Below are 72,089 nucleotides of genomic sequence, written 5' to 3'. Positions count from 1 at the left end.
GGGAAAGAGAGAGGGGGGTGAGAAAAAGAGGGAGGGTGAGGGAAAGGGTGAGGGAAAGAGAGAGAGAAAGAGAGAGGAAGGGAAAGAGAGAGAAAGAGAGAGGAAGGGAAAGAGAAAGAGAAAGGGAGGGAAAGAGAGAGAGAAAGAGGGGGAAGAGAAAGAGAGGGAGAGAAAGAGAGGGTGAAAGAGAAAAAGAAGGAGAGGGTGGGAGGGAAAGTGAGAGACAAAGAGGGAGGGAAAGAGGGAGAGAAAGAAGGGGAAGAGAAAGAGGGAGAGGAAAAGAGAGAGAGAGAAAGAGGGTGAAAGAGAAAAAGAAGGAGAGGGCAGGAGGGAAAGAGAGAGAGAAAGAGAGAGGAAGGGAAAGAGAGAGAGAGGGTGAAAGAGAGAAAGAAGGAGGGGGGAAGAGAAAGAGGGAGAGGGAGGGAAAGTGAAAGGGAGGGAAAGAGAGAAATGATATTACAAAAGTTTTTATTTTTTATTGTTGCTAAACGTAATATTTCAAAAGCAGGAAAAAAAATGAAGGGGCATCAAATGCCTTTCTCATGTTTTTCTTAGAACAATTAGCTGAACTCTGCCTTGTTTATCATTGTTTTAAGCATTAAAACCTCATTATTCAGGTTAAATTGCCGCGTTGGCACTTTGTGATATATAAGTGGGTTTTGGGTTCCAGTTTGGGCCCTCAGTCTCTAAAAGGTTCACCATCACTGTTCTAGTGCAGTGATGGCTAACCTTTTTTGGCTCTGGTCTTCCGTTTCAGGGCAGGAAAGTTAATTTTGTTCTATTTTTGTGTAGAGTAAAGCCAGAGGGACATTCTGGTAGGAACAGACTTGACCTCTCATAACGAATTCTGATCCCAATCCAGTGGTGGGATTCCATAATTCTCTGCCTTAATAACCAACTGGATAGGCGTGGCTTGGTGGTCATGTGACCGTATGGGCGTGGCCAATTCAACATCACTCAGGTCGATGGGGGCTTCGCTTTAGCTGTTACAATGTCATAAGGGTTAACCGGAGAGGCAGTTTCTGTAAGTAGGGCAATAAAGATTAGGCTAGAAACAACACCAGAATGTTTCCTTCCTGCCTTCCTTACAGGATTAGCCCTGTAAAGTGGGAAAAAACAAAAGGAGATTTCTTCCAACAACCGGTTCTCCGAACTGCTTAGAAAGTTAACAACCAGGTCTCTCGAATAGGTGGTGAACCGGCTGAATCCTGCCGGAACCCACCCCTGGCTTAGTCATGCCGGCCACATGACCACAGAGACGTCTTCGGACAGTGCTGGCTCTTTGGCTTTGAAACGGAGATGAGCACCGCCCTCTAGAGTTGGGAACGACTAGCGCATATGTGCGAGAGGAACCTTTACCTTAAAAACCTAGCTATGTTCCTGAGCTTGAGACTCTGAATGTGGCAAGAGACCCATTTTTCGCTATGTTCCTAACAGATCAAGTTATCTTGCTTTTGTGTATCATGAATTGGATGTTTTTAATAGTTTTTTAAAACTTGTTTTACTGTATTTATTGTTTTACAATGTGTTTTTTTCTAAATCATGATCTATTTTATAAACTGTAAGCTGCCCAGAATCCTTGACTGAGATGGGCAACCATAGAAATTAAACAAATAAACAAACAAACAAACAAACACCACCAGCCCACCTTACTGTAAATTGTCTTTATCTGGGAGTGCAGTACAATTTCCCCCCTTATAGTCTGATACGAATGAGAGGCAGTCTTGAGATATGTCAACTTTGTCGAGGTCCATTTCCTTGGAGAGAAGTCAGGCCCCCACAGGATCTGGGCGCAGGGGAAACAGGAAAGACAGTGATTGAAATGAGGACAAGAAATTTCATCCAGGCCTTATTTTTCACAGACTCAAGGATGGGTGGAGGGCGGTTGAATTCAGCAAAGGAAAAGGGCCATAGGGAAGAGCTTTATTGATATGCTTAAATACACCGATATGGCCACAAATCTCACAAATGCCTGTCTCAATTCTTAACTGGGCATTTGGAGTTCCATTGGATGCAGCTAAGATGGCTCGCAGGAATTTTGTTTGTATGGTTTCTAACAAGTCTCTCTTTGCAAGGATTCCTGTTTGTGCCCCGTAAAGAATTTGTGCCAATGTTTTGGCCTCAAAAAGTTTTAAGGCAGCAGGTACTAACTGACCTCCACCTGTATAAAAGAAATGTTTGATTGCATTTGAGGACCTAATGGCTACTTGCAATGTGTGATCCAGGTGTGCCTTCCATGTCCCTAGCAAGTGGAAAACCACACCAAGGTATCTAAATGTTTTAACCTGTTCCAAACTATATCCTTCTAATTTCCATGAGTATTGGCTTGGTCTTTTAGCAAAAACTAAAATTTTTGATTTATCGAAGTTAAGGACCAGCTTGTTTTGCCTGCAATAGCCAAGTGTTGCCCTAATTGCTGTCTTCAGTCCTATGGGGGTTTGTGAAATGATAGCGGCGTCATCAGCATATAAGAGAATTGGCACTTTGCGTTGTGCTAGGTTAGGAGGATGGGAATCAGGGTTCTGTAAAAGATCAATCAGGGGATTAATATAGAAGTTGAAGAGGGAGGGGGACAGGATGCAACCCTGCCGTACCCCTTTTTGTACCCTTACTGAGCCGGTTAAACTCCCTTGGGGGTTACACCTCACTTTTAGCTCACCATTGGCTATAGAAGTATAGTACCATCTTGTACCAATTATCTGGACATACCTCTAACAATCTTGGACCATTATGTTATTATCCACTTTTAATGTCAATACTTTTTAATTATATTTTAATGTTAGTATTTTTTTTTAATATAGTGTAAAAACTAATGTGTATTGCTGGTCTTTGACCGTAATAAAGATTTTACTTACTTACTTACTTACTCACAAATGCAATTCTGGGCAGCTAAGAAAAGTTAAAGCAGTAAGGTAACCCAAAAGAGGGAAATGTCACATGATTTTCTGACTCTAAACAAAGTTTGTAGGACTTGTTTGGAAGTTAAGTATCTTGTTTTTAATTGTCCCGCGAATTCAATGGAGTTTTCTTTAACTGGTCTAAGAATTCCTTCCTTCCTTCCTCCTTCCCTTCCCTTCCTCCCCCCCCCCCTCTCTCTTTTGCTATATCTCTCCATGAAATGTCTGTTTATTTCCTGCTTTCATTTATTTGGTTTCCCTTCTCTACGAATACTATTGGAGTCACAAGGTCTAGTGAGATATGACTTATCTTCTTGCAAACCACTCCTGATTGCAATTCCAACTTCCTGCTAGAACCAATTACAAGCTACAAAGGTTGCTCAGCCCCATAACTGTCTCTATAGTTACTGCTAACTTCAAGGAAGTAAGATCTCTCGAATTCTCTTCTAAGCAGAAGGTAAGCGGCATGCATTAAATCCCATGTCGATCTTTTTAAAGATTATTTTTCTGTCAATGTTTAAAAGAATTTGAGAGTTGACTAGAGCGATCCATGGAAGGAAATCTACGGACTGTAACAAAGCTTACTTTATAAAAATTGTAAAATTAAAGACAAGCCTGTGATATGTAGCAAATAGACAAAATGTGCCATATACAATATTTAAAAGGCGTGGGCCTACCAAGAGAAAGTGGGCTTCTCAAATATTTCTCTATAAGTTTTAAAAAGTTAGCTAGATGGGAAAATGTTTTACGTACTGTAACCGCTTAGCTGCAAAACAAGGAAGTAATATACCAAACTTAGGAAGAACAGGGCTGAATGTCAAACAATGTCTGAGTAAAGTCACCCCTGGAGAATTCTGGGAGTTGAAGCCCACAAGTCATAAAGTTGCCAAGTTTGAAGACCTCTGAGCTAAAGCATCAGGCTAAAAAACCCAGAAGACCATGAGTTCTAATCTTGCCTTGCACCCTTGGGCCAGATACTTTCTCTCAGCCCTGGGAAGGAGGCAATGGCAAACTCCTTCTGAAAAATCTGGCTTAAAAAATTGCAGGGGCTCATTCAGGCAATCTCCTAAAATCGGACACGATTGTGTGGGGGAAAGTAGCTATGTGGGTTAGGGGAATTTGTGCAAACCACGTCTATTAATTGGAACAAGTGCACTGTGCAAAACTGGAAAATGGATTGTCTCTCTCTGACTGAATGAATAGCAATAGCAATAGCAGTTAGACTTATATACCGCTTCATAGTGCTTTCAGCCCTCTCTAAGTGGTTTACAGAGTCAGCATATTGCTCCCAACAATCCGGGTCCTCATTTTACCCACCTCGGAAGGATGGAAGGCTGAGTCAACCTTGAGCCGGATGAGATTTGAACAGCCGAACTGCAGAACTGCAGTCAGCTGAAGTAGCCTGCAGGGCTGCACTCTAACCACTGCGCCACCTGAATGAAGCATAGGATTGTCAGAAGACACCTTCGTTGCCCTGGGTTCTGGGTTCCTGAATGCTATTTTTTTCCCCTCAAACTAGCCAGATGATCAATGGAGATCAAAGTATGTTTATTCGATCAAAAGTTGTAGCTTGGGATAGGTGGGATTGTATAGGTGTTTTTGCTTCAAGATGTAGCCAGTCATTTATCAATGGAACGGGACAGAACAAAATGTGTTAGCTTACAACAACAGTCCCAGTTCTATCACCATGAACGTTTCCCTCCTGTGTAACCTTCCTTCTTTCCATATTTGATTAAACCCTGTTTCCTTATCTTAAAAAGTGAAAGCAGATGTCCCTTTATTTAAACACATGTGTCTTAATCTAGAGCTTATTAGCACTAAGCACTTAAGACTTATATACTGCTTCATAGCCGAGGTGGCGCAGTGGTTAGGGTGCAGTACTGCAGGCCACTTCAGCTGATTGTTATCTGCAGTTCAGCGGTTCTAATCTTACCGGCTCAAGGTTGACTCAGCCTTCCATCCTTCCGAGGTGGGTGGAATGAGGACCCAGACTGTGGGGGGCGATATGCTGACTCTGTAAACCGCTTAGAGAGGGGCTGAAAGCCCTATGAAGCGGTATATAAGTCTAACTGCTATTCCTATTGCTATAGTGCTTTTACAGCCTTCTCTAAGCGGTTTACAGAGTCAGGCTATTGCCAGCAAAAAATCTGGGTCCTCAATTTACCCACCTCGGAAGGATGGAAGGCTGAGTCAACCTTGAGCCTGGTGAGATTCAAACTGCTCAATTGCTGACAGCCAGCAGAAGTAACATATAGTACTGTGCTCTAATCATTGTGCCACCTCGGCTCTTTTATGGGTGTTTCATGGGTGTTTTATCTTTCTTACACATGTGTTTTCTATACGTATGTCTTCTTTTACATGGGCATGCTATATGATCTTTCCAATGGAGAAGTCAGCTATTACACTTCTCTGCACTCTAGAAAGAGTGCAGAGAAGAGTAAGAAAGAGGATTAGGGGATGGGAGGCTAAAACATATGAAGAACGGTTGCAGGAACTGGGTATATCTAGTTTAATGAAAAGAAGGACCAGGGAGACATAATAGCAGTGTTCTGATATCTCAGGGGCTGCCACAAAGAAGAGGGAGTTAAACTATTCTCCAAGGCACCTGAGGGTAGGACAAGAAGCAATGGGTGGAAACTAATCAAGGAGAGAAGCAACTTAAAACTAAGGAGAAATTTCCTGACAGTTAGAACAATTAATCAGTGGAACAGCTTCCCTCTAGAAGTTTTGAATGCCCCATCACTGGAAGTCTTTAAGAAGTTGTTGGATAACCATCTGTCTGAAGCGGTATAGGGTTTCCTGCCTAGGCAGGGGGTTGGACTAGAAGACCTCCAAGGTCCCTTCCAGCTTTGTTATTCTATTCTACATGGTGAAAATGCTGCCTGTACTTGGAGATTTCCTTTACCTTAACTAATGCGATTAGTGGACAATTAACTCCAAGGATTTCCATTTTAATTTTCTTCAAAGATTTGTGAGCCAATATTGTTGAAGTACAGATACCGGTAGTTCAAAGTACATTTGTTTAGTGAGCATTCAGGGTTACAAGGGCGCTGAAAAAAAGTGACATGATTGTTTTTCACAGTTATGACCTTTGCAGCTTCCCCTGATTGTGTGATTAAAAACTCAGATGCTTGGCAATTGATTCATATTTATGACCGTTGCCCTGTCCCAAGGTCAAGTGATCCCCTTTTGCGACCTTCTGATGAGTGAAGTCAATGGGGAAGCCAGGTTCACTTAATGACCATGTTTTTAATATAAATACTGCAGTGATTCAGGAATTAAGGATCAGGCAGAAGCCAGAGAACTGCTCAAGGAGATCATATAGTAACATCAGTCACTCAAGTCTTCCTAACATCTGCTCTCTTCTAAAACCTTCTCCATAATATCACTCTTCTTCCTCTTATATCTTCAACGGCACCTGCTCAGCTGACCTTCTCCGATTATATATACAACCGTTCATTGAATGATCATTTAAAGTAACAACGGCCAGGGGGAAAAGTGACTTATGACCATTTTTCACACTTATGACCATTGCCTCGCGTGATCAAAATCCAGGTGCTTGGCAACTGACTCACATTTATGACGGTGGCAGTGTCCCGGGGTCATGTGACGAGCCTTCTGTCAATGGGGAAGCCAGATTCATTTAACAACCGGGTTATGAATGGAAGAACTGCAGTGATTCCCTTACCAAATGTGGAAGGAAAAGTCGTAAAACGGGGCAAAACTCACTTAGCAAATTTCTCACTTAGGAACATAAATCTTGGGCTCAATTGTGGCCATAAGACAAGGACGACCTGTACTTACTCTTATTTCTTTTAGTTGGCTTTCTGTTCTTTTGTTAAGACAATTTAGTTTTCCTATACTTTCACATAACACAACCGGAACTTCTTGAAAGCATTCATTTCTGCTCTTGGCTGTTTCTAATTTTCTTTTTCCATCTTTAACTCCCCCTCCCCCCCAACCATTTTTGGCTGGACATTCCAAATCCTTCTTTCCATTTCAACTTCTGCAACCTCTGCATCTTCATTAACCATTTGCTAGAAAAGACCACGTTGGACCTATCTGGAGGAGTTCTGGTCCTTCTGCGGATTTATAATATTTCTTTCCTGATAAAAAAAAGATCCACATGATTATCTTATGGTAGTCATGACAAGATTCTCCTTCTTCTCCATCACTACTTTCTATTCTGCACTTTCCTTTTCTGATCAAAGTCTCAATCTAGCGTTATCCTCAATTTACGTGTTCTGACCGAGGCTTCCCAAGAGCACGAAGCAAACTCCTGGTCCCGACAAAAAACCCTTTTATTAATTTCCTCTGAATTCTGCTCATTCACATCCAGCAAAGTCTTTCAAGGGAGGATTTACAGTCATAGACCTTATCTGGCTTGGAGAGCTGCCAGGCCAATATCTGCAAAACTTGGCAAGGAGTCTCAGAGAGTCACAAACAAATTAAGCAAACTAATTGTCTCCTGCAAACTCCACTCCCCTTTTGCTCCTCTTTTATTTCCTGTGGGAGGGACCATTCATCGTCCACCTGTGGCCTTACTCGCAAGTCGACCCCCGTTCTTTAGCTGTTCCCTTCCTCTGGCAACTCTGCCCATGAGCACACGGGGAACAGGCTCCAATTGTTCTTCTGCCTCAGTGATGTCTGACTCTGAAGGCAGCTGATAACTGGCCCCCTCTCTGCCTCTGACACAGAGCCCTCATCAGATCCCTCCCCAGACTCCAGGACTGGCCCATGTTCTTCCCCAACCTCCTCACTGTCCGAATCTGCTGCTACCTCCATTGGCAGGCCACAACATTATGGCCACAATTGGGACCGGGATTTCCATTGCTGAGTAAGACAATTGTTAAGTGAAGTTTATGACCATTTTTCTTTGCCTTGGATGTTGAGTGATCACTGCACTTGTTAAGTGTATCACATGGCTATTAATTGAATCCGGGTTTCCCCATTGACTTTGCTTGTCAGAAGCCAGCTGGGGAAGGGACATACTGTGATCACAAGACCCCAAGATGATGCAACTGTCAAAAATGCATGATACAGTTGTCAGGTGACCAAATTTTGATCCTGTGACCATGGGGATTCCATAAAACTTGTGAGGACTGGTCATAAGTCACTTCCTTCTGTGCTGCTGCAATTTTGAACAGTCTCTAAACAAATCATTGTAAATTGAAGTCAATCTGTACAGGGTGGATTTCAGCTTTTCTAGGCTAACATTCTATATCGAAGAGCCGAGGTGGCACAGTGGTTAAATGCAGCACTGCAGGCTACTTCAGCTGACTGCAGTTCTGCAGTTCGGCTGTTCAAATCTCACCGGCTCAGGGTTGACTCAGCCTTCCATCCTTCCGAGGTGGGTAAAATGAGGACCCGGATTGTTGTTGGGGGCAATATGCTGACTCTGTAAACTGCTTAGAGAGGGCTGAAAGCCCTATGAAGCGGTATATAAGTCTAACTGCTATTGCTATATGGTCTAATATTTTCAGGTGACCAACATAGGAAACCAGAAATCAAACATCTGGATTTCCACTCAGGATATAAATCTTTTTATCCTGCGGTACAGGGAGTCCTCCACTTACGACCGCAATTGAGCAACAGAATTTCTGTTGCTAAGTGAAATGTTTGTCAAGGGAGCTTGGGCTCAATCGTAGGACTTTTCTTGCCACCGTTGTTAAGTGAATCGCTGCAGTTGGTAAATTAATAACATGGTTGTTAAGCGAATCACGCTTTCCCATTGATTTTGCTTGTCAGAAAGTGGCAAAAGGGGGGGGTGTCACAGGGACTCAGCAACCGTCACAAATGCGGGTCAGTTGCCAAGCGTCCAAATTTTGGATCATGCGACCATGGGGATGCTGTGATGGTCGTAAGCATGAAAAACTGTCATAAGTTCCTTTCCAAGAAGTTGTTGTAACTTTGAATGGTCATGAAATGAACCGTTATAAGTCGACTGCCTATATAACGCTTTTCATCCTTCCTTGTCATAGGAAAAAAAATAAGAAAAACCTATTGTTTTTCATCAAAAAAAAATTGAAGATCCATATTAAAGCAGCCCTTTTATGAGGAAAAAAAAGATTCATCCTTTCACAAAGTTCTGAGTTTCCAAAGATGTCTTCATCAGGGAAGATAATAAAAATATCCCCAGGATGACTGGATGGGAGAACAAGGAACTGAGTTGGGGCTGGGGAATTCTAAAAGCTGAAGTCCATCCATTTTCAATTTACCAAAGTTGAGAAACATTGTTCTATGTGCTAGAATAATTTGCAACCATTAGGTCTTAAAGGTAAAGGTTCCCCTCGCACATATGTGCTAGTCGTTCCCGACTCTAGGGGGCGGTGCTCATCTCTGTTTCAAAGCCAAAGAGCCAGCGCCATCCGAAGATGTCTCCATGGTCATGTGGCCGGCATGACTAAATGCCAAAGGCGCACAGAATGCTATTATCTTCCCACCAAAGGTGGCCCCTATTTTTCTACTTGCATTTTTACCTGCTTTTGAACTGCTAGGTTGGCAGAAGCTGGGACAAGTAACCGGAGCTCACTCCGTTATGCGGCGCTAGGGATTCGAACCGCCAAACTGTTGACCTTTCTGATCGACAAGCTCAGCGTTTTAGCCACTGAGCCACTGCATCCATTAATAAGAACTATTAGGTCTTACTAGTACAGAAGTCATGGAAGATTTCATCCATCTTTCTCAAAAATATGACTCGTGGGAATATTCGTTGCAAGGGATGGACCAACAGATTCCCTGTCAAAAAACATTTTCCCCAGCTTTCCTGTCCAAACCATAAAGCCAGCTTAAAGTGGACTCACCTCACTTTTTAAAATTAGGTTCTAAATAGGATTAGTGCTGAGCAGAAAAATTCTGCAACATGTCTACCCGGTCTAAAATCTGTTTGATTTTGAATTGTTTCATCGAAGAGAGTTTTGGAGAAATGTTCAGAAATGAGTGCCATATTTTTGGCAACTGGGCGTTCATAGGTTTGGACAAGGGATATATAAATAATTTTTGTTTCACTGTCCGGACATCTCTGGCATTTCAAGCAACCTCTTTGACGCCCAATATTATTCCTGAAAAAGTTTAGGAGTAGAGTTTAGAAGACTTACAGAGTTCTTTTCTCCCCAGAAAGATTACTACAACTTTTTTTAAAGGAAGACCCATTCTTGATAAACTGGAAGTATTCAATTAAATTAGATAATCACCTGATTTCTCTTCCTGCCACCACCCAGAAGCTATTTTTGCAAGATGGAAAAACTGTCGCTTTTATGGCCGTCCATTTATTTTATACCTCTCACTTGCAAGTTATAAAAGAAATGAACTTTTAGCAAAGATAAGAGGGCAGAGCACTGGGAGTACAATAACTTATGGTTTATTTCCAGCAATAAAGTAATTACTCTATTGTGAATTAGGGGAGGGAAGGGACTTCCTTCATTAAGGTTGCTAAGTTTTCAGCATTTTGAATACTTTCAAGGTTATGATTTTCCCAGGTGAAAGAGACATATCTGCTTTGGAAGTGTGTATGGAGTATGTACTGATTTGCTGACTGTGTTTTTAGTTTTATTAGACTAAAAACACAGATCACAATTATAATTTACTTGACTAAGACACCAATAGCAATAGCAATAGCAGTTAGACTTATATACCGCTTCATAGGGCTTTCAGCCCTCTCTAAGCGGTTTACAGAGTCAGCATATCGCCCCCACAGTCTGGGTCCTCATTTCACCCACCTCGGAAGGATGGAAGGCTGAGTCAACCTTGAGCCGGTGAGATTTGAACCGCTGAACTGCAGATAACAGTCAGCTGAAGTGGCCTGCAGTACTGCACCCTAACCACTGTGCTACCTCGGCTCAGAACAGTGGTGGGATTCAAATAATTTAACAACCGGTTCTCTGCCCTAATAACCAGCTGGGTATGCGGGGCTCAGTGGTCATGTGACTGGGTGGGCGTGGCCAACTCAACCTCACTCAGGTCGGTGGGCGCTTCGCCTTAGCTGTTACAATGTCATAAGGGTTAACCGGAGAGGCAGTTTCTGCAAGCAGGGCAATAAAGATTAGGCTAGAAACAACACCAGAATGTTTCCTTCCTGCCTTCCTTACAGGATTAGCCCTGGAAAGTGGGGGGAAAACAAAAGATTTCTTCCAACAACCAGTTCTCCGAACTGCTTAGAAAGTTAACAACTGGCAGTGGTGGGATTCAAATAATTGAACAACTGGTTCTCTGCCCTAATGATTTCTTCCAACGATCAGTTCACCAAACTGCTCAGAAAGTTAACAACCGGTTCTCCTGAAGTGGTGCAAACTGGCTGAATCCCACCACTGCATCAGAAGGATGGAGAAACAGCAGAGAAGTGGCAAAATATACAGCTAGTCCTTGATTTACAAACACAATTGGGACTAGGATTTCCATTGCTAATCAAGGCGGCTGTTAAGTACCCAATTTTACGACCATTTTTTGCCAAGTTTATTAAGTGAATCAATGCAGTTGTTAAGTAAATCGTGCAGTCGTTAAGCAAATCTGTCTTCTCCTGTCAGACACCAGCTGGGAAGGTAGCAAATGATGGTCACGTAATTCTGCGACACAATTGGTCTTACATACATGCCAAGCACCCAACTTTTGAACGGCTTTCTGCAGGGTTGTTACAATGGTCATAAGCGCGAGGAGCAGGCATATCACTTTTCCCACTGCCAGTATAATTTTGAACAGTCACTAAACAAATAGCTGTAAGTTGAGGACTATCTGTATGTGTCTAATCTGCAGAGGTTTCAGGGGATTCAAAAAAGTCAAGATGGGGGCAATAATCTTCATAGGATTTAGTGGTCCAGGACAAATTCTCATCTCATCTATTTCTCTCATTTGTCAAGTTGGTGGGAGGGGGACTCGTACTCAACTGCAGTGTGAGGAAATGTCAAGAGGTCAATGTGTGGCCCTCTAGAGAAATTTGGCCTGTCCAGTTTCAGAGTAAGGATGCCGTGAGAAAGATTGAAGTGACGCTTGCTGCGTGTCAGGCTTGTCTCAACTTGGTTCTTAGGAAAGAAAGACCCTCGACTCCATGGATGAAGTGAGAGGTTCAGTGTTACTAAGTTCACATGATTACAGCAGAAGCAAAGCTGGATCTGAATATCCCCTTGCAAAGCCTCATCCCTGGCCCCTTCCTCCTGACCAGTCCACTAGTGCCCAATCATATTCATTTTAGATGTTTTGGCAATGGCTTTGAGCTTTTGGGAAACAGCCTCTTTGATGTAGTTTCACATTCTGCTCTCCTGGTCTGTCCCTGATTGACCAGTTTGACACCTCTGGGTCCTGTCCACAGGTGGGTTGCTGCCGGCATTACTGCCAGTTTGGTGTGCATACAATTTTGCATGTGCATGCTCGTGCGCACCCCAGATGTGCGCTCCGCATGCATGTGCAGTTGTCCATAAATAGATCTGGGCATGCGCAGAACATTAAAATATAAAAAAAACATGCTGTGCCAACAGGGGAACCGGTTTGGAGGCGTGGCAGGCCTGGGTCGCAGCTTGTTCCGGTGACCCAGGCTGGCAAACCACTACCGGTTTGGCCGAACCAGTCCGAACCGGTAGGAACCCACTTCTGTTCCTGCCACTCTGTTATTCCTTTCCTTCCTCCCGTTGCCAATTCCCCCTTCCCCTTTCTCCTCTGCATTTTATGGCAGAATACCAGGGAAGCAAGATATGCCGAAGACTGTAGGCCTGACCCTGGGTGTTGGCTAAGGAAAAGAAACCACTTCTTAGCAATGGGATTTAATTGTTTGCTGAGAGATAGTAGGCAATGTTTTAATTATTTGGCAGCTCCGTTTGTTAACCACCTTTAGTAAACTGGGTGTCTTACAATTGGAAAGGACTGGAAAACAAATGAACTAAAAATAAAACAGAGTGAAACTTGGAACAGTAAATAGAGTTATAGAGTAAAGGAACAAAGCTATAACAAGGGCAGGCACTACATAAACCATTCAGAAATCTTTTTTGGCAAGTTCATGCAGAATTCAAGAAATCTGGCCAGAGGGGAAACCAGGTCTTCAAGGCCCTGAAGAAGGTCAGCAAGCTCAGGACATCTGAAACTTGCAAAAAATAATGTCCCATGGGAGGCTTTAGAGCAGTGTTTCTCAACCTTGGGGACTTTAAGTCTTGTGGACTTCAACTCCCAGCTGTGCTGGCTGGGGGATTCTGGGAGTTGAAGCCCACAGGACTTAAAGTCACCAAGGTTGAGAAACACTGCTTTAGAGACAGAGAAAAGACATTTCCTGGGTTCCACGGGAATGTTCATAGAAGGAACCTGAGCCTGCTCACCTGTCCAGATCTCATGGGACAAATTGAGACAATTGGAGACAGGTAGTCCCACAGAAAACTCTGTCTTGGACCATGAAGAGCTGTTGTTAGTTGCGAAGTTGTGTCTGACCCATTGCGACCCCATGGACAATGTTCTTCTAGGCCTTCCTGTCCTCTACCATCCTCCAGAGTCCATTTAAGCTCACATCTACTGCTTTGGTGACTCCATCCATCCGAGCATATCTATTCATTTCTCATGACACATCCTTTAACAAACCATGGTGGCTCAGTGGCTAAGACGCTGAGCTTGTCAATCAGAAAGCTCGGCAGTTCGGCAGTTCGAATCCCCAGCGCCGCGTAACGGAGTGAGCTCCCGTTACTTGTTCCACCTTCTGCCATCCTAACAATTCGAAAGCACGTGAAAAATGCAAGTAGAAAAATAGCAACCGCCTTTAGTGGGAAGGTAACAGTGTTCCATGCGCCTTGGGCCGAGGTGGCGCAGTGGTTAGAGTGTAGTACTGCAGGCCACTTCAGCTGACTGTTATCTGCAGTTCGGCGGTTCAAATCTCACCGGCTCAAGGTTGACTCAGCCTTCCATCCTTCCGAGGTGGGTGAAATGAGGACCCAGACTGTGGGGGCAATATGCTGACTCTGTAAACCGCTTAGAGAGGGCTGAAAGCCCTATGAAGCGGTATATAAGTCTAACTGCTATTGCTATTGCTATTAGTCATGCCAGCCATATGACCACAGAGAACATCATCAGCGCTGGCTCTCCAGCTTTGAAACGGAGATGAGCACTGTCCCCTAGAGTCGGGAACGACTAGCACTTATGTGCGAGGGGAACCTTTACTTTTACTTTAACAAACCTTAGTTTATCCCTTGTTTGCATTTATTTCAATTTTTCTGGCAGTGGCTTCATTACAAAGCCACTAACTTTTCCACACTGGCTGAGCTTCCTGCTGTTGACGTGATCCTGGGCCATTTACAAAATGATAAAAAGATAAGATAAGGCCTTTGAAATAAAAAAAAGATTACATAGAGACTGAAAACCATGAGGATGGCTGACACCGTAGTCTTCTCTCTATCACATGGGCCACTCCCAACATAAAACAGCCTCATCAACCTCATGCCCACAAGGAATGCCATGCTGGAGATATTCTTGAGATATAGCTGGGTTTCTTGACCTTTAAGCTCCCAGAATCCTTTGGTCAGCATGCCGCCTAGATAACTCTGAGAGGTGATGTCCACTCAGATCAAAGTTGAGAAACACAGGGATAGATTAATATAATCCTAATATGGTTTAAACCCAACACATTCCTCAAACAGGTATAGCCAACACTTCTAGTAACAAACCGTCTTTAAAGGTAAAGGTAAATGTTCCCCTTGCACATATGTGCTAGTCATTCCTGACTCTAGAGGGCGTTGCTCATCTCAGTTTCAAAACCGAAGAGCCAACACTGTCCGAAGACATCTCCATCGTCATGTGGCCAGCATGACTCAATGCCGAAGGCGCACAAAACGCTGTTACCTTCCCACCAAAGATGGTCCCTACTTTTCTACTTGCATTTTTACATGCTTTCGAACTGCTAGGTTGGCAGCAGCTGGGACAAGTAACGGGAACTCGCTCCGTTATACGGCGTTAGGGATTCAAACCGTCGAACTGCCGACCATTCTGATTGACAAGCTCAGTATCTTAGCTGCTGAGCCACCGCATCCCTTAAACAGTCTTTAGATCTTCTCAAAAGGATCTATATGGATATGGAGTGGATTCCTTGAATTGAGCTAGCTCAAGAGTCTCTAACTCTTGGCCACTTTAAGACTTGTGGGCTTCAACTCTCAGAATTCCTTAACCTGGCTGAGGAATTCTGGGAGTTGAAGTCCACAAGTCTTAAAGTTGCCAAGAGCTAGAGACCCCTGAGCTAGCTAGCACATTAGGGTATTGGTTAGAATTATTTATTTAACTTTAAAATGTCATTTGTTTTCTCTTCTTCTGAATTAGGAGACCTCAAGATGAATCCTCACGTGGTTATGAGCCAGCCACAGATGGTAGTAACTCAACATCAAAGCCCCGAATGGCAAACCGGCTTATTCGATTGTTTCAATGACTGTGGAGTGTGTGAGTAACTATGTATACATATCTCAGGGTGGAGATAGTTGTAGACTTGTTGGAATGCTTGAGTAAATCTTGGACCAAATACGTCCTCAAACATGACATTTTCCTTGTCATTGTGATCATGTTTACTAAAGGTAGGGCTATTGTACAAGGTCAGTGTGTTATCTGGAAATAAACACCATTTAAAAAATATCATTAGATGAATCGCTACCATGCTACAATAGGCAACTTCTGTTTTAACCATATTTGTTCCTACAGCAGGAATGTTTTACTACCGTTCCCATGGGCATGGCAGGGGAAGGATACTGCAAAATCTCCATTCCCTCCCCACTCCAGGGGAATAGAATAGAATTACAGAGTTGGAAGGGACCTTGGAGGTCTTCTAGTCCAACCCCCTGCTTAGGCAGCAAACCCTACACCACTTCAGACAAATGGCTATCCAACATCTTCTTAAAAACTTCCCAGTCTTGGAGCATTCACAACTTCTGGAGGCAAGTTGTTCCACTGATCAATTGTTCTAACTGTCAGGAAATTTCTCCTCAGTTCTAAGTTGCTTCTCTCTTTGATTAGTTACCACTAGTGGTGGGATTCAAATATTTTAATAACCGGTTCTCTGCCCTAATGACCAGCTGAGTAGGCGGGGCTCAGTGGTCATGTGACTGTGTGGGTATGGCCAATTCAACGTCACTCAGGTCGATGGGCGCTTCACGTTAGCTGTTACAATGTAATAAGGGTTAAACAGAGAGGCAGTTTCTGTAAGCAGGGCAATAAAGATTAGGCTAGAAACAACACCAGAATGTTCCCTTCCTGCCTTCCTTACAGGATTAGCCCTGTAAAGTGGAAAAACACAAAAGGAGATTTCTTCCAACAACCGGTTCTCCGAACTGCTTAGAAAGTTACCAACCGGTTCTCCCGAATGGGTGCAAACTGGCTGAATCCCACCACTGGTTTCCACCCATTGCTTCTTGTTCTGCCCTCAGGTGCTTTGGAGAATAGTTTGACTCCCTCTTCTTTGTGGCAATCCCTGAGATACTGGAAGACTGCTATCATGTCTCCTTTTGCAGAATCCTTGCAGAAGGATACTCCAAAATCCCCACCCACCCACCCACTCCTGGGGGAAAGGTTACTGCAAAATCCTCATTCCCTCCCGACCCCACTAACCTATTTTCCAGCTCTATTCTCCTGTTCAGGGCCACAAAAGAAGATTGGCTGGGAGGCAGCGGGCGGTTTGCCGGTTCTCCGAACTACTCAAAATGTCCACTATCAGTTCTCCAGAACCTGTCAGAATTGGCTGAATACTACCTCTGTCCTACAGGCATGCTTTCAGTTAGATAAAATGGCCCTTGTATCAGGTTTGCAAATGATAACAACTTACAGCGCCAGGCACCACAGATAGAAGTGTGAACAGAGGCTCCTTCCAGGAAAAAAAAAATACTCTTCAAATTTTATTTATTACATGAATGTGTTTCTCAATAGATTTCCGTTAGTGTGAAGATGAGTTCCCCTTTTAAGCAATTTTGGAATAACAAGGGGAAATCCATCTCATTCACCAATTTAATGTTGATTTGGCCCTTGTGGACAAAGGATAAATAAATAAAACAGTAGATGTGAAGTATGCATGGCCTTTTGCTTCCACTTAGCAGTGGTGGCTGCTGGCTGGAGAATTCTGGGAGTTGAAGTCCACAAGTCTTAAAGTTGCCAAGTTTGGGAACCACTGACTTATGGTTTTTTTTAATGTTGTGCCTCTAAGAAAACTACAGGAATTTTATAGCAATGATGAGAACTAAAAACTGAAGGCAAGGAAAGATAGACCCATTTACAACTGCCTTATGCAACTTTTCTCAACCTAGTACCCTCTAGAGCCACGATGGCAAACCTATGGCACGCATGCCACGGGTGGCATGGGGGCCATTTCTGAGGTGTCAGCTCCAGCACATATGAACATGCTGGCCAGCTGATTTTCGGCCATTTTTTGCCCTCCAGAGGCTTCAGGAAAACCTCCTGAAGCCTCCGGAGGGAGAAAAATGGCCCAATGGGCAACCTGGAAGTCCATTCCTGAACTTCCGGTTTGTGTGTTGGGCTTAGAAAGCCTCTGGAGCCTGGTGAGGGCAAAGAAACAGACCTATCGGGCCAGTGGTGGGATTCAAGTAATTTAACAACGGTTCTCTGCCCTAATGACCATCTGGGTAGGTGGGGCTTGGTGGTCATGTGACTAGATGGGCATGGCCAACTCAAGGTCACTCAGGTCAATGGCCGCTTCGCCTTAGCGGTTACAATGTAATAAGGGTTAACCGGAGAGGCAGTTTCTGTAAGCAGGTCAATAAAGATTAGGCTAGAAACTACACCAGAATGTTTCCTTCCTGCCTTCCTTACAGGATTAGCCCTGTAAAGTGGAAAAAACAAAAGGAGATTTCTTCCAACAATCGGTTCTCTGAACTACTTAGAAAGTTACCAACTGGTTCTCCTGAATAGGTGCGAACTGGCTGAATCCAACCACTGTATCGGGCCCACCGGAAGTCAGAAAACAGGCCATTTCTGGCCCCTGGAGGTGTGGGGGAGGTCATTTTTGCCCTCCCCAGGCTCCAAAAAGGCCGTGCGCACGTGCGTGGGGTAGCAGGGGGTGGCACGCATGCATGCTCAGGAGGCACAGCATGGGAGGCATTAAATTATGGGGGCAGGCAACCAGCGCGCACAATAGCGTGAGCATGTGTGTTTTCGACATCACTGTTCTAGAGCAAGGGCATCAAACTCAAGGCCTGGGGGCTGGATCTGGTCCGCGGGGCCACCCTGGAATCAGCGAAGATTTAACCTGCAGGAGACTGTCACAGCCGAAAACGGAGCTCGGGAGCCCGTTTTCTCTGGCAGAGCACTCGGGCCACCACAGGCACCCCCAACACGAATGATGTCAAGCTGGCCACACCCAGTTCCGGCATCGCCCACACCGGTACCCTGAGGTCAAACACAACCCTGATGTGGCCCTCAATGAAATCAGGCTTGAAACTCCTGCTCTAGAGCAGAGGTGGAGAACGGTGGCCCTTTTATGACTTGTGGACTTCAATTCCCAGAGGTCCTGAGTCAGCAATGTTGAAGTCCGCAAGTCATAAAAGGGCCATATTCCCCACGTCTGCTCTAGAGCCATGTTTCTCAATCTTGTTATCAAACTTGATAACATTAAGAGGTGTGGACTACAATTCTCAGAATTCTCTAGGCACCATATGTGGATCTTAGCAGAAATTTTGAGTAGTTTGGAGAACCGGCAAATACCACCTCTGGCTGGCTTCAGAATGTGGTGGGAATGGAGATTTTGCAATATCCTTTACCCTGCCACACCCACCAAGCCACGCTCACGGAACTGGTAGTTTTAAATTTTAAATTTCATCACTGATCTAATCCCTTCTTATTTATAAGATACTAGATATAGCCATCTGCTCACTCTCAGTGACTCTGGGTGGTGGTAAAAACCCAGTAGGAAAACAATAAAAATAAATCCCCCATCCCCATGGTGATAACAAGGAATGAAACAAGCCACTTGATGGGCTCCATCCCACTCCATCCCCAGGCTCATTGGCAAAACCAGATCTTCATGGTGAAAGAGTTTTAAAGTGAGTGCCAGTCTAATCTCTGCAGGGATGGTGTTCCATAGGGAGGGAGCCACCACGGAGAAGGCCCTTTTTATGGGTCCCACTAGATGTAACTTCTTAGAAGAGAGGACCTACAACATTCCCTACCTCCCCATTCTAGTGGGTCCGGTGGATGCAACTAGATGGTCCTTCAGATAACCTCATCCTGAGTAGAGTAGAGCAGAGCAGAGCAGAGCAGAGCAGAGCAGAGCAGAGCAGAGCAGAGCAGAGCAGAGCAGAGCAGAACAGATGGAATGGGATATGAATGGAATAGGATATGAATGGAATGGAATAGAGCAGATGGAATGGGATATGAATGGAATATAATATGAATAGAATGGGATGGGATGGAATAGAATAGATGGAATGGAATATGAATGGAATGGAATGGAATGGAATGGAATAGAATAGAATAGAATAGAATAGAATAGAATAGAATAAGAATTCTTTATTGGCCAAGCGCGATTGGACACACAAGGAATTTGTCTTCGGTGCATAAGCTCTCAGTGTACATAAAAAATACATTCACCAAGAATCATAAGATTCAACACTTAGTGATAGTCATAGGATAATAAATAAGCAATCAAAATCATACTGGGGAACTAAACAAAGCAATTTTAATTGTAAAGATACAATCAACAAGGTTATAATCCTAAATGGGAGGAGATTGGTAATAGGAAGGATGAGAAGAAGAATAGCAATGCAATCTTAGTGAATAGTTTGACAGTGTTGTGGGAATTCGTTGTTTAGCAGAGTAACGGCATGCGGGGGGGAAACTGTCCTTGTGTCTAGTTGTTCTGGTGTTCAATGCTCTACAGCGTAGTTTTGAGGGTAGAAGTTGAAACAATTTATGTCCAAGATGTGAGGTGTCTGTAGACGTTGGCAACTTGTTTCATAAAGAGCATGTGGTACTCTATGGGAGGGAAATCTCTCTATGGGCTGACCTTACTATATATCAACTCTAAACTTTAGCCAGATGGTATTTCCAAAGGTTTCTCCTCCTTTTTCCTAGGTGTCTGTGGATTGTTTTGTCCACTCTGTTTGGGATGCCAAATTGCCGCAGATATGGATGAATGCTGTCTCTGTGGCCCAAGCATGGCCCTTAGATCTGTCTATCGGACAAAATACGGCATTCCGGTGAGTAGAGGATCTCTAAAGTACTTCCTTCCTGTTTTCATTTGGATCTTGCAAATCTCTGCTTTAACCTGGTTGGCTATGGGGATTGTCAATCATCCAGGTCACGGTTGTCCCAAAGGTGCTTTCCCAAGAGATAATTGGATTTTCTTGTTTTTTTTTCTTTGAAAACATTCCGTTTCTCATCCAAAAAGGCTCAAGCTCAATCCCTCCAAGACGGAGTGGCTGTGGTTTCCGTCATCCCGATTTGTGCATCTTGTTCCATTTTTGATGATAGGGGGAGAAATTTTAGCCCTCTCACAGAGGGCCCGCAATCTGGGCGTCCTCCTGGATACGCGGCTTAGTTTAGAAGAACGCCTGACAGCCATGACCAGGGGAGCCTTTTACCAGGTTCGCCTGATACGTCAGTTGCGCCCCTTCCTGGATCGGGATGCTCTGTGCACAGTCACTCATGCCCTCGTCCTTTCTCGCCTGGACTACTGTAACACTCTCTACATGGGGCTGCCCTTGAAGAGCACCCGGAGGCTTCAACTGGTCCAGAATGTGGCTGCGCGGGTTATCATGGGGGCACCTAGGTGCTCCCATGTTACACCCCTTTTAGGCGGCCTGCACTGGTTGCCGGTTGTCTTCCGGGTGCGATTCAAGGTACTAATTATAGCAATAGCAGTAGACTTATATACTGCTTCATAGGGCTTTCAGCCCTCTCTAAGCGGTTTACAGAGAGTCAGCATATTGCCCCCAACAATCCGGGTCCTCATTTTACCCACCTCGGAAGGATGGAAGGCTGAGTCAACCCTGACCCTAATTATGATCTTTAAAGCGCTCCATGACTTAGGCCCAGGGTACCTGCGAGACCACCTACTGCCACCGGTAGCCTCCCACTGCCCAGTGCGATCCCACAGAGTTGGCCTTCTCAGGGTGCCATTGGCCTGGCGACCCCCAGGGGGAGAGCCTTCTCTGTGGGAGCGCCTTCCCTCTGGAATCCCCGACCTCCGGTCCTTCCGACGCGCCCTAAAAAGTTGGCTTTTCCAGCAAGCCAGCCTGGCCTGAACAAAAAATAAATAAATTATTGAGCATTGTTAATTTTAATTCAATTTTTTTTAAAAAAAATGTTATTGTCAATTCTAATTGGGTTTGTTGGGATATTCTATTTAATTTTTTTTTAACTTTTGTATTATGTGTTTCTTTTAATGTTGTACGCCGCCCTGAGTCAGGGGTGGGTTGCTAATCCCGTTCCAACCGGTTCGGTTGGAACGGGGCCGGCGGCGTCCTCGTGCACGCGTGCAGTTCACGCATGCGTCTTAGCGCCTGCGCGATGCTCCAGTTGCTCGCGGAGACTCGCGCAGGCGCTGTATGTGCCATCTAGCTGCTCGCGGAGAATCGCGCAGGCGCTGTATGTGCCATGCGCCTGCGTGGAAGCGCAGAAGCCTTCAAAGACCGGTAAGGAGCGTGGGCGGGCGGGTGGGCCCTTCACCGTTCCCGGAAGTTACTTACTTCCGGGTTCGCTGACCAACCGGTTCGCGGGGACCACCGCGAACCGGTTGAAACCCACCCCTGCCCTGAGTCCTTGGGAGAAGGGTGGCATATAAATCTAATAAACCAAACCAAACCAACCAAAAAGCTTCTTCAGTTTTGAAGAACTGAAGCTTGTTGGATGAGAAGCGAAACCTTTTAAAAGATTTTTTTTAAAGGAAAAAAATATTTAAAAAATAAATGAATAAAAACCCAAGAAAGTCTAAGTTTCCTTTTGAAAAAGCATCTTTGAGATGTTAACCTGATTCTTGAATTAACCCTTTTCTGAATTTGTACAATGTGTTAAATGCATTGTACAAATTCTTCAGCAATGGGTTCTCTGCCCGGTTGCTGGGTGGGCGTGGCCATGGTGGGCGTGGCCGAGTAAGCCTCCTGCACCACAGCAGCGCTTTCCTTGAGCCTCCGGGAGGGTGAAAACGGCTTCCCCTGGGCTCCGGAGGCCCATTTCTGGTCTTCTGGAATTTCCAGAGGCCCATTTTTTGTCCTCCCCGAGCCTCCGCATGGGCCTTGTACTTACCTGGCATCCAAAACGGGCCGTGTGGAGACTCCTGGGAGGGAAAGTGGGCAGGGCCAGCCAGGGGTTCGATTTGCGGGTTTCGCGAACTCCAGAGATCCTTGGCTAGAGGATCGCCTGAACCCGTGCGAACCCTAAGCAGCCCACTCCATTTTAAATGGCAAAGAAAGCAGAGTGTGGATTTTCACAACACTTTGTGGAGAGAAGCCAAACAGCAAAGAAATGCAGGATATATGATTCTGACCATTTCAGTTTTTCGTTGTTGAGATTCTATTCAATTTGAATTTTGTAAGTTTTTTTTTTCCCTGACTCAGATCTGATTGGCTGGATTTGAATTTTTTAACCAAAGGTTGTTGTTGTTTTTTTTACCAAAATGACATGTTAATATTTCATTGATATTTCTATAAACTTACACCAACCCAGTTTGTGTACAGAATTTTCCTAACGGAATGTTTTATATTCGACATTCCTCTAAGTTTACCTCTTTTTTCATCGGTGAACTATATTGCTAAATTAGGGGAAAGGGTGAATTTCATAATAGTAACCTTGGATCTGTGTGTAGCAGTGGTGGGATTCAATTTTTTTTAATACCGGCTCTGTGGGTGTGGCTTGGTGGGCATGGCTTGGTGGGCATGGCAAGGGAAGGATACTGCAAGATCCCTATTCCCTCCCCACTCCAGGGGAAGGATACTGTAAAATCTTCATTCCCTAGTCCTCAGCTAGGACTTGGGAGGCAGACAATAGAAGGGGGCATGGCCAGTCAGAGGTGGTATTTACTGGTTCTCCGAACTACTCAAAATTTCCGCTACCGGTTCTCCAGAACTGGTCAGAACCTGCTGAATACCACCTCTGTTGTGTGTAGGTGCGAAAGTTCAGAAATCAGCCACTTGGCATACACATACTGAACAAAAACCGAAAGATGAAATATCTCTAAAAGATTAAATATCTCTAAATATAATCAAAGTTGCTTTTTTTGGGACTATGTATATTAATTAATTAATTAATTAATTAAGTAGTGCATGTAGCTCCCAAAAGCCAATTAATTAATTAATTAATTTTGGGACTTGAATTTCACAATTTATTGATTTATTGATTTATTGATTTATTGATTTATTGATTTATTGATTTATTGATTTATTGATTTATTGATTTATTGATTTATTGGTTTATCGGTTTATCGGTTTATCGGTTTATCGGTTTATCGGTTTATCGGTTTATCGGTTTATCGGTTTATTGGTTTATTGGTTTATTAATTTATTAATAAACTGGAGGACTCTTTCCAGAATTGTGAAATTCAAGAATTCTCAGCAGTGACTATCTTGGCTGGGGACTTCTGAAATTTCAAATCCATACATCTAAATGACGAGCAGTTGGAGAAGGGTGTTCTACATTCTGAAATGTTCATGCATGCCATGTCTGACATATGAACAGCCCTTGAGCATTTCATTGGTTTATCATGTGACTGTCTCATCTACTTGAAAGAATCATTCTGCTCTTAACCCATCTTTCTGCTTAAACAGGGATCCCTCGTGTCTGACTTTTGTGCAACAACATTTTGCACTCTCTGTAGTCTTTGCCAACTCAAGAGAGACATCAACCAACGAAAAGACAGGGGAATCTTCTAAGAAGGTTGGTTTTAAATCTCTGGGCATAACATGCTAAACCTCAGGCGTGCAATCAGAAAAACTAGGGAAGAATTGCAATAGGATAGAAAAGTGCAACAGGTGCTCTAATGGAATCACAAATTCATAGGATTAGTTAGGTATGCTCATATTTGGACAATATTTTCAACGAAACAGAGTAAAAAAGGTTTTAAAAGTAGTAAAATCCCCCTCTGCACCCCCCACCCCCCAACTAAAAGAATTAGAAATGTTTTTGACATCCTCTGAATTTTCTCTTTTCTGTTTCAGGTTTGGCTGTATTCAGCAGTGCGTGTCCTACCATCTCAAATCAATTTTATGCTTCCCAGATTATCTTTCGTAATCAAACCAAATTGTTCCTTGAAATGATTCCCAGTAAATTCGTTCTGTGCAAGATAATACACCAGATACAAAATAATACAGCATTTTGAAATGTGTGTAGTTTTCTTATTGGAAACTAGCCGACGTTGCGCAGGGATTTATTTATAGGGGGGAAATGTCCAGACCAAATGTAATTTCTAATATTGGATTTTCCCCCTTATCAAAGGGAGCACCTTTGTGGAGTACTGTGAAGCCGTTACCATGGCAACTCCACTGCACTGCCCAGTAGAAGCCATTTAAGGCACAACAGGCTGTATCTTAACAGAACACACTCCCAGAAGGGTTTTAGGGGTGTCTTACTCCCCACAATATTTTTCTCCAGACGGTAAGTCATCTGTGTATCAAGTTTGGTTGAAATTGCTCAAGGGGTTCCAGAGTTATGCTGGAATACACAAACACACACACACACACACACACACACACACGTTTAATAGGTGCGTCTCAGTGGTGGGTTTCAAAAAATTTTCGAACCTACTCTATGGGTGTGGCCTCCTTTGTGGGAGTGGCTTGCCGGCCATGTGACCGGGTGGGAGTGGCTTGCTGGCCATGTGACTGAGAGGGGGACCTTGAAAAGACTGCAGATGAAACCAGTTTTTTTCCCTAACCCTAAGAACAGGAAAGACAAAGCCACTGGAATAAAAACCATCAAGGCATTGTGGGAAAGGACAGTGCCAGGAAGCTCACAGAACCAGCAACCACCTCACAATTACCTAAACAATGAACCAGGTATCACACAGAAACAGACAAAATCTGGCAAAGCTGCCTTGCACCAACTTGGCCTGCCCCAGTGGTGGGTTTCAAAAAATTTTGGAACCTCTTCTGTAGGTGTGGCCTGCTTTCCGGGTCCACTGGTGGAACCTCTTCTAACCGGTTCGGTAGATTTGACGAACCGGTTCTACCGAATAGGTGCGAACTGGTAGGAACCCACCTCTGGTGTGTCTTATACTCTGAAAAATACCGTAATACATACAAAGGCCAAGATCCTTAGATGTATTTAGGTGGGGGATGTCTTGTACAAATAGGCAGGGGTGGGATCCTACCGGTTTAACAATCAGTTCGCTCGAACCGATAGAATCCCACCCCTGACGAAAGTCATGGGTTCCTAAATACCTGCAGTGAACCTATTAGTTTAATCATCTTGTCTGCTTTGTTGTGCAAAGCATAGAACATAGAATAATAGTTTTGGAAGGGAGCTTGCATGTCTTCTAATCCAACCCCTTGCTCGAGCAGGAGACCCAATACCATTTCAGACAAATGGTGGTCCTGTCTCTTTTTGAAAGCCTCCAGTGAAGGCGCAGCCACAATGTCTGAAGGCAACTTCTGTTGCATGGGTTGATGGCTCTCACCGTTAGGAAATTTCTCCTGAGTTGTAGGTTTATTTATTTATTTTATTATTTATTAATTAGACTTATATACCGCTTCATAGGGCTTTCAGCCCTCTCTAAGCGGTTTACAGATTTTTAGCAAATTGCGTCAGCAAATTGCCCCCACAGCCTGGGTCCTCATTTCACCCACCTCGGAAGGATGGAAGGCTGAGTCAACCTTGAGCCGGTGAGATTTGAACCGCTGAACTGCAGATAACAGTCAGCTGAAGTGGCCTGCAGTACTGCACTCTAACCACTGCGCCACCTCGGCTCTTATAAAGGTTGCTTCTCTTCTTGATTAGTTTCCACCTATTGCTTCTTGTCTTGCCTTTTCATGAATTAAACAGAGAATCTAATTTCCATACGTGTAAAAAAAAAAAAGACCAAAAGTTTCACCTCTACGTGTATATCAATAATCTGCCTGGAAGAAAGAGGAAGCAATGTAGCTTCTCTTTTTCTCCTGATGATCTTATTGCTGATAACGGTTCCTACTCAACGGTCCTACTCAGTTCCAATTTAGCAATAGGAAAGCACTAATAGTCTTCTTTGGGGTCAGGAAATGGGTTAAGTGGATCCTCTTATGCAGTGGTTCCCAACCTTCCCAACGCCGCGACCCTTTAATACAGTTCCTCATGTTGTGGTGACCCCCAACCATAAAATTGGTGTCTCGGTTCCTAAGACCATTGAAAATATGTGTTTTCCGATAGTCTTAGGGCGACCCCTGTGAAAGGGTCGTTCGACCCCCAAAGGGGGTCCCGACCCACAGGTTGAGAACCACTGCTCTTATGTATTAACCTTCTAGAGAGGATGGGTTTGAAAGATTGGAGGTGAAGCCTTTGAGATGAAGTTATGATTCAACCAACTGGGGAGAAAAATAGGTGTATATGGAAGATCCCAGAACAAGGGCATTGAATTACTCTGGATTTCAGAAGAGAAACCACTGCGCAATAAATCTATTTGTTGGAATTGAGAGAGATAAATATCTCAAGAATTGTTGGGGCTTACTTAAAATGTAATATAACCATTGCTGGAATAGACACCACAGCTAGAAAGGTTCCCCCAACTAAAGGAGGATGCCGTCATAGCTAGCAATAATGAATATATTAATAACAGATGCTTCCAAAACTGAAAACACTGGTCCAAAGGAACAAAATGGATTACAAAAAAGAACACAAATCTCAGAATGAGGACAAATGGAAAGCAAACAATTCATGAGCTCCTGCGAATTCTTATAATAAAAATCTGAAACTTTTATCTTCTATCCATCTATCTATCTATCTATCTATCTATCTATCTATCTATCTATCTATCTATCATCTATCTCTGTCTGTCGATCTATCTCTATCTATCTCTGTCTGTCTGTCTTTCTGTTTATCTATCTCTGTCTGTCTGTCTTTCTGTTTATATCTCTATCTATCTATCTATCTATCTATCTATCTATCTATCTATTTATCTATCTATCTATAGGGTTTGTATGCCGCCCACTCTCGAGAGACTCAGGGCGGCTTACAGATAAAAAGGAAGGGGGAACATACAAAAAATAAAAAAAAACATTAAAATTCCACAACATTCATAACTTAGGATGGGGCTGGATAAATCAACAGCCTCAGGCCTGCCGGAACAGCCAGGTCTTGGTCGCTTTGTGGAAGGCCGGAAGGGTAGTAAGGGTCTGGATCTCCACGGGGAGATCGTTCCATAGGGCCGGAGCAGCTACAGAGAAGGCCCTCCCCCGGGGAGTCGCCAGCAGACATTGACCAGCAGATGGAATCCGGAGGAGGCCTAGTCTGTGCGATCTTATAGGTCTCTGGGAGGTAAATGGCAGGAGGCGGTCTCTCAGATAACCAGGTCCTAAACCATGTAGGGCTTTAAAAGTAACGACTAGCACCTTGAAGCGTGTCCGGAGACCAATGGGAAGCCAGTGCAGCTCGCGGAGGATAGGTGTAACGTGGGTGTACCTAGGTACGCCCACTATCGCTTGCGCGGCTGCATTCTGGACTAACTGAAGTCTTCGAACACTCTTCAGGGGCAGCCCCATGTAGAGCGTGTTACAGTAATCCAGTCTTGAGGTGACGAGGGCGTGAGTGACCATCCGAAGGCCCTCCAGTCCAGATAGGGTCGCAATTGGTGTACCAGGCACCATTACACATACATACATACATACATACATACATACATACATACATACACACACACACACACACACACACACACACATATATATATCTGCAATATACTATCTGTCCCTGTCATGCAGCCAGCATAGAGTTTGTATTGTGGTTTGTCAGCTGCCAACCCCTTCGGCAGCCGAATCGGAGGAGGAGCAGGAGGAGGAGGAGCAGGAGGAGGAGGAGCAGGAGGAGGAGGAGGAGGGGTGGGAGTCAGGACCAGCATCAAGACAATCTGAGAGCTCCGAGGAGGAAGAGGGAATGAAACTGTCGGAGATAGAGGCAGAGGCAGAGCCTGGGCCATCCGTCAGCCCTCAGATGGAGAGTCAACAGCCCCCAGGTCTGGAGGTGGGAGATAAGGAAGAGGAGGAACAGCTGGGTTCAGTGCCTGACGCGTGGATGTGCAGAAGGCAGAGGAGAGGAGAGCAATGGAAATCCATGGGCCGGTCCTTGGGACAGAAGAGGCACTGCTGCTAGCAAAACCCCACTCTAGCTTTGGGGATAAAAGGCAGGGGGCGGAGATGAATAGGTGTGGCAGACAACTATTCATCTCTCTGCCGGTCCGCACCGACAGCCTGCGCTTCCGAACTCTGATTGAAAATTATCAGAATTCTTCTTGGAATTGGAGCGTGTGTGTATGTGTGTGTCTCTGCTGCTGGAAGAAAGTGAGTGCACCTTCAGGACTTGCAAGTGTGAGAAGAGAGAACGCGAGTCCTGGTGTGTTGGGCCAGTTCAGGAGGAAAGGGAGTGAGTGTCACTTTGCACAGGACTTAGAGGCTTCGGAGCCTGCTTTGAGAGAGAGCAGCTGCTGGCGTTCCTAATAAAGAGAACATTTCATTAACCACAAAGGGATTGTCATGTTTGGGACAATCATGTTTGCCCCGTCAAAACAGTTTGTGTATTTTTATTGCCGTTGTTCTTTAAAATGTATTGAGCTCCATCTGGTGGACAAACTCGATTTTTTCATTGTTTGGAAAGTTGGCTTTGGTGGTGTTAGAACACCCATTCTTCCCATCATTCTGGAAAGAAGCTTCATCCTGAGAAACCAGACTCCATTTTGTAGCATTCTGAGGTAATAGAAACATCTAAAAAAGTCCAGCTTAGTCCATGACCCACATTCTTCTGAGGACAAAATCTATATCCCATACATGGTATCCAGAGGTGGTATTCAGCAGGTTCTGACCAGTTCTGGAGAACGGGTAGCGGAAATTTTGAGTAGTTTGGACAACCGGTAAATACCATTTCTGACAGGCCCCGCCCCCATCTATTCTCTGCCTCCTGAGTCCCAGCTGATCGGGAGGAAATGGGGATTTTACAGTATCCTTCCCCTGCCACACCCGCTAAGCCATGCCCACCAAGCCACATCCACCAAGCCATACCCACAGAACAGTGGTGGGATTCAAATAATTTAACAACAGGTTCTCTGCCCTAATGATCAGCTGGGTAGGCGTGGCTCAGTGGTCATGTGACTGGGTGGGCGTGGCCAACTCAACATCACTCACATCGATGGGCGCTTCGCCTTAGCTGTTACAATGTAATAAGGGTTAACCGGAGAGGCAGTTTCTGTAAGCAGGGCAATAAAGATTAGGCTAGAAACAACACCAGAATGTTTCCTTCCTGCCTTCCTTACAGGATTAGCCCTGTAAAGTGGGAAAAAACAAAATGAGATTTCTTCCAACAACCAGTTCTTTGAACTGCTTAGAAAGTTAACAACCGGTTCTCCCAAATAGGTGCGAAGCGGCTGAATCCCACCACTGCCACAGAACCAGTAATAAGAAAATTTGAATCCCACCACTGATGGCATCGCTGTTTCACCTCATCCTGTTCTTTAATAAAGTATCAAGATCTACGCTTATAGTCTGGCTTACTGACGTATACAAAGATTTAGCTGCATATCGAGCTATACACAGGGTTCCAAATAGCATCCAAAATTAAATCAGAGTCCAAGGCAAAGTATTGCTCAAAGTTCCAATTTATTAAGAGAACCATGTTGGCACATCTGGGAAAAGCCGGGGCTGAAAGCTTCCCAGTTTTCCCCACCTAGTTGAAAGTTCAAGGTCTTGCCCCCACACCCACAAGTCCATCCCATGGTCCAATCTCCCACTGCCATGCTGGCAGTTCCACCCATCCAGTTCCGGTCAGGTACAGAGGTGCAGAAACAAAGGATGACCTTGGCTTTCTACAAGGAATGTTGTTATGGCTACATAGCATCTAACTCCGTACAATCCCCCCTCCCATTTTCCCACAATAGAAAATGCATAGTAGAATAACAGAAAGTGTAGCAGGCCAAAGACCCAAAAGAAAAGATGACTGCAGGCCTGGCAGTGTAGTCCCAGTGGCTGGGAAATGGTCAAGAGAAAGCCAGTTTTAAAATGGGATTTAGAAAATCCAAGAAACTGCAGGAAAGAACAGCTTCAGGACAATTACTCCAGAAGAAGAACCCTTTAGTTTATGAAGAAAAGAATTTCCAGCTCCCTAATGTTTTTCACCTTTTTTTCAGGATGCTGTCAGATGTAGCATTTTAAGATTTTTCAAAAGGTTTTCAATAAAGCTTAAAAGACTCCAAAGCAAAGTTAGCAGGGTTGGAGTCAGGGTATCAAAAAAAATGTATTCTGGAAAGAAATCTCCCAGCACTTAGCAAGTTAGTCGAGCCAACTGGTGATAGCAAACTATTTAGGGTGGTTCAAACTAAAAAGGATATGGTGATCCGAGTAAATAAACAAGGGGGAAATTATGTCATTGGGCACCAAGAAAAGAAAAGAAAGGAAAGAAAAAAGAAAAAAGAAAAGTTTTGAAGGAAAAACAAAAAAAAAACCCAGTTGCCTTTTGAAAAAGCACCTTTAAGACAACCATGACCTGGATGACTGAGAATCACCACAGATGAAATGAAAAGAAAAAAGGAGAGGACAGGAGAGAGGAGAGGAGAGGAGAAACAAAGGCACTTGCTAGTGTGTAAACAAGAAAAGCATCTTGCAAATATCAATCCAATTATCGAATGACCTTGAGAAACAGGAGGAAGACTAGGCAAAAGTCAGATAAGAGGCAGCTGAGCCCACAGACAAAATGGGGCATGGCAAACATCTTAGAAGGGACTCTCCCTTCTTTAGTTGTTTTTTTTTCTTGGACTTGGGGAAAAGATGTACTTGCAGACTGGGAAGATGCTATAAATAATGTAACTTTACAATAAAGAGAGAATTGGTACTCCTCCGTTTGATTCTTGTCTGGACTACCCCGTAAAGCTGTGCTGGAAGAAATGTCCTTCTGGGTTCAGTTCCAAGTGGGGAAAAAGACACTGGAAATACGGAAGCTGCTTGGAAAGATGGTTTAATGATGAACAGGATCACATGGCTTGAGCTCCTGAACAGAAAAAAAGGGGGGGGAGAACCTGAGAGTCCCTGGGTTTTTATGTCCTCTCTGGGACCCACCTTCCGTTCCTGTGCAAGAAATGCATTCTGATTGGTTGTCACACTCCCAGCGGGTGGGGGTGGGAGTCTTAGCTAACTTTGCAGGTTGTCCTAAGACCCAAGCTTGACCCAAGCCTTGCTGACTGATGGAATTTTCCCAGGTGCCTTGTGGTGAGTTTCTGTTTGCTAGAGGAAGGGGGTAGATCTTTGTTATGTAGAACAAATTGGCTCAGGCCTTAATGACCCATTGAGAAAGGTGAGGGGTGGGAGCTAAATTTCTGCCTTTTAGAGGAAATATTCTGCCCTTTAATATTTCCTTAAAATTTTCATTTTCTAGGATGGTGGCAGTGGTGGGATTCAAATAATTTACCAACCAGTTCTCTGCCCTAATAACCATCTGGGTAGGCGGGGCTCGGTGGTCATGTGATCATGTGGGCGTGGCCAAGTCAATGTCACTCAGGTTGGTGGGCACTTTGCCTTAGTTGTTACAATGGTAATAAGGGTGAGGCAGTTCCTGTAAGCAGGGCAATAAAGATTAGGCTAGAAACAACACCAGAATGTTTCCTGCCTGCCTGCCTTCCTTACAGGATGAGCCCTGTAAAGTGGGAAAAAAACAAAAGATTTCTTCCCAAAATCGGTTCTCTGAACTGCTTAGAAAGTTACCAACCGGTTCTCCCGAATAGGTGCGAACTGGCTGAATCCCACCACTGGATGGTGGGTGGGTTTTAACTTCCTACAGCTGACACAGATGCTCTATTAAGGACCCATATTGGCTGCATGTGGAAAACAATGCTATCTTGCTTCGTGCTCTGAATATTAAATTAGGCCGTTCACCAGCTTTAGAAAATCTGGAAAGATTTCAATACTTCCTCCCAAAGTGCAGGGCAGGAAAGAAATAATCTGTGATTCCACCTCCCTAAGATTTGGCATTGGAATAATAAACCTTTTGTAGGCCAGAAAGTACAGACACTTGGTGGGAAGAAGCCAATTTCCACACACGATCAAAGAAAGACAAAACTTTTAAAATATATTTTTGTACAGAAGCAGAAGAGGAGGCCTCTGGGTTTCATATCTGCTGGAAATCAGTCTATTTGTATACAATTTACCGCAGGAGACAAAAATAAGAGAATTGCTGATTGATTACAAAGTTACAACATCCATTCTCAGAAAGCTATCCCATAATATCTTACTCCTATTTCCTTATCATATACGGTAAATTGACTATCTCTTAGTGGTGGGTTTTTTTACTATGCTCATAATAAACTTTGCTCACATCCTTCTCCGTCCGCCTCTAATCACTGCTTAAGATAAATATCACATCTTCTTCCTTAATTCCAGTAATGGAACTGCAATTGTGGCCAGCCTATAAAGTGTTTGTGGCCATCCACTCTGGTTCTTGCTGACCAAAAATGCTACTTCTTGGAAGCAAATGCATGGCTAATCTAGTCGAAGTTAGCAATAGCAATAGCAATAGCAGTTAGACTTATATACCGCTTCATAGGGCTTTCAGCCCTCTCTAAGCGGTTTACAGAGTCAGCATATTGCCCCCAACAACAATCCGGGTCCTCATTTTACCCACCTCGGAAGGATGGAAGGCTGAGTCAACCCTGAGCCGATTATTAATACAAATTAGGCAAATTTCCACTTGTCCTACATTATATATTCACGTTTAAGAGCTGTCTTCGAGATCCAGTTTTGTCTAGTGGTTAAGGCACCCAGCGAAAAACCAGGAGACCTGGAGTTCTAATCCTACTTTAGGCATGAAAGCTGGCTGGGTGACTGGGCCAATCCGGTATGGGACAACTTGGTGCGGCCAACTCACTCTGGCCAACTTACTGTGGCCAACTTTCCATGGCCAACTCACTACAGTCAACTCACCGCAGGACAATGTTCCATGACTAATGGAACCCCAGGATAATATGCTGCAGGACAATTCAACAATTCAATTTGAGTATTTAAAAATACTTTAGCAATAGCAATAGCAATAGCAGTTAGACTTATATACCGCTTCATAGGGCTTTCAGCCCTCTCTAAGCGGTTTACAGAGTCAGCATATCGCCCCCACAGTCTGGGTCCTCATTTCACCCACCTCGGAAGGATGGAAGGCTGAGTCAACCTTGAGCCGGTGAGATTAGAACCGCTGAACTGCAGATAACAGTCAGCTGAAGTGGCCTGCAGTACTGCACCCTAACCACTGTGCCAGCTCGGCTCCTGTTTTAAAATATAAAATATTTTTAAAAATATTTTAATGTTTGTCCTTCACATTTTGTTTTATCTGTCCTTTGGCATCCTTCCTTAATGATTCTGTTCCACCGTTTCTTCGATATTAGTGTAACTCTTGTTCTGCAATGAGTTGGCCTCAGGGAGTTGGCCTTGGCAAGTTGTTCTAAGTCCTAGACCCAGCCAATGACCAGGAGACAATGAATTCTAGTTCCACCTTAGACATGAAATCCAGCTGGGTGGCTTTTGGCCAGGCATTCTCTCCCATCGCATAATCTCAAACTCAGGTGACAAGCGGGTCAGTCAATTAATGTCACAATCAATAGATCAACACTTAGGTTGATCTGACAAAAAAAAACCTAATGAAAGAAATGTCCTTCTGGGTTCGGCTCCAAGTGGGGAAAAAGACACTGGAGACATGGAGGCTGCTTGGAAAGATGGTTTATTGGTGGATAGGACCACATGGCTTGAGCCCTGAACAGAAAAGGTGATCACATGCTTCAATGTTGGTGGAGAAGAAGAGAAGGGCTGAGGGAGGGGCTTGCTAGGCTTTTTATAACCTGTTCAATCCCACCTCTCTGTTTCCTGTTCCTGTGTAAGAAATGTATTCTGATTGGTTGTTAGACTCCCATAGGGCCATGCAGGGGCTACTCTCTGGGCTGTGTTTTGAATCCAGGTTTGGTTGAGTTCTCAGATGTCATGTGGTCAGTTGAGTAAAGGGCCAATATTATCATGCTTTAATCCCATCCCCCTGGAGCTGAAGTGGAGAAGCCTTTATTATGTAAAGTGGACTAGCTTGGCATTTCTTAATGGCCCATTGACAAAGTGGGGATGGGCAGGAAGCTACAGGCAGCTATTCTGTCTTTTAAAACATGTTTCTTTCTTTTCACATCCAGAGAAATATTCTGCCTTTTCAATATTTCCTAGGATATTTCATTTTTCTGGGAGATGGCTGGGTGATAACTTCCTACAACCCAAAACATCTAACTCTGTGCTTGTGGGAAAATGCTAGGAAGAATTTTTTTTTGTAAAGATCTATCTTACATGAGCAGAAATCCACTTCAGTATTTGTGAACTCCAGGTACTTTTCTTTAACATAAACATCTAATTACTTTGCTGGGAAACAGCATAGGTTTCCAGTTGCTATGCTGAAATAACTGTAATTATCATTTGATTTGACAAAGGACACACCACAGCTGCTTCTTTGTGCTTGATTAAGTGGCAACTGTCTCACCGAATGCACCTCTCCATAATATTACAAGCTAATAGGATCTAAATAGGAAGCCTTGAAAATTTGGGAGCTCCCCGGAAAACAAACAGGAGGGTAAACTGATCATTAATTTTCACTTTTCCAAATCAGAAGATGGTGACAGGAAAAGGTTCCTAGCAGAAGACGACTCCTAATTCCTCAAAAACATCATCACAGGTCAGAAACAGAATTAATTTATTTGACTTTTTTCCCCAATTTATTTGCCAAAGATGGACTGATGCAAAATGCAGAAAGTGTTGAGAATTAAGAGGACAAAACACAAGTTGAACAATCTGGCACATCGTAATGGCCCACCTTAAAATGATAAGGGCGGTTTCATGAAGTAATTCAATATTTTATTTTTAATGCGTACAAATCATTTTGGAATGAAGGATCTTAACATGACTTGCTTTAAAACCCCATTAGCTCTGGATCACATCTGTGTTTGGGCTATTGTTTTCAGTAAGTCTTGAAAATAGATCTTCATAGCAGGGAAGTTTATTAACACTTTAGAATTTGTAGCAGTCTGCTGTAGAAATCAATATATAGCAGTTGTTTTTCTAACTCAGATTGAGTGAATACCAATTCTCCAAATTTAGTCTTACTTTACTATATTTTATCATTGCTCCCTCTGATTATCACTGAGTAGCACTTATTTCTAAAAAGTCTTAGATTTGGGGAAATTACAAAGGCAGCATTTTAATGTCTACATTAATACTACATTCAGTTTTGGTCGCCACGATGTAGAAAAGATGTGGAGACTCTAGAAAGAGTTCAGAAAAGAGCAACAAAGATGATTAGAAGACTGGAGGCTAAAACATATCAAGAATGGTTGCAGGAACTGGTTATGTCTAGTTTAATGAAAAGAAGGACTAGGGGAGACATGATAGCAGAGTTCCAATTATCTCAGAGGCTGCCACAAAGAAGAGGGAGTCAAACTATTCTCCAAGGCACCTGAGGGTAGAACAAAAAGCAATGGGTGGAAACTAATCAAGGAGACTTAGAACTGAGGATAAATTTCCTGACAGTGAGAACAATTAATCAGTGTAACAGAAGTTGTGGATACTCCAACACTGGAAATTTTTAAAAACATATCGTTTGAAGTGGTGTAGGGTTTCCTGCCTACGCAGGGGGTTGGACTAGAAGACCTCCAAGGTCCCTTCCAACTCTGTTAAGCTATTGTATTGTATTGTATTGTATTGTATTCTATTCTATTCTATTCTAATGGGCAAGATAACCTTTTAAAGAGGATTCATTTGAATCTCTCTCTCCTCTCTCCCTCTCTCTCTCCCTCCCTCCCTCTCTCTCCTTCTCTCTCCCTCCCGCCCTCTCTCTCCCCAATCCAATGTACAGGGTGGTGGTTGTGGGGGAAATAGGAGAAGGAATGTGTGTTGGACACAGAGGTGGGTTCCTACCGGTTCGGACTGGTTCGGCCAAGTAGGTAGTAACTCGGCTGGCCATGCCTCCAAACTGGTACTATCGGCGGCGCAGTAGGTGGCCGCCATCTTGTTTTTTGCTTCTGCGCATGTGCAGAACCGATTTTTTTACTACTGTGTATGCGAAGCGCATCCCTGAATGAACCCGCAGTAACAGAAGCCGGAACCAACCACTAGTTGAACATATTTGCTGCCTTGAATTATTTGTAAAAATAATAACAAAGGCAGGATGCAAATAAAATAAAACGGGCAGAGGTGTTGGAAGGGACAGAAATAGTGAGGGATCTACTATTTGACTCCTAGAATATGAAACAGAAAAAAGGCAGAAAAATCAGAATTGTTTCTAAAGACGGGACAAGGAAGAATCGATTTAAAGATAATTTTCTAAGCGTTCCCAATCATCACATCTTATGATTTCATCTAAATCAAGTTTGATTTGATCTTCTTTTGTTTTTTATCCCTTAAGTTTGTTTGTTTTTTTCACTTGACTGAAACAAAAATTACTTCCTTGTCTGAAAAAAATATCTAGCCAATTTTTAGTAGGGCAATCGTCCCGTCAATTTTAAAAACCCAAAAGCAGGAGTCAGCCAATGGGCAGAGTTTATTACAGCTCGGAAAAGAGAAGCCAAAAGAGGAAGAAGAGGAGAAAAAAAAAGTCTTGAAATCTTGTTTTGTGTGATAAAGCAAAGAAACATTGGAGTAGGATTCATATCCTAATAGGAGAGAATTCTTAAAGTGAAGATAGAAAAAAAAACAGAGACTTTTCTTTGGAGTTTAATGGAAAAAGACTTGGGAGAAAAAAAATGTGGAACTCTGATGTTATTATATGTTGACGGCTGCAAGATTATTTTATGCACTAAATGAAAGATCAGTTCAAGCCCCACCACGGAGGAAATGGCTGCAAAAACTGATGGAGCTAGCTGAGATGGTGAAATGGACTGTTTTGATCGAAGAAAAAGATACAAATATTGTTCTTTCTACTTGGAAACCGATCTTGGACTTTGTGCTTGAGGTGGAAAACAATGAAACTTTGATGTGGGGTTTTACCGATCAGATGGATTTGTTGTTATGGAAAAGGCTAGTTTATACTATTTTGTAACAGTAAAAACTTGAGGTTAAATGTTAATGCCTTATTCTACTGCACCAAAGGGAGTTGTAAATCAATGCATTGTTTTCTTTCCCTCACTTGCTTTCCCCCACTATTTCCCTTTTCCCTTCCCGAATTCCCCTACTATTTACTTTTGTAATTTCCTTTGCATGCTATATTATAAAATAATAAAAACTGTATAATAACCACGCTTGAAATCTTTCTGCCTTTGCTTTTGTATCTATTCTAAACTAATAAAGTTTTCCAAGTTTTTAATCTCCCTGGATCAAATTTGCTTACTGAAAGACCCTCTTGTGACGTTTGCATTATATTACAGAATGTGAATCCACCTTTTTTTTAAAAAAAAATTTGGGGGAGCAGATTCAAAAGTAACACAAATATAAAAGCATTTTTACAGAGGAAGCTAAGGAGAAATTAAGCATTTCATTTCTAATTCTCGCCCTTACATCTTCCCAATGTCTAGATTTTGAAATGCTTGTTTATTTTTATTGATTGGATGTCTATACTATCTACTACAATTTAAAGAGGAGAAACTAAAAGAAAACACAGTATTTCTGTGGCCGTGAAGAATCATAGCTGCTTGTAGTACAGCTGATACAGCACCAGAAGGCAAGATAAGACAGGATGGATGGAAACTAATCAAGGAGAGAAGCAACTTGGAACGTCCTAACAGTGAGGACAATTAACCAGTGGAACAGCTGGACTTCAGAAGCTGTGGGTGCTCCATCACTGGAGAATTTAAAGAAAAGACTGGACCTATCTTGAAATGGTATAGGGTCTCCTGCTTGAGAAGGAGCTGGACTACAAGACCTCCAAGATCCTCTTCCAGCTCTATTCAGATTGATCCGTGACCCGTCAAAACCGCGTTCCACAAAAGCGCGGTCGACGAAAGCGCGTATGTGACGTCATCACAGCGCGACGAAAAAGATCAAAAAATTGAAATAAAAATTAAATTACAGCAAGCCGATTCACATAAAGGTAAGGGTTAGGGTTAGGGTTAGGGTTAGGGTTAGGGTTAGGGTTAGGGTTAGGGTTAGGGTTAGGGTTAGGTTAAGGGTTAGGGTTAGGTTTAGAGCGTTAGCGTTCCATTTAGCGTTAGGTTAAGGGTTAGCGTTAGGTTTTTCGTTAGGTTAAGGGTTAGGTTTAGGGTTAGGTTAAGGGTTAGGTTTAGGGTTAGGTTTGGGGGGGTTAGGGTAAGGTTTTCGCTTTATTTTTACATTTTTCGATCTTTTTCGTCGCGCTGTGATGACGTCACATACGCGCTTTCGTCAACCGCGCTTTTGTCTACCGCGGTTTTGTGGTGGAACCGATTGATCGGTTGGTTTGTTGGTTGATAAGACACTCTGCAGATGTTAAATGATGCTTCCATCCCTTACAGTTGTTCCTATAAGACTATTTGTTAATAGCACAGCATGGAAAAGCACTTTTGGGATATGATTTGATGATTGAGAATCTTCATAGACAAAAAAAAGGAAGATGTAGGATAGAAAGTAATTCTAACTTACTAGAATACTAGATGTCTTTGACTATCAGCAATGGGACAGAGCATTGGTCAATTTAATGTGCTTTCAGAGAGAGAGAGATAAGCCAATGGCTTGCCAGCAGCCACCCAGTTTCAAGATCCCAAAGCACAGGGACTAGAATCAAAGGAGGAAGGAGCAATTGGCTGCGTGCAGAGGGATCCACTCTTTCAAAACAACAGAGGACAATTGGACATTCAGAATGGCTCTGTCCCAGGTTGAGAGAAAGATTCTCACAATACCAATTTGTGTATCAGAAAGACTTCGTCCAGAACTGAATCTAGCAACCAGATCAGTGGTGGGATTCAAAAAATTTTTACTACTGGTTCTGTGGGCATGGCAGGGGAAGGATACTGCGAAATCCACATTCCCTCCCCACTCTCAAAATTTCCGCTACCGGTTCTCCAGAACCAGTCCGAACTGGCTGAATACCACCTCTGAACCAGATCCCACTCTGTGAAGTTAGGACAGAGACCACGATCTACCCAGCTTGTTAATTAATCTCTTCTCTTTTTTGATTCTCTCTTTTTCCCCCCTTAGAATATTGTCCACCATGAATGCTCAACCAAAAGTTGTCACTCAGCCACAGGCGGGGGTGGCCCAGCCCAAGGCGAACAACTGGCAAACGGACTTATGCGACTGCTTTAGTGACTGTGGAGTGTGTAAGTGGGGTTTTCAAAGCCTTCTTGGGAAGATTGGGCTGAATATTCTTCCGGATTGGATAGTTTGCAGAAATAAATTATTCTTTATCATTTGAGCAATGGGTGTTTAATTATTGAACAGACCCCTGGATTGGAATTAGGATGGCAAAATATAAAAGGAGTCACAGCTTCTATGCTATTAAAAGTTGTGTATGGAACTTTAAAGTCTTACATGAAGGAGATGACCAGGCTAAGCCTGTGGGTGGGGTGAAACGCACCATAGGTTTGGAATTGCTATGCTCCCACAGGAGATTTAAATCCAGTCCCCCATGAATTTTGTTTTAGCACCTTTCTGCCTTGACCATTAGAAGATCAGATTCTGGTACAAAGCATGAAGTAAACTCTATTCAGGCACCTGGTTTCCTGCGCCTGATGCTACACACCTGAAGAATTATGCTAAATGTTTTTTTTAAAGAAAGCAATAGGATGTTCTCTTAATGTTTTCAATTTTAATGTTCATAATGAGGGGTCCTTGCTGCTTTGGGAGTTTCCATCAATTTTGGAATCGCTATGCTCCCACAGGAGATTTAAATCCAATCCCCCATGAATTCTCTTCACTCTTATTTAGTACCAATGTCCCTTCACCGTTATTTCAGATTCTGGTATATAGCATGAAGTAAACTCTATTCTAACGGGACACGGTGACTTAGTGGCTAAGATGCTGAGCCTGTCGATCAGAAAGTTTGGCGGTTCAAATCCCCAGTGCCACGTAATGGAGTGAGCTCCCCTTAATTGTCCCAGCTTCTGCCAACCTAGCAGTTCAAATGTAAAAAATGCAAGTAGAAAAATAGGGAACACCTTTTGGTGGGATGGTAACAGAGTTCCGTGCACCTTTGGTGTTGAGTCATGCTGGCCACATGACCACAGAGACATCTTCAGACAGTGCTGGCTCTTTGGCTTTGAAACGAAGATGAGCACGCCCCCTAGAGTCGGGAACGACAAGCACATATGTGCGAGGGGAACCTTTACCTTTACCTTTAAACTCTATTCTGGCACATGGTTTCTTGCACCGGATGCTACATACCTGAAGAATTATGCTAAAAGGGTTTCTAAAGGAAATAATATGATGCTCTCATTATGTTTTGAATTTTAATGTTCGCAATAAGGGATAGTTGCAGCTTTCCAAGCTTGGCTGTTGTCTTGCACATGTTTAATTACCCAGGTAGGGAATATCATCAGTGCTAGGACAGCATTCATGCTAGTACTAAAACTGTTACTCACTTGGGTAAAGAACCATCTGCAACAAAACAACCAAGTTCAGAGAACATCAGGGACATAACAGTGCTGATGTGAGTTACGTTTATTCTCTTCTATTGTCAATTGTCAGGCACAATTAATCAGATCCATGTGCGCAGAACTCAATGAGCTATTTTATTACTCAAGCCTATAACTTAGGAAGCTTCTCGGACTGGCGGTCTGCACCTGGGTCAGACTAGATAAGTTTAAACAACATTCAGAGAAGATCAGACTTCACTCTCTTGTGTCCATGTACAGATTCCAGATTAGTTCCCTGTTTGATTCCACTCCCTGGCTCAGCCAGTCTCTTTCCGACAGGAATTTCTTTAATTCTGCAATGGAGTGTGCTTTTCATTTAATGTGGTTTGTAAATGAGTTTTTTTTTTCAGCCTTCCCCCATGTTAGGTGATGTTTTAACTAGCACTTTCATTTGCAGTTTTGATGTTGCAGAAATAGTATAATTTGCGCTTTCTGGTTCATAAATTCAACACTGTGCCGAAATATTCCTACAGGGTCTTTTTCTTTCTCTCTATAGGTCTCTGTGGAATGTTCTGTTTCCCTATTTTGTCATGCCAAGTTGCCACAGCTATGAATGAATGTTGTTGCTGTGGCGGAACTGTGGCCATGCGAGCTGTCTACAGGACAAAATACAATCTCCCTGTAAGTAGATTCATCTTGCCTAAGACTAGACAAACGTCAGGTTTTTAAACTCAAGTTAAAAGCCAAAAGTTAGAATCTTAAGAAGCACTCGGGAAATTGGAGAGATAAACCAGCTCAGAAAGGGACTGGGACAACCAACTTGCCTTGGGGTAACCTGTCATGGTCAACTCATCATGGGCCAACTCGCCAGGGGAAAATTCAACAATGCAATTTAATTATTTAAAATAACTATTTTAATTTTTGTATTCACATTTCCTCTTGTCCTTCCTTTGGCATCCCTTTTCAGTGATTCTTTTCTATCATTTCTTCAATACCGTGTTTCCCTGAAAATAAGACAGGGTCTTATTTTCTTTTGGCACCCCCCCAAAAAATAAGTGCTTGGCCTTATTTTCGGGGAGGCCTTATTATTTTTGAGGTGCAGGAGGCGGCGAGCGTGGTCACCTCGTGGCTGCTGCTGTGTTGCAATATTTTCAGGGAGGGCTTATCTTGAGGGGGAGGGCTTATTTTAGTGCATGCGCTTAAAAGCCCGATTGGGCTTATTATCTGGGGAGGTCTTATTTTCAGGGAAACGATGTATTAGCGTAATTAACAATAGCAATAGCAGTTAGACTTATATACCGCTTCATAGGGCTTTCAGCCCTCTCTAAGCGGTTTACAGAGTCAGCATATTGCCCCCAACAACAATCCGGGTCCTCATTTTACCCACCTCGGAAGGATGGAAGGCTGAGTCAACCCTGAGCCGGTGAGATTTGAACAGCCGAAACTGCAGAACTGCAGTCAGCTGAAGTAGCCTGCAGTGCTGCATTTAACCACTGCGCCACCTTGGTAATTCTTGTCCATGGGGAAGTTGTCATGCAGTGAGTTGGCCATGCCAAGTTGGATGTGGCAAGCTGTCTTAGACCCTCTCAGAAAGGCAGCGCATGCACAATCTGGAAATTTGTGGGAGGAGAAACCTGACCTAGGAAGCAAACAGATAATTCTTTCATTTGTTATCTGCAGGAGAACATAAATCTTTCAGAATTGTAGGAATGAAAATGAAAATGACACTTGTCCCATGCCAAACATAACTGTCACATCTACATGGCCCACAAGGATTAGAAGGCAGAATATTTTACACGTCCCATGGATTAAGCATTGTAACCTGTGGGACCATGAAAAAAGACCTTCTCAGTGGTGGCCCTTCGTTGCCCCCCCCACTACCCTGCTGATTTGTAGGTTTGAACTATCACTAACCAAACTGTTGTGGGTCAAGGACTGCCTGTAGTTTGCCATCTAACATAGAGTTAGCTTTTCATGATTCCATATCTCTACATCTGGGATGTCAAACTCAAGACCTGGGGCCTGGCTTTGGCCTGCAGGCTGCTTAGATCTGGCCTACAGAGCCATCCTGGAAACAGCAAAGGAGCGGCCCATGGTGCCTCTGCAGCAGAGGTGGGTTCCTACCAGTTCGCACCTTTTCGGTAGAACCGGTTCGTCAAATCTACCGAACCGGTTAGAACAGGTTCCACCAGTGGACCCGGAAAGCAGGCCACACCTACAGAAGAGGTTCCAAAATTTTTTGAAACCCACCACTGACACACACACACACACACACACACACACACACACACACAGAGAGAGAGAGACAGACTCACACAGAGAGAGAAAGAGAAAGAAAGGAAGAAATAAATAAAGAAAAAAAGAAAAAAAGAAAGAAAAAGTGAGAGAGAGATGAAAGAAAAAAAGGAAAAAGGGACAGAGAGACAAAAGGAAGGAAAGAGAGAGAGAAAGAGAGAGAGAGAGAGAAAACACATGGCCGGCAAGCCACTCCCACCAGGTCACATGGCCGGCAAGCCACTCCCACAAAGGAGGCCACACCCACAGAGTAGGTTCGAAGAAATTTTGAAAGCCACCACTGCTCTGCAGCCCGGCCATTGCAGCTGAAAATAGAGCTCAGGAGCCTGTTTCTGCTGGCAGAGCGCTCGGGCCATCACCGGTGCCACTGAGACGAGTGACGTCGAGCTGGTTATGCTGATCCCAGCCACGCCCGCCCCAGGCTCCCAAGGTCAAGCACAACCCTGATGCGGCTCTCGATGACTTTGAGTTTGACACCCCTACTCTACCTCGTGGTTTTGTTGAAAATGTTATTGATTCATTGGGTTTCTTCTCTTTTTTCCCAACAGGGATCCATCTGTGGGGATACCTGCATTGTGGGCTGTTTCCCCATGTGTTCTCTCTGCCAAGTCCAGAGAGATATCAAAAAAAGGAAAGAAATGGGAATATTCTAGAAGACTTCGTCCTCAGCGCCTTTACATTCCTCCTTTTTTCATTAGCATTCTGAGAAGTAAGATGCAGTAGTTTGTAGGAAGAACCATTACTTAGAGCAGTGTTTCTCAACCTTGGGGACTTTAAGTCTTGTGGACTTCAACTCCCAGAATTCCCCAGCCAGCTGTGCTGGCTGGGGGATTCTGGGAGTTGAAGTCCACAGGACTTCAAGTCCCCAAGGTTGAGAAACGCTGATTTAGAGGCATCCTTGCTTTATAATTCTAAGCAGGGGTGGGCTTCAAAAATTTTAGCAAGGGGATCTCTGCCCGGTTGCTGGGTGGGCGTGGCCATGTTGGGTGTTGCCTAGTCAGCCACCTGCACCACAGTGGGGGGGGGGCTTTTTGTCTTCTCTGGGCTCCGTAGGCTCGAGCCTCTGAGAGAGCGAAAATGGCCCTCTGGGCTCCGGAGGCCCTCTGAAAGCCAGAAACTTGCCTATTTCCGCCCTTCCTGAATTTCTGGTAGCCCTGTTTTTCACCCTACTCGAGCCTCCGGGCACACCCGGCACTTACCTGCATCTAAAATGGGCCGCATGGGGATTCCTTGGAAGGGCGGGGTGGGCGGGGCCAGAAGTGGGATTTGGGGGTCATTCAAACTGCACAGAATCTTAGCTAGACGTTCTCCTGAACCCCCGCGAACCCCCAGCAGCCCACCCCCTGCTTCTAAGCATATTCTTAACCCAGAAGTTGCATTTTAGGAAGAGTTGAAGTGGCGCAGTGGTTAGGGTGCAGTACTGCAGGCCACTTCAGCTGACTGTTATCTGCAGTTCAGCGGTTCTAATCTCACCGGCTCAAGGTTGACTCAGCCTTCCATCCTTCCGAGGTGGGTGAAATGAGGACCCAGACTGTGGGGGCGATATGCTGACTCTGTAAACTGCTTAGAGGGCTGAAAGCCCTATGAAGCGGTATATAAGTCTAACTGCTATTGCTATTGCTATTTTAGCATGGATTCAGAGCTCAAAATCCAGTCCCACAAAAACCTGCTGTCATTTGTCCTGTTTTTGCTTGGTCTCCCTATTTCATTTCAAATAGAAAACAAAACATTTTGGTTGCTGATGCTATTAAACAGTTAGGATTTTTTTTTTTAAGAAAAGACCCTACTAGACCTTTGAAGATTTATCAGAGTATCTATCATTCTGCCATTCCCATTTTAAGGCTACTGGTGATTTTGGTTTGCAAGATGTAGTAGCTGGAGAATATAACCAATTTTGTTGTGTTTATTTTGTACAATGACAATAAAGACTATACTGATATAAGGTAAAACTACAATCTAAAGCCATTAGCCATAACTAGCATTCCTGGAACTGCTTGCTATCCAGATGTGAGGGACTAGAATTATTGTGATTCCCAGCCATCACAGCTTTAATTAAACGAGATTAAAAACAAAACATACATGGAGAACACCATCTTAAGAACAACTGGTGTATGTGATAGTTTAGCTAGTAAACTATGTTGTTCTTACTCTCCTAACTAATGGTACTTTCCTAGTGCTGGTGTGGGAAATGCCTGGAGGGAGGAGTTAAGGGAGGGCCTAGCTGAGAGTCCTTGAACAGATACAAGTGCATAAGCTTCACTCCCCCAAGAGCCACCAAGCCTTATCTGGCTATTCCCATGGGAACACAAGCTGTCGGGTGAGATTCTTGAAACGTAGGAGGTAGATGATAAAGTTACTGAGGTCCGTTATTCATTATAGAATAATGGTTAGACCTGACACCTGGCAGTCTCTGTCCCTTTCCACCACTACAATGGACTTTCATCTCTCTCTCTGGCTGTCATCTCTCACAATAAAAGTAAAGCTCTTTTACTTGAAATTCTTCTCAGGTACGATGTGTTCTAGACTTCCATTTATCAACCCCAGAACACCGAAGTGGTATGTGGATGTTAGAATTGTATGCTTCATGAGGTATCCTCCAAATACAGATATGAACCTAGAATTTGCAGTCAATGCAATCTGCAAGATTGAAGTCACGCCAATCCTACCCTTAAACAGAGACAGTAGGTGTGCAAGTTACTTTAGGAGCTAGAGTTTCTTAGGACAGAAACGTCTAAGGAAGATTCTCAGTCATCCAGTTTGCGGTTGTCCCAAAGGTGCATTTGTCAAAAGGAAAAACAAAGTCCTTTTGAAAAAGCACCTTTGGGTTAGGACAGAAATGTCGCTTATGTCAAAGAAGAACTGACCTGATCTGTCATTTTCTCCTCTCTACTAATTTGACTCTGCAACCTTGACTATCTAAAAGTCTAAATGATAGCATAATCTGACTTTGCTGAGGGCCCTTATCTGCTTAATAACATCCTAACTACAGGTGGTTCTCGACAAGTGAGCCCAAAATTTAGGTCGTTAAGTGAGACATTTGTTAAGGGAGTTTTGCCCCATTTGATGACTTTTCTTGCCCCGTGGGTTTGTTTGTTTGTTTGTTTGTTTGTTTATTTGACTTATATACCGCTTCATAGGGCTTTCAGCCCTCTCTAAGTGGTTTACAATTTTTTTAGCAAATTGAGTCAGCAACTTGCCCCCACAGTCCGGGTCCTCATTTCACCCACCTCGGAAGGATGGAAGCCTGAGTCGACCTTGAGTCGGTGAGATTTGAACCGCTGAAGTGCAGATCACAGTCAGCTAAAGTGGCCTGCAGTACTGCACCCTAACCACTGCGCCACCTCGGCTCTTTTTAAAGGAATCCCTGCAGTTGTTAAGCTAAACCCTGTTGTTAAGTGAATCGGGCTTCCCCTAGGACACTGCTTGTCAGAAGGTTGCAAAAGGTAATCACAACACCCTGGATCTGGGGAACTGGGAGTGGCATCAGCAGGAGGCTCCGCCCACCTGCCCGGACGCTTCTGCGCATGGGCAGAAGCGTTGCACGTGCAAGCGAAGGAACCAGTAGGGGGAAAAAATGGAAACCCACGACTGATATGTCCGTGGAGATGCTGCAACAGACATAAGTGTGAAAAATGGTCATAAGTAACTTCGAACACTAAATAAACTATTATAAGTGGACCAGCTGTACTGTGGAAATGGAGATATGCTCATTTACATTGTTCGAGTTCCTTTTAAAATAAAACAGTCCTAGTGCCTTTAAATGCGCTGTGAAACTCACAATAGTAAAAGTTATGTGGTCAAACATAACCTTGAAAGTTTTATTGCCTACTTCCTCTCAGATTCTGTTAGTATTTGGGTTTTAACCAACATCACACTTTATTCACCTATGCATTATATATAGTCTGTCCCATAAAGCAGCTTATGGTAAAACCAAGGGACAAAAAAATAAATTAACCAATAAAGTGATTTCAGCAGCCTCAAATATAATAATCTGAATGCTTTCCCTTCTTAGCAACTTGGGTGCTTTTAGAAGTCTGTATATTTCAGAAATACATGGGCCAGAGCCATGTGTGAGAATAAGTGATTCATACTTTATATGATGGCCCAAAGACCACCTTATCATTAAGTGATATTGTAATTAATTTGGGAGAAAGGCCTTCTGGAAAATATTACCGTTTGCTCAATTATGTTGAATATGCCATTCTGTATGGAGAATTTACCTAGAAATGAATAAAAATAGCCCTGTGTTTCTTATCTCACGTTTTGCGTGTTTCAAATATTCTGTTCTACAGAAAAGCGGTGGATGTTAATTTGCTAGGCTGTTTTTATGGTGTAATTGTTGTTTTAATCATCTAAAGGCTAAGATTTTCATCGATATATATATATATAAAGTGGGACAGGATGATAGGGACAAATCTTTTATTTTTGTTGGCTCTTGGTAACTCTCTGTAGGAAGTTAGCACCCACCTCTCCCTTAGAAAAATGAAATATCCTTGGAAATATTAAAAAGGCAGAATATTATATTTCCCTGGAGAAACATGTTTTTAGGCAGGAAAGAGACACCCTCTTAATAGGCACCACCTTTGTCAATGGGCCATTAAAAAGCCTGAGCTAGTCTACTCTACATAACAAAGGTAAGATTAGCCATCTTTCACAGCAGCCTCCATGTTTCCAGTGTCTTTTCCCCCACTTGGAAATGAACCCACAAGGACATTTCTTCCAATATGTCTGAATCAGTTCCTGCAGTTCTCTTGACAACTTTTTCAGAAGCGGTTTGCCTCCTTCTTGGGCTCAGAGGTCTGACTGGCCCTTGAGCTTTATGCCTAAGACGGGACTAGAATTCACAGCCTCCTGGTTTCTAGCATGTTGCCTTAATCATTACATAATTCTAAATGATTCTGTGTAGGAAATGTTACAACATTATCTCAAGTGCAGTTGTTAAGTTAGTAACATAATTGTTAACTAAAATCTAGCTTGGCCATTGGCTTTTCTTCTTAGGGAGCTGCAAAAGAGGATCACATAGTTAAATCTGTTTATATGTTGTGAAAGGAGAGCATTTCCGCAAAGTCTACTTACTAGCAGTTCAATTTCACAACATATTAAGAACTGCAGTTAATCACTTAACAAATGTGACACTACACATTGGCACTACCAATAGAAGGATGGGATAGAATAAGAAATTGGATTGGATAGGATAGGATTAGGACAGGACAGGACAGATGGAATGGAATGGAATGGAATGCGATAGGATAGGATAGGATAGGGCAGGGCAGGGCAGGGCAGGGCAGGGCAGGACAGGACAGGACAGAACAAAACAGAACAGATGGAATGGAATGCGATGGGATGGGATGGGACGGGACGGGACACAACAGAACAGATGGAATGGAATGCAATAGGATATGATAGGACAGGACAAAACAGAACAGATGGAATGGAATGGAATGCAATAAGATAGGATGGGATAGGACAGGACAGAACAGAACAGATGGAATGGAATGTGATAGGACAGGACAGAACAGAACAGAACAGATGGAATGGAATGCAATAGGATAGGATGGGATGGGATGGGACAGGACAGAACAGAACAGATAGAATGAGATGATAGGATAGGATAGGATAGGATAGGATAGGATAGGATAGGATAGGATAGGATAGGATAGGATAGGATAGGAAAGGATAGGATAGGATAGGATAGGATAGGACAGGACAAAACAGAACAGATGGAATGGAATGGAATGCGATAGGATAGGATAGGATAGGATAGGATAGGAAAGAGTAGAGTAGAGTAGAGTAGAATAGAATAGAATAGAATAGAATAGAATAGAGGGATATTGGAGCAGTGGTGGGTTGCAGGTGGTATGCCCTGGTACAGGCGTACCGGTGCCTACTGGGAGCACTGGGTACTGTTCCAGTACAGTGTTCCCGAGAGTCCAACCGCCTGCCTTACATGTATTTGAGCTCTTCGGAACTTCCGTGCACAGAGCATACGGTGCCTGCATGACACTCCGCCGAGCAGCTGGAGCATTGCGGAGGTGTTGCGGAGCCTCGCAGGAGGTAAGGACACATGCGCGTACTGCGCATGTGTGCACATGTGCTGCGCACGTTCATGTGGTGGATACCGGAGCCCGTTGGACCGTACTGGTTGCGACGGGATCCGGAACCCACCACTGCATTGAAGGTCTTCTAGTTTAACTCCCTGTTCGGGTAGGAAACACTATCCCATTTCAGACAAATGGTTATCCAACATCTTCTTAAAAACTTACAACAACTGGAGGCAAGTTGTTCCACTGATCAATTTTTCTAACTGTCAGGAAATTTCTTCTTAGTTCTAGGTTGTTTCTCTCCTTGATTAGTTTCCATCCATTCAAGAAGAAAACCTATTTTGTCTAGCCCCATGAAGGGTCTGTGCTGCTTGAAATATAGCTGATAAGACACTCTGCAGATATTAAATGAAGGTTCCCCTCCCTTAAGATTACTTTAAGAGAGCTAATTTCTAGAAACTTAGAGAGAGCATGGGAAGGATTGCATGGATGAGAATCCTCAAGGGGAAAATAACTCAAGAAGCTTGGGAAATTTTGAAAAGTGAGATTATAAAAGCCCAGTCTACAAATTTGAGTGACATTCCTACGCATGTCCAAAATTTAGGTGGTAACGTGAGACATTTGTTGTGAGTTTTGCCATATTGTCGCATTTGCTAAGTGAATCATCGCAGTTCTGTGAGACTGAACTGCCAGTAAGTAGACATGACGGAAATGCTCTCATTTTGCAAGATATAAACAGATTTAATCAAAGTTTCCATTGGAAAAAATGTAAGACGGCTGCAGTGTCCCGTCCTCATGTGATCCCCTTTTGCAACTTTCTGAGAATCAAAGCCAATGGCAAGCCAGATTCACTTAACAATCATGTTATTAACTTAACAACTTCAATAATTCACTTAACAAATGTGGCAAAAAAGGTTGTAAAATGGGGCAAAACTCACTTAACAAATATCTCATTTAGCAACATACATTTTGGGCTCAATTGTGGTCATAGGTTGAGGACTATCAGCTTAGTAGAGTCACTGCCAGAACCCATCCCTGATCCATACTGTATTTAAAGGGGAGAAACAAGAATGGGATAGGAATAGGAATAGGAATAGGAATAAGAATAGGAATAGGAATAGGAATAGAATGAATAGAATAGGAATGAATAGAATAGAATAGAATAGAATAGAATAGAATAGGATAGGATAGAATAGGATAGGATATGAATAGAATAAAACAGAATAAAATAGAATGGGATATGAATAGAATAGAATAGAATAGAATAGAATAGAATAGCAAATAAAGGACAATGTTTGTAGTCCAGGGTTGAAATGAGGGGTCCTTGGTGCTCTCTGAGCTTGCTTATTTTCATGCAGACATTTCGTTACCCTACCTAGGTAACATCATCAGTGTGGTAAGGAGGGCTGTTTGCTGTCAGTTTATATGCTGGTGGGTTGCCTGTCTGTGTGGGTGGGAGCAGTCTTAGAGATTCTTGGGTTGGGCTGTTTATTGATGGCTCTGGCAGTTTCTTGATTGGGGAAGTGTTTACTTGATGGTTGGTCTGAAGTTCACCTTGGAGTTAATCTACTCTATCCTGAACTGGGTGCTGATTGCTGGTGGAGAAGTGCTGGAGTCTATTTGATCTCTTTTGGGATGGTTGATGGATTCCTTTGCATAGTCTATAGATGTTGATAATGTCTATGTGTCTGTTGATGGCTGATTTGTCAGAGTGAATTTCTAGAAATTCCCTGATGTTTTTCTGGATTTGGCCTGGTCGAGGATGGTCACATATTGCAAGCAGCACAGACCCTTCATGGCCATAGATAAACTAGGTTTTCTTCTTGAATGGATGGAAACTAATTAAAGGAATAAACAATCTAGAACTAAGAAGAAATTTCCCGACAGTTAGGAACAATCAACCAGTGGAATGGCTTGCCTTCAGAAGTTGTGGGTGCTCCATCAATGGAGGCATTTAAGAAGAGATTGGACAACCATTGGTCTGAAATGGGATAGGGTTTCTTGCTTGAGCAGGGGGTTCGACTAGAGGATCTCCATGGTCCCTTTCAACTGTTCTGTTCTGCTCTACTCTACCTAACCTACTCTACTGTATTGATAGTCGTCAACCTATGACCACAATAGAGCCCCAAATTTATGTTGCTAAATGAGACATTTGTTAAATGAGTTTTGCCCCATTTTACAATCTTCCTTGCCACCCTTGTTAAGTTAATCACTGCAGTTGTTAAGTCAATAACATAGTTGTTGTTAGTAACATGATTATTTACTGAATCTGGCTTCCTCATTCGCTCAGATTCTTAGAAATTTGCAAAAGGGGATCACATGAGGACAGGACACTGCAGCTGTCTTGAATTTTTCCAATTGAAACTTTAATTAAATCTATGTATATGTTGCGAAATGAGAGTGTTTCTGCCATGTCCACTTACTGGCAGTTCAGTTTCGCAACATATTTTTAAGAACTGCAGTTAATCACCCAACAAATGTGACAATTAGCACTACCAATAGAAGGATAGGATAGAATAAGAAATTGGATTGGATAGGATAGGATTAGGACAGGACAGGACAGATGGAATGGAATGGAATGCGATAGGATAGGATAGGATAGGATAGGGCAGGGCAGGGCAGGGCAGGGCAGGGCAGGGCAGGGCAGGGCAGGGCAGGGCAGGGCAGGGCACGGCAGAGCAGGGCAGGGCAGGGCAGGACAGGACAGAACAAAACAGAACAAAACAGAACAGATGGAATAGAATGCAATGGGATAGGATGGGATGCGATGGGATGGGATGGGACGGGATGGGACGGGACGGGACAGAACAGAACAGATGGAATGGAATGCGATAGGATAGGGCAGGACAGAACAAAACAGAACAGATGGAATGGAATGGAATGGAATGCAATAGGATGGGATGGGATGGGATGGGATGGGATGGGATGGGATGGGATAGGACGGGACAGGACAGGACAGAACAGAACAGAACAGATGGAATGGAATGTGATAGGATAGGACAGGACAGAACAGAACAGAACAGAACGGATGGAATGGAATGCAATAGGATAGGATGGGATGGGATGGGACAGGACAGAACAGAACAGATGGAATGAGATGATAGGATAGGATAGAATAGGATAGGATAGGACAGGACAGGATAGGACAAAACAGAACAGATGGAATGGAATGGAATGCGATAGGATAGGATAGGATAGGAAAGAATAGAGTAGAGTAGAGTAGAGTAGAATAGAATAGAATAAAGGGATATTGGAGCAGTGGTGGGTTGCAGGTGGTATGCCCCGGTACAGGCGTACCGGTGCCTACCGGGAGCACTGGGTACCGTTCCAGTACAGTGTTCCTGTCCCCCCCGCCTGCCTTACATGTATTTGAGCTCTTCGGAACTTCCGTGCACAGAACGTACGGCACCTGCGTGACACTCCGCCAAGTAGCTGGAGTGTTGCGGAGGCGTTGCAGAGCATTGCAGGAGGTAAGGACACATGCAGGTGGTGGGCACGTGTGCGCATGTGGTGCGCACATTCATGTGGTGGATACCAGGCCCCCTTGCACCGTACTGGTTGTGACGGGATCCGGAACCCACCACTGCATTGAAGGTCTTCTAGTCTAACTCCCTGTTCAGGTAGCAAACTCTATCCCATTTCAGACAAATGGTTATCCAACATCTTCTTAAAAACTTATAACAACTGGAGGCAAGTTGTTCCACTGATCAATTTTTCTAACTGTCAGAAAATTTATTCTTAGTTCTAAGTTGCTCCTCTCCTTGATTAGTTTCCATCCATTCAAGAAGAAAACCTAGTTTGTCTAGCCCCATGAAGGGTCTGTGCTGCTTGCAATATAACTGATAAGACACTCTGCAGATATTAAATGAAGGTTCCCCTCCCTTAAGATTACTTTAAAAGAGCTAATTTCAATAAACTTGGAGAGAGCATGGGAAGGATTCCATGGATGAGAATCCTCAAGGGGAAAATAACTCAAGAAGCTTGGGAAATTTTGAAAAGTGAGATTATAAAAGCCCAGTCTACAAATTGAGGAAGTGGCAAGAAAGTGACAAGCGTCAGGGAGAAAACAGGACTACTTAAAATAGTTTTGGTGTCTTTACACAAAGGGGAAAAAAACAGTTCAACCCAGTGGTGGGTTTCCGTTTTTTTTTTACAACTGGTTTGTACGCAGTCGTACGCGTGACATTTCTACGCATGTCCAAAATTTAGGTGATAATGTGAGACATTTGTTGTGAGTTTTGCCATATTGTCACATTTGATAAGTGAATCATCACAGTTTTTAAGTATGTGAAACTGAACTGCCAGTAAGTAGACTTGGCGGAAATGCTCTTATTTCGCAAGATATAAACAAATTTAATCAAAGTGTCAATTGGAAAAAATTTAAGACAGCTGCAGTGTCCCGTCCTCATGTGATCCCCTTTTGCGACTTTTCTGAGACTCAAAGCCAATGGCAAAGTCAGATTCACTTAACAAACATGTTATTAACTTAACAACTGCAGTGATTCACTTAACAAATGTGGCAAGAAAGGTCGTAAAATGGGGCAAAACTCACTTAGCAAATATCTCATTTAGCAACATACATTTTGGGCTCAATTGTGGTCATAGGTTGAGGACTATCAATAGAGTAGAGCAGAGTAGAACAGAACAGAACAAAACAGTTGAAAGGGACCATGGAGGTCTTCTAGTCCAACCCCATCATTTCTCTGATTAGTTTCCATCCATTCAAGAAGAAAACCTAGTTTATCTATGGCCATGAAGGGTCTGTGCTTCTTGCAATAGGTGACCATCCTCAACCAGGCCAAATCCAGAAAAACATCAGGGAATTTCTAGAAATTCACTCTGACAAATCAGCCATCAACAAACACATAGACATTATCAACATCTATAGACTATGCAAAGGAATCCATCAACCAGCCCAAAAGAGATCAAAAAGACTCCAGCACTTCTCCACCAGCAATCAGCACCCAGATCAGCATAGAGTAGATTAACTCCAAGGTGAACTTCAGACCAACCATCAAGTAAACACTTCCCCAATCAAGAAACTGCCAGAGCCATCAATAAACAGCCCAACCCAAGAATCTCTAAGACTGCTCCCACCCACACAGACAGGCAACCCACCAGCATATAAACTGACAGCAAACAGCCCTCCTTACCACACTGATGATGTTACCTAGGTAGGGTAACGAAATGTCTGCATGAAAATAAGCAAGCTCAGAGAGCACCAAGGACCCCTCATTTCAACCCTGGACTACAAACATTCTCCTTTATTTGCTATTCTATTCTATTCTATTCATATCCCATTCTATTTTATTCTGTTTTATTCTATTCATATCCCCTTCATTCTATTCTATTCATATCCCATTCTATTCTATTCATTCTATTCCTATTCCTATTCCATTCTTGTTTCTCCCCTTTAAATACAGTATGGATCAGGGGGCGCGCCATGCGCATGTGCAGAACCAAAAAATAAGATGGACGCAGAGGACCAGTTTGGGAGCGTGGCAGGCCTGTGTTGCTGCTGGTTCCAGCAGCAGCAACCAGGCCACCAAACCACAACTGGTTCAGCTGAACCAGTCTGAACCGGTAGGAACCTACCACTAGCATGGATACTTAAATAGGCAACATGGATATTCAATACATAAAAATAAGGATTTCAAATCTTGGGCACGGGGAGGATATAAGGATGGGGATTAGATGTGAAACACTTAATTTATCTTAGTCACTTCTTAGCTTTCCTCTGCAAAAATGATCATTTTTATATTTGTGTTACTTTAGGAAACCACTCTTATTCCCCCCCCCCCCAAAAAAATTAAAAAATAAGGACTCAGATTCTGTAATATAATACAGAATGTCACAAGAGGCTCTTTCAACAACCAGATTAGATTCAGGGAGATTTAAAAAATCAGAATACTTTATTAACTTAGAATAAATGCAAAAGCAAAAGCAGAAAGATTTCAAAGAAAGCAAGATTTCAAACCTTTTGTTCCCCTTCTTCTTTCCTTCCTCTTTTGGCTTCTCTTTGCCGAGCTGTAATGAATTGCCCACTCAGTTCTTCTTTGTGCCTCTAATAGCAACAATGGGGTGCCGGGGGGGGAGGGGCTGTGCACAGCCTCCATGCAACCCATTTTGGCCTCCAGAGTGCTCCAGGTGGCCATCCTTGACTCAGAAGGTTATAAAAGGTGCAATATTTTAGCTTTCAGGCTGGAAGGATTCTGCCACTATAGCCCAGGGGTGAAATTCAGCAGGTTCTGACAGGTTCTGGAGAACCAGCAAATACCAACTCTGAATGGCCCCAAAGTGGGGTGGAATTGGAGATTATGGAGTATCCTTCCCCTGCCATGCCCACCAAGCCACCCCCACAGAACCGGTAGTAAAAAAAAATTGAATTTCACCACTGCTATAGCCTATGTCAACAATGTATAGTTCTAGTATTCTTATGGAGTCATTTTCCTGATCTGGTCTCTCTCTCTCTCTCATGAGGTGATCAAGTAAGCTTTAAAAAACAAATTTACAGAAATGTAGGTCTATTTTTACAAGTGTATAAAACAATGTGTGTGGAGGTGTGGTCCCGTGTCACACACACCCGGCCACTCCCAGCCTCCCCCCAACCCTCCGAGGTCATACACAACCCTGATGTGAAATTGTGTTTGACATCCCTGATCTAGAACCAGTGGTGGGATTCAGCCAGTTCGCACCTATTTGGGAGAACTGGTTAGTAACTTTCTAAGCAGTTCAGAGAACCGGTTATTGGAAGAAATCTCATTTTGTTTTTTTCTACTTTACAGGGCTAATCCTTAATGAAGGCAGGAAGGAAACATTCTGGTGATGTTTCTAGCCTAATCTTTATTGTCCTGCATACACAAACTGCCTCTCCAGTTAACCCTCATTACATTGTAACCGCTAAGGCGAAGCGCCCATTGACCTGAGTGATGTTGAATTGGCCACGCCCATATGGTCACATGACCACTGAGCCCCACCTACCCAGCTGGTCATTAGGGCAAAGAACCAGTTGTTAAATTATTTGAATCCCACCACTGTCTAGAACAGCGGTTCTCAACCTTAATTGTTAGGAACAATTAATCAGTGGAACAACTTGCCTCCCGAAATTGGGAATGCTTCAACACGGGAAGTTTTTAAGAAGAGATTGGACAACCATTGGTCTGAAATGGGATAAGGTTTCTTGCTTGAGCAGGGGGTTGGACTAGAAGATCTCCATGGTCCCTTTTCAACTGTTCTGTTCTGCTCTACTCTACCTAACCTACTCTACTCTATTGATAGTCGTCAACCTATGACCACAATAGAGCCCCAAATTTATGTTGCTAAATGAGACATTTGTTAAATGAGTTTTGCCCCATTTTACAATCTTCCTTGCCACCCTTGTTAAGTTAATCACTGCAGTTGTTAAGATAATAACATAGTTGTTGTTAGTAACATGATTATTTACTGAATCTGGCTTCCTCATTCGCTCAGATTCTTAGAAATTTGCAAAAGGGGATCACATGAGGACAGGACACTGCAGCTGTCTTGAATTTTTCCAATTGAAACCTTAATTAAATCTATGTATATGTTGCGAAATGAGAGTGTTTCTGCCATGTCCACTTACTGGCAGTTCAGTTTCGCAACATATTTTTAAGAACTGCAGTTAATCACTCAACAAATGTGACAATTAGCACTACCAATAGAAGGATAGGATAGGATAGGATAGGATAGGATAGGATAGAAGAAAGGGACTATGGAGATCTTCTAGTCCAACCCCCTGTCCAGGCAGGAAACTATCCCATTTCAGACATATGGCTATCCAACATCTTTATAAAGACTTCCAGTGTTGGAGCATTCACAACTTCTGGAGGCAAGTTGTTCCACTGATTAATTTTTCTAACTGTCAGAAAATTTCTCCTCAGTTCTAAGTTGCTTCTCTCCTTGATTAGTTTCCATCCATTCAAGAAGAAAACCTTCCTGCCTTCCTTACCATATTAGCCTGTAAAGTGGAAAAAAACAAAATGAGATTTCTTCCAACAACTGGTTCTCTGAACTGCTTAGAAAGTTAACAACCGGTTCTCCCGCATAGCTGAATCACACCACTGGTTCTAGATCAGGGCTGTCAAACTCAATTTCATTGAGGACCATATCAGGGTTGTGTTTGACCTCTGAGGACCGGGGGGGGGGGCGCTGGGTGTGGCCAAGATGGGCATGGATGGGGTGGGCATGACACGGGACCACACCTCCACACACATGGTATTTTTATACATTATAAAAATAGGCGTACATTTCTGTGATTTTGTCTTTTTAATGCTTACTTGATCTACTTGATCTACTTGATCACCTTATGAGAGAGACCAGATCAAAAAACTGACTCCATAAGAAGACTAAAACTACGGTGTTTTCCCCAAAATAAGACAGGGTTTTATTTTCTTTTTACCCCCGAAATAAGTGCTTGGCCTTATTTTCGGGGAGGTCTTATTATTTTTGAGGTACAGGAGGCAGCAAACGTGGTCACCTCATGGCTGCTTCTGTGTTGCAATATTTTCAGGGGAGGGCTTATTTTAGCACATGCGCTCAAAAGCCCAATTGGGCTTATTATCTGGGGAGGTCTTATTTTCGAGGAAACCAGGTATTAATTGTTGACATTGGCTATAGTAGCAGAATCCTACAACCCTAAAAGGTTAAATATTTTAAATTCCTCCCTTTTATAACCTGAGTCAAGGCTGGCCTCCTGGGGCACTCTGGAGGCCCCATTTTGGGCCTGGTTGGTTGTCTGGAGGGCCGCTTGGAAAACTCTGGAACCAAAATGGGTTGCTTGGAGGCTGGGCACAGCACCCCCACACCCCATTTTTGCTAGCAGAAGCATTTTGCTCTTTGCAGGCCCTTTGAGTTTGACACCCCTGTTCTAGATCAAGGACCATCTGTGATCAGAGGTGTTGGAAGAGTCAGAAATAGTGGGGGATCTACTGTTTGACCCCTGGAACCTGAAACGGAAAACAGGCAGAAATATCAGCATTGTTTTTAAAGACGGGACAAGGAAGAATCGATTTACAGATAATTTTCTAAGCATTTCCAATTCATCACATCTCTTGATTTCATCAGAACCAATTTTTGTTTCTCCTCCTACAATATTCATATGTGTTTTTTTTCCCTGAGGGTTTGTTTTTTTTTTGGAAACAAAAAAGGCCCATTTGGCTGAAACAAAAAATTACTTCCTCATTTTGAAAAATATCAAAGGAAATGGTTTAGTAACTTCATTTCCCTTCAGTGCTAAACCTCAAAAGCAGAAAGAATCCAGTGGGCAGAGTTTATTACAGCTCGGCAAAGAGAAGCCAGAAGAGGAAGAAAAGAAAAAGCGGGGGGAAAAAAAGGTTTGAAAATCTTGCCTTCTTTGACATCTTTCTGGCTTTGCTTTTGCATTTATTCTAAGTTGATAAAGTTTTCCGAGTTTTTAAATCTCCCTGGATCTGGTTGTTGAAAGACCATCTTGTGAGTAAGTAAATCTTTATTACGGTCAAAGACCAGCAATATACATTAATTTTTACAATATGTCAGATTGTTCGGGTCACTCCCTGCTTTACCTAGGTGCAACGCTTTTAAGCATAGGAGTAAATACAATGGTCCAAAGATTGTTAAAGATATGTCCAGACAATTGTTACCAGATGACAACTATACTGCTGTAGCCAATTTTTGTCTTATGGACATTGCAGCCACGCAGAACTTTGCCACTGCATACGTGGTAACCGGGTTAGTGTCCTGAAGGAGAAAGCCTAGATAAAAATTGTCTGCCCTCCCTGGCAATCTCTCTAATAAGGGGAGAATATGTGCAGACCTACAAGCTCTGTATAGCTCGCAGTGTAATAAAACATGTGAATTATCTTCCACTTCTCCTTTACCACATATACAAACCCGTTCTGCAATAGGTGTTCTCTTATACCTGCCCTGGAGGAGTGCTGAAGGGAGAATGTTAAATCTGGCTCTGCAGAAAGCTATTCTTTGTTTTGGGAAGATCAGGTCGTTTGGATATCTTGCCAATTCGCACACACCCTGTTTGATTCTGTCCCTCCTGTGGACCATCTTGTGAAATTCTGTATTACATTGCAGCATCTGAGTCCTTGTTTTTTAAATTTGGGGGGAAAATAAGGGTGGATTCCTAAAGTAATACAAATATAAAGATGATCATTTTTGTAGAGGAAAGCTAAGAAGTGACTAAGATAAATTAAGTGTTTCACGTATAATTCCCATCCTTATATCCTCCCAATGCCTAAGTTTTGAAATCCTTATTTTTATTTATGGAATATTTATGGAATATTCATGCTGCCATGTAATTATCCATACATTATTGCATTTAAAGGGGAGAAACAAGAATGGAATAGGAATAGGAATAGGAATAGAAATAGAAATAGAAATAGAAATAAATAGAAATAGAAATAGAAATAGAAATAGAAATAGAATAGAATAGAAAATAAAGGAGAATGCTTGTAGTCCAGGGTTGAAATGAGGGGTCCTTGGTGCTCTCTAAGCTTGCTTATTTTCATGCAGACATTTCGTTACCCTAACTAGGTAACATCATCAGTGTGGTAATGGGGGGCTGTTTGCTGTCAGTTTATATGCTGGTGGGTTGCCTGTCTGTGTGGGTGGGAGCAGTCTTAGAGATTCTTGGGTTGGGTTGTTTATTGATGGCTCTGGCAGTTTTTTGATTGGGAAAGTGTTTACTTGATGGTTGGTCTGAAGTTCACCTTGGAGTTAATCTACTCTATGCTGATCTGGGTGCTGATTGCTGGTGGAGAAGTGCTGGAGTCTTTTTGATCTCTTTTGGGATGGTTGATGGATTCCTTTGCATAGTCTATAGATGTTGATAATGTTTATGTGTCTGTTGATGGCTGATTTGTCAGAGTGAATTTCTAGAAATTCCCTGATGTTTTTCTGGATTTGGCCTGGTCGAGGATGGTCACCTATTGCAAGCAGCACAGACCCTTCATGGCCATAGATAAACTAGGTTTTCTTCTTGAATGGATGGAAACTAATTAAGGGAATAAACAATCTAGAACTAAGAAGAAATTTCCTGATAGTTAGGAACAATTAATCAGTGGAACAACTTGCCCCCCGAAATTGGGAATGCTTCAACACGGGAAGTTTTTAAGAAGAGATTGGACAACCATTGGTCTGAAATGGGATAGGGTTTCTTGCTTGAGCAGGGGGTTGGACTAGAAGATCTCCATGGTCCCTTTTCAACTGTTTTGTACTGTTCTGTTCTGCTCTACTCTACCTAGCCTACTCTTGGCTTTGCCATTGGTTTTGCTTTTTAGAAGGTTGCAAAAGAGGATCACATGAGCTCAGGATGCTGCAGTTGTCTCAATTTTTTCCCAATTGAAATTATGGTTAGATTTGTATGTATGTTTCGAAATGAGAGCATTTTCACCATCTCTACTTACTGGCAGTTTAATTTCACAAGATATACTTAGGAAATGCAGTTATTTACTTAACAAGTGTGATAATTAGCACTACCAATAGAAGGATAGGATAAGATTAGAACAGAATAGAACAGAACAGAACAGATGGAACGAGATGGTTCCACCACAAAACCGCGGAGGACAAAATCGCGCTCGACGAAAGCGTGATCGAAAAATGTAAAAATAAAGCGAAAACCTTACCCTAACCCCCCCAAACCTAACCCTAAACCTAACCCTAAACCTAACCCTTAACCTAACCCTAAATCTAACCCTAAACCTAACCGTTAACGTAACGCTAAACCTAACGCTAACCCTTAACCTAACGCTAAACGTAACCCTAACGCTCTAACCCTAACCCTAACCCTAACCCTAACCCTTACCTTTATGTGAATCGGCTTGCTTTAATTTTAATTTTATTTCAATTTTTAATTTTTTTCGTCGCGCTGTGATGACATCACATGTGCGCTTTCGTCGAGCGCGATTTTGTCCTCCGCGGTTTTGACGGGTCACGGAACGAGATATGAATGGAATAGAATGGAATAGAGCAGAATAGATGAAACGGGATATGACTAAAATAGTATAGAACAGATGGATGGAATAGAATAGAGCAGAATAGATGGAACGAGATATAAATGGAATGGAATGGAATAGAACAGAACAGAAGAAAGGGACCACGGAGATCTTGTAGTCCTACCTCGTCGCGCAGGAAACTCTATCCCATTTCAGACCAATGGCTATCCAACATCTTACTAAAAACTTCCAGTGTTGAAGAACTCACAACTTCTGGAGGCAAGTTTTTCTACTGATTAATTTTTCTAACTGTCAGGAAATTTATCCTCAGTTCTAGGTTGCTTCTTTCCTTGATTAGTTTCCATCCATTCAAGAAGACAACCTAGTTTGTCTAGCCCCATGAAGGGTCTGTGCTGCTTGCAATATACCTGATAAGACACTCTGCAGATATTAAATGAAGCTTCCCTCCCTTACAGTTGTCCCTGCAAGAGAGCTAATTTCAATAAACTTAGAGAGAGCATGGAAAGGATTCCATGGATGAGAATCCTCAAGGGGAAAATAACTCAAGAAGCTTGGGAAATTTTGAAAAGTGAGATTATAAAAGCCCAGTCTATAAATTGAGAAAGTGTTAAGGAAGTGACAAGCATCAGGGAGAAAGCAGATCTACTTAAATCGTTTTTGGTTTCTTTACACCAAGGGAAAAATAAAATAGTTCAACCCAGTGGTGGGTTTCCATTTTGTTTACTACCGATTTTCTCGATCTGGGCCAAACCGGCAGAAACCCACCTCTGGTTCAGCCTATCAAAAACAGCACCACAAAATACAGATTAGGGACACTTTAAAATAGGGAAGAAAATGGTAAATGAACACCTGTTTTCCCTAGACGAGTTCAAATCACCAGGACCAGATGGATTACTCCCCAAACTTCTAAAGGAACTGATAGACATGATCTCAGAACCATTGAACTATACCTTTCAAAGATCCTGGAGCACCAGGGAACTACCAGAACACTGGAAAAGAGCTGATAGAGTTCCCATTTTCAAAAAAGGGAAAAAAATCAGATCCTGGAAACTACAGCTCTATCAGCCTGACCTCAATTCCTGGGAAGATTCTGAAAAAAGATATCAAGTAATCAATCAGCGAATACTTCGAGGCAAACAAAGTCATAACCAAAAGCCAACATGGGTTTGTCAAAAACAGATCATGCCAGACAAATCTTATTGCATTCTTTGACAAAGTGACAACATTGGTGGACCAGAGAAATTTTGTGGATATAATTTACTTGGACTTCAGTAACGCATTTGATAAAGTAGGCCACAACCTACGTGGTAAGAATAAAAAAATGTGGGTAAGGTATCATTACCACCAGATCTATTTATGACTGGCTGACCAAATGCACACAACCTGTAGTCCTCAATGGAACTGCATCTACTTGGAGGGACGTATACAGCGGATAACTCAAGGCTCTGTTTTTAGGCCCAGTACTAGGGTGACCAGACGTCCTGCATTTGGCGGGACAGGCACGCCTTTTCATAATTTTTCCCGCGTCCCGGGCCGTTCTTAAAAAAAACTGCTTTATTTTGGCGCTCGCAGCTCCCTCGCTCCCCCGCCCATCAGCTGCTAGCTCGCTCGCTCGTTCCGTTCTATCTACACTAAAAATCTAAGCCAGCCCAGCCTGCCGCTCACTGATTGGCCTGGACTCCAGCCAATCAGTGAGCTGGCTGGGATGGAAAACCTTAAGCACGCAGTTTTCCATCCCAGCCAGCTCACTGATTGGCTGGAGTCCACTTAGCTTACTGCGCGAGTCTCCATTTCATTTCGTCTTTTGCTTGCTGCAGCTTAACTGGTGAGTTACGGTACTGGTGGGAATCGGGAGGCGCTGAGAGGAGGAGACGGCCCTCCTCTCCTTCTCCCCCTTTGCAGAGTTTCCCTGTGTCTCCCAGGTCATGCCCGTCCCCTCTCAAAAGGATTCGGCTCGGCCACCGCTTCCTCCTCTTCTTCCCTATCTGCGGTTCCGATTGCAGTTGCAAGGAGTGGGAAGGAGAGGAAGGAAGGAGGGAGGGGGGAAGGAAAAGAAGAAGGGAGGGGGAGGAGAAGATGGAAGGAGAAAAGATAGAAGGAAGGAGAAAGAATGGAAGGAGAAGGAGGAAGATGGAAGAAGAAAGGAAGAAAAAGAAGAAGGGAGGGAGAAAAGAGGGAAGGAGGTAGGAAGAAAAGGGGTCGCCCGAGCTCTGATGTCGGCGAAAGAAAAGTCCTTTCCTTCGCCTGAATCACGCCCAAGCTCTGATGCGGGCACCAGTGGGGTGCGCGCAGGGAGAAGAGAGATTCCTCCCAGCACACACACCACTGACTAAAGAACTTTCAGTGGGATGCGTGCAGGGATGAATCTCCTGTCCTCCCAGCTCCCTTTCGCCCGCAGCAGAGATCGGGCGGGCCAGAGAAAGCACTTTAATCAGTGGGATGCATGCAGGAAGGAGAGGACTGCTGTGGATTCGCCCACTTAGACGTCGAGGTTGCTGCGTGCTTAGCTGTGGCCGTATCTCCTCGTTTTTCCCCCTCCCTCTTACATGCCCCCTTGGTGCAGCGGGCTAACGCCGGCGAAAGGAGTGGGGTGGACTACATGGCACAACTGGGTAAATTATAAACAACAGATTTCTATCCTATTTAATTTTTAATGGTATCAAATTTAGCTATAAAGTGGCTTTACCTACTTTTTTTCCCTGGGCCTGCTAAATTCTGGTCCCTGGTGATACAATGAGTTAAATGCATTCTGGCCTGGATTTCCTATTGTGCAATTTGTGTCATGGACTTAATCATTTTAAATTCCATAAAATGCCAGTACACATCCTTTCTGCCAAGAGATCAGAAAAAACAATGCTCGAATCTTCTGGTATTTAAATGATTTATAGTGTTGTTTAGATATATAATTTGGATTACATTTGAAAGCTATGCAGTTCTTCTTTCTTTTTTGGTTTTAGAAAAGGATAATTCCCTTTTTTTAGCCAGGCTTTTTGAATTAGATTAACACCAGTTTTTAAGTAGATTTCAATTTTAAAAAAATCTGCTAGCTGCTTTGAATACCTTGAAGATGAAAAGATGGCGTACAAAACTTAAATAATAAAAAAAAAATTGTACATTCATTTTGAAAAATAAATGCAATACTTGATTAATTTCATATCTTTATTTAAAATAGTTTTGGCATGGCATATGATTTTATTGACTCAGTTGGAAATGATGTGGATGTTGTATCTGATTCTGAGGTATATATATTCTTAAGTAACCTAACATATAGCATTTAGTGACCAAAGTTACAATGGCATTGAAAAAAGTGACTGATGACCATTTTTCACACTTAGCGACGGTTGCGACCATTTTTCACACTTAGCGACCGTTGCGATCATTTTTCACACTTAGCGACCTTTGCAGCATCCTCATGGTCGCGTGATCAAAATTTTGTTTGGCAACAGATTCGTATTTATGCTGGTTTCAGTGTCCTGGGGTGACCTTTTGACAAAATATAAAATTTTTAATCAAGCCCCCCCCCCTCCCCGGTCAATGGTGTCCCTCTTTACCAATCTGAAAATCTGGTCACCTTAACTAAGGGTGAAAAGTAAAAAAAAAATTGCCACTGGTTCTCTGGGTGTGACTTGGTGGGTGGGGCTTGGCGGGGGAGTCATGGGACTGGATGGGCGTGGCCAACTTTTAAAAAACGTTACAACATTTTTTACTACCTATTCGCCTGAACTGGGAGTAAAAAATGCTTTAAGAAGTGGCGAAAAAAGGCTCAGCTGTGCCGTGCGATCGTGGGAACCTTCCTTTTCACTTTTTAAAGCATTTTTTTTTACTACTGGTTCAGGTGAATAGATAGTAAAAAAATTATTTAAAAAGTGGAGAAAAACGTCCCCATGATCGCACAGCACAACTGATTGTCATGGAACCTTTTCCCTCCCACTTTTTAAAGCATTTTTTTCCTGCCGGCTGGGGCGAATAGGCAGGGGAAAAAATGCTTTAAAAGGGGGGGGGGAATGCTTCCAACAATTGCATGAACCGGTGTGAACCGGTAGCATTTTACTCCTGCTTTCTACCAAGCTTGTACATTAATCTCTGCTCTTTTTGACTCTCTTCTTTCTTTTTCTTAGAAAATTGTCCACCATGAATATTCAGCCACCAATTGTCACTCAGCCACAGATGGCCCAGCCGAACAGAAATTATTGGCAAACGGAGTTATGTGACTGCTTTAGCGATTGTGAAGTCTGTAAGTAAGCAGACCAATAACTGAAAGTGGGGTTTTGGAAGGCTTCTTGGGAAGAATGGGCTGAATATCCTTCCAGACTGGATAGGTTGCAGAATTAAATTATTCTTTATGATTTGAGCAATGGAGGCTTAATTATTGAACAGCCCCCTGGATTGGAATTAGGATGGCAGGATATAAAGGGAGACACAGCTTCTATACTATTAAAAGTTGTGTATGGAACTTTAAAGTTCTACATGAAGGAGATGACCAGGCTAAGCCTGTGGGTGGGGTGAAACGCACCATAAGTTTGGAATCGTTATGCTCCCACAGGAGATTTAAATCCAGTCCCCCATGAATTTTGTTTTAGCACCTTTCTGCCTTGACCATTAGTAGATCAGATTCTGGTACAAAGCATGACATAAACTCTATTCTGGCACCTGGTTTTCTGCGCCTGATGCTGCACACCTGAAGAATTATGCTAAATGGTTTTTTAAAGAAAGCAATAGGATGTTCTCTTAATGTTTTCAATTTTAATGTTCATAATGAGGGGTCCTTGCTGCTTTGGGAGTTTGGTTGTTGTCTTGTACGTGTTTCATTACCAAGGTAGGGAATATCATAAATGCTAGGACAGCATCCATGCTAGTAATACAAGATGTTAGTTACTTGGGTAATGAAATATCTGCAAGAAAACAACCAAGTTCAGAGATCACCAAGGACACAACAGCTCCGATGTGAGTTACAAACATTTTCTTCTATTGGTAATTGTTAGGCACAATCAATCCACGTGTGAAAAATTCAATTAGCTATTTTATTACACAGGCCTCTAAAACAGGAAGATTCTTAGACAGGCGATTTGCACTGGTGAGACTAGATAAGGTTAAGCAACATTCAGGGAAGATCAGACTTCATTCTCTTATGCCCATGTAAGGATTCCAGATTAGTTCCCTGTTTGATTCCACTCCCTGGCTCAGCCAGTCTCTCTCCGACAGTAATTTCCTTAATTCTATTTCATAATAGTTAGGAACATCAGTATACAGAAAAATACAATGGAGTGTGCTTTTAATTTAACGTGGTGTGTACATTAGTTTTTTCAGCCCTCCCCACTGCTAGGTGATGCCTTAACTAGCATTTGCATTCACAATGTTGATGTTGCACAAATAGCATATTTTGCGCCTGGCCAAAATATTTCTACAGTGTTGTTTTTTCCCCCTCATCTCTATAGGTCTCTGTGGATTTTTCTGCTACCCTTGTTTGGGATGCCGAGTTGCTTCAGATATGGATGAATGTTGTTTGTGTGGTCCAACTGTGCCTATGCGATCTGTCTATAGGACAAAATACAATATCCCTGTAAGTAGATTACTTCTTTACTTTACTTTACTTACTTTTTTACTTTACTTTACTTTACTTTACTTTACTTTACTTTTTACTTTTTACTTTTTACTTTTTACTACTTTTTACTTTTTACTTTTTACTTTTTACTTTTTACTTTTACTTTTTACTTTTTACTTTAATTTTTACTTCTTTTTACTTTTTTTTACTTTTTACTTTTTACTTTTTACTTTACTTTACTTTACTTTACTTTTTACTTTACTTTACTTTACTTTATACTTTACTTTACTACTTTACTTTACTTTATACTTTACTTTACTACTTTACTTTACTTACTTTACTTTACTTTACTTACTTTTTACTTTTTACTTTTTACTACTTTTTACTTTTTACTTTTTACTTTTTTTACTTTTTACTTCTTTTTACTTTTTTTTACTTTTTACTTCTTTTTACTTCTTTTTACTTTTTACTTTACTTTACTTTACTTTTTACTTTACTTTACTTTACTTTACTTTACTTTTTACTTTTTTACTTTTTTACTTTACTTTTTACTTTACTTTACTTTTTACTTTACTTTACTACTTTACTTTACTTTACTTTACTTTTTACTTTACTACTTTACTTTACTTTATACTTTACTTTACTTTTTACTTTTTACTTTTTACTTTTCTTTTTACTTTTTACTTTTTACTTTTTACTTTTTTACTTTTTTACTTTTTTACTTTTTTACTTTTTTACTTTTTTACTTTTTTACTTTTTTACTTTTTTACTTCTTTTTTACTTTTTTACTTTTTTACTTTTTTACTTTTTTACTTTTTTACTTTTTTACTACTTTTTTACTTTTTTACTTTTTTACTTTTTTACTTTTTTACTTCTTTTTTACTTCTTTTTTACTTTTTTACTTTTTTACTTTTTTACTACTTTTTACTTTTTACTTTTTACTTTTTACTTTTACTTTTTACTTTTTACTTTTTTAATTTTTACTTCTTTTTACTTTTTTTACTTTTTACTTTTTACTTTTTACTTTACTTTACTTTACTTTTTACTTTACTTTACTTTATACTTTACTACTTTACTTTACTTTACTTTATACTTTACTTTACTACTTTACTTTACTTACTTTACTTTACTTTACTTACTTTTTACTTTTTACTTTTTACTTTTTACTTTTTTTACTTTTTACTTCTTTTTACTTTTTTTACTTTTTACTTCTTTTTACTTTTTACTTTACTTTACTCTTTACTTTACTTTACTTTACTTTTTACTTTTTTACTTTTTTACTTTACTTTACTTTACTTTTTACTTTACTTTACTTTACTTTTTACTTTACTTTACTACTTTACTTTACTTTACTTTTTACTTTACTACTTTACTTTACTTTACTTTACTTTACTTTACTTTACTTTTTACTTTACTATACTTTACTTTACTTTTTACTTTACCTAAGACTAGGCAAACTTCAGGTTTATAAATGCTAGTTAAAACCCCACCGAAAAACCACACTAGAATATTAAGAAATACTTGTGAAATTGGAGAGAAATACCAGAAACAGACTGGGGCAACCAATTTGCTGGAGGATAACTTGCCATGGCCAACTCGCCAAGGGAAAATTCAACAACTCAATCTAATTATTTAAGATATATTTTAAAAATTATTTTAAATTTGGTTATTCACATTTCATTTTGCCCCTCCTTTGGCATCCTTTCTCCAGTGATTCTAGCAATAGCAATAGCAGTTAGACTTATATACCACTTCATAGGGCTTTCAGACCTCTCTAAGCGGTTTACAGAGTCAGCATATCGCCCCCACAGTCTGGGTCCCCATGTCACCCACCTCGGAAGGATGGAAGGCTGAGTCAACCTTGAGCCGGTGAGATTAGAACCGCTGAACTGCAGATAACAGTCAGCTGAAGTGGTCTGCAGTACTGCACCCTAACCACTGCGCCACCTCGGCTCTATTCCATCACTTCTTCAATATCAGGGTAATTCTTGTCCTATGGCAAATTATCCTTGGTGAGTTGACCACAGCGAGTTGTCCTGCAGTGTGTTGGCCTGGGCATGTTGGATGTGACAAGGTGTCCTAGACCTGCGAGAGCCGAGGTGGCGCAGTGGTTAAATGCAGCACTGCAGGCTACTTCAGCTGACTGCAGTTCTGCAGTTTGGCTGTTCAAATCTCACCGGCTCAAGGTTGACTCAGCCTTCCATCCTTCCGTGGTGGGTGACATGAGGACCCAGACTGTGGGGGCGATATGCTGACTCTGTAAACCGCTTAGAGAGGGCTGAAAGCCCTATGAAGCGATATATAAGTCTAACTGCTATTGCTATTGCTACCTGCTCAGAAAGACACCGCATACACAATCCAGAAATTTGTGAGAAAATAAAAACCTGACCTGGGATGTGAACAGATAATTCTTTCATTTGTTATCTGCAGCAGTCCATAAAATCTTTCAGAATTATAGTTATGAAAATGGCACTTGTTCTATGCCAAACGTAACTATCACACCAACCTGGCCCAGTACCTGTTCCAAGTCCCATGGATTAAGGTTTGTCATCTGCGGGACCATGAAAAAAAGACCTCCTTGGTGGGCCTGAGGACTACAAATAGAAATGGAGCTGATCATGTGGTTAATTTGATTGTGTTGCTGCTGCCACTGGCGATGGGTAAAGTGGATCTTTTAAAAATAGGCTTTCATAATGTAATGGATGTCTATTGTTAAGTGAGAAATCCGCTAAGTGGGTTTTGCCCCATTTTACAACCTTTCTGGCCACAGCGGGTTAAGTGAATCACTGCAGTTGTCACAAAAAGGGATCACATGACCCCTAACCGTCATAAATACGAACCGGTTGCCAAGCATCTGAATTTTGATTCGGGGGATACGACAAAAGGTGGCAATTTTGAAAAACGATCATAAAAGTCACATTTTCAGTGCCATTGTAACTCTGAAGCGAACAGCTAATTCTTTCATTTGGTATCTACAGCAGACCATAATCTTGCAGAATTAGAGGAATGAAAATAAAAATGACACTTTCATGTCAAACATAACTATCACATCTCCCTGGCCCATAAGGATGAGAAGGCAGTATATATGTTACAAGTCCCAGGGATTAAAGATTGTAACCTGTGGGACCATGCCCGCCTGCTCTGCTGCTTTGAAACTTTGAACGGTCACTAAATAAACTATTGTAAGTCAAGGACTGCTTCCATCCAAGAGAGTTAGCTTTTCATGATTCCATATCTGTACGTCATGGTTTTACTAAGTCGGCATTACTATTACTATTAATCTTCTCATTGTTCCTATCAACCATCTCCTCCCACTTATGACTGTATGGCTTGGTTACTTGTATCCTTGCGATTTATATTGATTGTTTCCTAGTATGATTTGATTGCTTATTTGTAACCTATGACTATCATTAAGCGTTGTACCTTATGATTCGTGATGAATGTATCTTTCCTTTTTATGTACACTGAGACCATAAGCACCAAAGACCAATTCCTTCTGTGTCCAAATTACACTTGGCCAATAAAGATTTCTATTCTATTTTATTCATATCCCATTCTATTCTATTCATTCCCATTCCATCTATTCTATTTTATTCTATTCTATTCTATTCATATCCCATTCCATCTATTCTATTCTATTCTATTCATATCCCATTCTATTCTATTCATTCCCATTCCAGCTATTCTATATTATTCTATTCTATTCATATCCCATTCCATCTATTCTATTTTATTCTATTCATATCCCATTCCATCTATTCTCTTCTTCTATTCTATTCTATTCATATCTCATTCCATCTATTCTATTCTATTTATATCCCATTCCATCTATTCTCTTCTTCTATTCTATTCTATTCATATCCCATTCCATCTATTCTCTTCTTCTATTCTATTCTATTCAATTCATATCTCATTCCATCTATTCTATTCTATTCATATCCCATTCTATTCTATTCTATTCATATCCCATTCTATTCATATCCCATTCTATTCTATTCATTCCCATTCCATCTATTCTATATTATTCTATTCTATTCATATCCCATTCCATCTATTCTATTTTATTCTATTAATATCCCATTCCATCTATTCTATTCTATTCATATCTATTCTATTCTATTTAATTCATATCCCATTCCATCTATTCTATTCTATTTTATTCATATTCTATTCTATTCTATTCATATTTCATTCATTCTATTCTACTCATATCCCATTCTATTCTATTCCTATCCCATTCATTCTATTCTACTTATATCCCATTCTATTCTATTCATATCCCATTCTATTCTATTCATATCCCATTCTATTCTATTCTATTCATATCCCATTCTATTCTATTCTATTGAAAAGGTTATTGATTCATTGGGTTTCTTTTCTTTTCAACAGGGATCCATCTGTGAGGATTTCTGCATTGTGGGGTGTTGCCCCCTTTGTTCCCTCTGCCAAATCCAGAGAGATATCAAACTGAGGAAAGCAATGGGGACGTTCTAGAAGACTTCATCCCAAGCTTCTTTACATTTCTCCTTTTTTCCATGAGAATTCTGAGAAGTAAGATGCAGTAGAGTAGTTTGTAGGAAGTACTATTATTTAGAGGCGCTCTTGCTTTATAATCTAAGCATATTCTTAATTAAATTTTAGCGCCGATTCAGAGCTCAAAATCCAGTCACACAAAAACTTGGTCTTGTTTATCTTGTCTTTGCTTGTTCTCCCTATTACTTTTAAAATGGAAAACAAAACATTTTGGTTGCAGCTGCTATTAAATAATTAAGAATAAAAAAAAATAAAAACCCTACTAGACTTTGAAGATTTATTGGCGGATATACCATTCTGCCTTTCCTGTTTTAGGGCTACTAAACCAATAGGGGGGAAAAATATGGAAACCCACCACTGATGGAGATGCTGCAACAGACATAAGTGTGAAATATGGTCATAAGTGACTTCGAACACTCACCAAATAAACTATTATAAGTCGACCAGCTGTACTGAAGAAATGGAGGCATGCTCATTTAGATTGTGTTCCTTTTTAAAAAAAACTGTCCTAGTGCCTTTAAATGCGCTGTGAAACTCACAATAGTAAAGGTTTTGTGGTCAAACATAGCCCTGAAAGCTTTATTGGCTACTTCCTCTCAGATCCTGTTAGTATTTGGTTTCTAACCAACATTATACTGTATTCACCGATGCATTATAGTCTGTCCCGTAAAGCAGCTTATGGTAAAACCAAAGGACAAAAATAAATTATCAGTAACCTCAAATATAATAATCTGAATGCTTTCCCTTCTTAGCAACTTGAGTGCTTTAGAAGTCTGCCTATTTCAGAAATACATAGGCCAGAGCCATGTGTGAGAATAAGTGGTTCATACTTTATATGTTAAGTGATATTGTAATTAATTTGGGAGAAAGGCAGTCTGGAAAATATTACTGTTTGTTCAATTATACTGAATATCCCATTCCGTATGTAGAATTTACCTAGAAATTAATAAAAACAATAAAAACAGTCTTGTGTTTCTTATCTCACGTTTTGATTGTTTCTAATATTATTCTGTTCTAGGGGAAAGCAGTCAGTGTTAATTTGCTAGGCTGTTTTTATGGTGTGGTGGTTACTTTATTAATCTATTAATCTAAAGGCGAAGAGTTTCATTGGTATAAATCAAGTGGGACAGGATGATTGGGACAAATCTTTTATTTTTGTACTGGAATTCCGCAAATAACATCAATGGATACTAATGTCACTCTTAGCAATTGTCCTGGTTTCCA

At 42.2% G+C, this 72,089-nt stretch overlaps 2 protein-coding genes across 4 annotated transcripts; both read left to right on the top strand.

The window, feature by feature from the left end:
• Positions 1-38,980: 38,980 nt before the first annotated feature.
• LOC116512855 (placenta-specific gene 8 protein-like) lies at positions 38,981-43,491 on the top strand. The gene is made up of 3 exons (XM_032223517.1): positions 38,981-39,234; positions 41,045-41,169; positions 43,332-43,491. The coding sequence occupies exons 1-3, from the start codon at positions 39,126-39,128 to the stop codon at positions 43,434-43,436; spliced, it is 339 nt and encodes a 112-aa protein (XP_032079408.1). The 5' UTR covers positions 38,981-39,125; the 3' UTR covers positions 43,437-43,491.
• Positions 43,492-58,025: 14,534 nt separating this feature from the next.
• LOC116512854 (placenta-specific gene 8 protein-like) lies at positions 58,026-71,844 on the top strand. 3 transcript variants are annotated; one of them, XM_032223514.1, is made up of 4 exons: positions 58,026-58,177; positions 64,909-65,024; positions 66,226-66,350; positions 70,722-71,844. In XM_032223514.1, the coding sequence occupies exons 2-4, from the start codon at positions 64,922-64,924 to the stop codon at positions 70,824-70,826; spliced, it is 333 nt and encodes a 110-aa protein (XP_032079405.1). In that variant the 5' UTR covers positions 58,026-58,177; positions 64,909-64,921; the 3' UTR covers positions 70,827-71,844. The 3 variants fall into 3 exon arrangements, with proteins under 3 accessions (XP_032079405.1, XP_032079406.1, XP_032079407.1); XM_032223515.1 differs by lacking the exon at positions 58,026-58,177 and adding an exon at positions 58,200-58,299; XM_032223516.1 differs by lacking the exon at positions 58,026-58,177 and adding an exon at positions 62,595-62,615.
• The last annotated feature ends 245 nt before the right edge of the window (positions 71,845-72,089 follow it).

The sequence above is a fragment of the Thamnophis elegans genome, chromosome 9 (assembly GCF_009769535.1).
Source record: "Thamnophis elegans isolate rThaEle1 chromosome 9, rThaEle1.pri, whole genome shotgun sequence".
NCBI classification, from domain to species: Eukaryota; Metazoa; Chordata; class Lepidosauria; order Squamata; family Colubridae; genus Thamnophis; species Thamnophis elegans.
Note: the sequence above shows the minus strand (reverse complement) of the source record. Positions and strands in the feature narration are given on the sequence as shown.

Excerpts from the sequence above, each read along its gene's own strand:
- LOC116512855 (XM_032223517.1), top strand. The coding sequence starts at position 39,126 with ATGAATGCTCAACCAAAAGTTGTCACTCAGCCACAGGCGGGGGTGGCC. Across the intron at positions 39,235-41,044 it reads CTTTAGTGACTGTGGAGTGT|GTCTCTGTGGAATGTTCTGT; the intron begins GTAAGTGGGGTT and ends TTCTCTCTATAG. Across the intron at positions 41,170-43,331 it reads GGACAAAATACAATCTCCCT|GGATCCATCTGTGGGGATAC; the intron begins GTAAGTAGATTC and ends TTTTCCCAACAG.
- LOC116512854 (XM_032223514.1), top strand. The coding sequence starts at position 64,922 with ATGAATATTCAGCCACCAATTGTCACTCAGCCACAGATGGCCCAGCCG. Across the intron at positions 65,025-66,225 it reads CTTTAGCGATTGTGAAGTCT|GTCTCTGTGGATTTTTCTGC; the intron begins GTAAGTAAGCAG and ends TCATCTCTATAG. Across the intron at positions 66,351-70,721 it reads GGACAAAATACAATATCCCT|GGATCCATCTGTGAGGATTT; the intron begins GTAAGTAGATTA and ends TCTTTTCAACAG.